The 72,089-nt window shown below is 34.0% G+C and overlaps 2 protein-coding genes across 5 annotated transcripts; both read left to right on the top strand.

Moving 5' to 3' along the window:
- The first annotated feature begins 24,583 nt into the window (after positions 1 to 24,583).
- On the top strand, positions 24,584 to 32,740 carry LOC120078712 (basic helix-loop-helix (bHLH) DNA-binding superfamily protein). Of its 4 annotated transcripts, none has more exons than XM_039033011.2 (5): positions 24,584 to 24,746; positions 25,253 to 25,705; positions 27,499 to 27,864; positions 32,038 to 32,091; positions 32,410 to 32,740. In XM_039033011.2, exons 1-5 carry the CDS (start codon positions 24,651 to 24,653, stop codon positions 32,575 to 32,577), a joined length of 1,137 nt encoding a protein of 378 aa, XP_038888939.2. In that variant the 5' UTR covers positions 24,584 to 24,650; the 3' UTR covers positions 32,578 to 32,740. The 4 variants fall into 4 exon arrangements, with proteins under 4 accessions (XP_038888939.2, XP_090170246.1, XP_090170245.1 ...); XM_090314120.1 differs by having other exon boundaries at positions 32,441 to 32,573; XM_090314119.1 differs by having other exon boundaries at positions 32,367 to 32,570.
- Positions 32,741 to 59,962: 27,222 nt separating this feature from the next.
- SAG18 (senescence associated gene 18) lies at positions 59,963 to 65,888 on the top strand. Its single transcript, XM_039032470.2, has 7 exons — positions 59,963 to 60,215; positions 62,563 to 62,662; positions 62,779 to 62,899; positions 63,016 to 63,137; positions 63,616 to 63,737; positions 63,822 to 63,981; positions 65,539 to 65,888. The coding sequence occupies exons 1-7, from the start codon at positions 60,089 to 60,091 to the stop codon at positions 65,651 to 65,653; spliced, it is 867 nt and encodes a 288-aa protein (XP_038888398.1). The 5' UTR covers positions 59,963 to 60,088; the 3' UTR covers positions 65,654 to 65,888.
- The last annotated feature ends 6,201 nt before the right edge of the window (positions 65,889 to 72,089 follow it).

Raw genomic sequence — 72,089 nt, 5'->3', positions numbered from 1 at the left:
TTGCCCTAAATGGGCTATAAGGATATATTTATAGGGAGAAAGGTTAACCCCTTGTATTTCCTTTTCTATCCTTAATGCTAATTAATTAAATAACCTTTATTTAGTTAATTGACATACTAATTAAATAACCATATATTAAATTCTATTTAATAATTAGTTAATTAGTTAACATATAAACACACACACAACCTCTCTAACATTATAATTAGTTAACTGTTCATGAATTTAATACTTTAAACTCATTCAAATATTTATCTCTTACATAATTTTGATTATAGATCACATCTATAATTAACCATTATATATTAATCTTATTAATATAAAATTCTCTCAATTGATTTGAACAATCTTAATAAAACTCTTAATATTCATTTACTATCGGTCACTCCACTAAAGATAGATAGTTGTACTCTTCGCACTGTAAATATATTTCTATGTCTATATATGTAACCAAGCAATAGGGAGTCGACCCTTCACAAATCACTCATAACTACAACTGAGTCAAATTACTGTTTTACCTCTGTAGTTACATCTAACTTTTTAAGTATTACCAATTCCTCTAATGAACAAACAGTTTATGGTCCAACTATAAACTAACACCTCTCGGGCTAGTGAAAGATTGAGGTCTCATTGTTCAAGACCCGGAATCAGCTATTAAGGGAGAAATTTATCTACTTTCCCTAAGGTCTGGAAGAAGCGAATTTCATCTTGTGTAGTTGTGTTCCCAGTTCCCTACTCGAACAATTAGTTAGATCGAGATTGACTTTCTAACAATTAATTAAATTAACATAAATTTTATATTAATCTAATTAATTAAGGAAAAAACTAAATTATTACATTAATAATAAAGAAAAACCAATAGCAGAATTGCCTAAATCGGACCAAGACATTGAACCGCTCGCGAACATAACCGTCTATATGAACCGATGCAAATCGGCCAAAATCGCACTTCACTGCATCTCAACAGTGTTGCGGCACTATGGGAACTCTTTCCATCATGTCGCATCGAAGTGCCGCAGTGCTAGGATGCAGTGTCGTGACGCTGCTGTACAGAATAACTTTTTTATAGTCGACTTTTGCATCAAAATTCTCCGTTTTGGCTTCGAATTTTTCCCTGTGACTTCTAGATCTTCGTCAAACAACCTCGAACGACCGGAAAATTAAAACTACAAATTCTATTGCAAAATTATGCCCAAAACAAAGGCCTTACAAACCAAATTTATAAAATAAAGCAGTAAAAAGAAAAACCAATCTCGAAACATCCAATATGTGAACAAAACCCACATTCATCACATAAATGCAGAATAATTACAGTATCCACCATCACTTTGAATTTCAATTCTAGAAAATTGAAATTTGGGACCCAAAAAACCACGCTCTAATACCAATTGAAGGTTTCTAAAAAACAATGTTGAAGCGAGATCAGGTCCTAAATTTGATTTTCATAGAATATGAAAAATACAGAGAAGGAAAATTATGCATTCTAGAAAATTTACAACATGCTTTAATTAGATTAAAGAGGAATTAGAGTTCAGTGATTACATACCCTTGAAGAAACAAAAGTTTCTTGATTTCCTCTCCAATCGGTCACGATCTCTCCTTGGACAACGAACACCAAAAACCCAGCACTCCAAAGGGCCAATTGGTTGGACACCACAAAATGATTACCAAGGCATTCTTCGTAGGGTTGAGAAAACATAAGAGTTATAGGCTCTGTGTTAATTTTTGGGAGAGGAAGAGAGTGATTTTTCTTTTCGAGAGGAAAAACTTTTCAGAATAATCTTTGGGAGAGCACTGGAATCATTTACACAGGCGTTTTTTGTTTTTGGAAAGAAGATGATAACACCACCTCCAACTCCCCTCATCCCACCATTTCTGAGAGATATTAGGGAGAAATATTACAGCATGCTTTTTGTAAAGAAAAAAATGGGTCAAGGGATACTACCTTTGAAGAACTTTTCTTCTTTTAAATACCTCTCGTGGTCACGAACCTCGAACACGGCAACAAACTTGAAGACCCTCTTCAAGAACTTCTTGAACCAAAAGTTAGAAGACACTACCACAGGGAGTCTTCGGTAATCTAAGGGTGAGAGTCCAGGAGTGGTGGGCTCTGATTATTTTGGTTTGGAGGGTGTGTTTGAGCTTGGAGGAGGAAGAAGATTGAACACATAACGATTATGTGCTACTCTCTATCGTATAGCTAATGCTTCAATCGTGTCGTGTTGTAAGGAAGAAAAGAAAACTATTTGCTTTTATAAACCAATTAACCACCCATTATGGTGGTTGGAGAGAAATTAGGAATTATTATCCAAAATGATAAAATTAATATAAATAATATGATAACTAACTTATCATATCTTATTTCTATTAAACTATATGTTATATCAAATATAACACATAACCTATAGTTTTAATATTGTATCATATGCAATATAAACTATAATTCATTTTCTCTATTTTATGATATTTAATATAAATCATATTTATATTAAAATTTAACAAATATGAATCACATTCATAGAAAATATATTTGAATCTCATTTAAATATTTATTTCTTCCAAATAAACTATAATGTATCAAATACATTATAACAATTATATCATATATAATTGAATCAATTTAATTCTCTCTTATTAATTTGAACAATTCAAAATAACCCAAGAACTGATTCTCAACTAAATTCTTTTGAGCCACCAAGAGGACCTTATGGACCTGTAGCTTCAAGCTTCAATGGTACGTGAATAATTAATTAAACTCTTTAATTACATTATCCACCTTCTATTAACTGTCGGGCACTCCACTAAAGACCGACAGCTGCACTCTTCGCACTACGAATATATTTCTGTGTCCATTGGATATAACCAATCAATAGTACGATGACCCTTCATAAATTGCTCGTAAGTATAGCTAAGCCAAATTATCGTTTTGCCCCTGTTGTTACCTCTAACTTCTTAAGTACCACTAATCCCTCTAATGAACAATAGATCATAGTCCTACTATGACTAAACCCCTTTCGGGCCATGATGCGTTATTTTATGAGGTGATATTATGAAATGAAATGTGGTGATGGAAATGCGTTGAGCAACAAGTTTTCTCAGCATAATCCAAGTATAAATTCCACTGAGTTTCTTGGTAAGTTCAGGGTCAAACTCAGGGACTATGGAAAAACGGTATATGGTGATAATTTTTGAGAAGACTTTGCGGTAACCAATAAATTAAATAGTTGTTTTGGGGTTGTTGTTTGCGGTATAAAATAAATGTATGCGGCGGTGTTACAAAAAGAGTTGATAATATGGAAGATGCGATGAATATGTGGGGAACGGGTTAAGAAGGGGTTCAACTAACACTTCCTAAGATGCGTTCATGTTATATGATCATGCAACACACATACAATAGCAAATCATCTCTCGACGCAAATGCTATGGCTTCTAGTACTAGAACACATGCGATATATGCGATGAGCCTATAGGACCTACACATAAGCCTCTATTCTTATTTATGCGATGACAACATGACACACACACAAATAAGGCGATCACATAATATCATAACCTATCTCTAGGGTACATGCGATGCATATTGGCAAACAGAACTTATCTCTAAGTCCCTATCTCTCGCTTATGCAGATCTTATCTCGCTCTATCAAGTCTAGATTCTAACTTAGCTCTCTCAAGTCTTAGGTTCTTTCTTTAGACTCTCTCTCAAATAGCTCTAAAGGGATGTTGGGCACAGTATAAGACAAGATAATTGCATGCGATGAAGATCCTAGGTCATGTTAGCTTAGTTCTTCTCAACCCATTCGATAAATTATCTACTCATGTGTGCTTTTAAGAGAGTGAACAAATAGAATAGCAAGTTCCATTTTATAGATAAAGAGTTGAAATACAAAATAACAATGCAAGATGAGAATAAAGAGCCTGGTAGCAATCTCTTCCTTCCCAAGGCTTTTACACTGTCTTTTCTACTCTATTCAAAAGATAGTCTCGCTCTCGCGAGAGTCGGCCCTCTCTCTGCTATCCACGCCTCTGGGTTCTCTCTCAAGCTGACCAGAGCGATCTTCTGACGTCTCTTCCATTCGCTCACTCCACCTTCTGAATAAAAAGGAAAACTATGAACAAGGTTATTTCTTTCTGAGGAAAAATTATCTAATTGTCCAAACTCCTTCACTGAAGGTTGCCTTCAGTATTTATAGAGCTTCATGGTGAAAGGTTGCTTCTCTCTTATGATTGCACTATGAGATGGCATTAATTCTCTGTCTGATGCGTCGAATATTTTTCACCAAAAAGTTGAGTGTACTTGCTACAATAGTTCGTTAGCAGCTTGTCAACTTAATTCGGAATCGATCGTCATAAGCTTTCTGTCCCATCGTGATTTATTACGCTTTTCACCCAGATGCGCCTACCAAGTTGTGGTGGCTCTATGTGGCAATCCTTCTTAAGCAGATGTTTGCGAGCACAAATCACCGCAAAAGCCTTGTAGTAATGCTGCGCTCGATCGTTGCTTTTCTTGTAATCGCATTTTATGCTTTGCGTCAACGCATATTCTACACAAAAATACAAAAGTTCACTGTTTTTATGCGATGAACGCATGCAACCACAATGTTAGAAACTAAATGCTTTTTGGACGCAATCTTATATATTTTATCAACGTAAACCTGAATTGTTTAATAACTTAGCACTGTAATAACGTGCATTTCCGCCCGTTTTGTCCTTGTAGTTACATCTCACTCCTTAAGTACCACTGATTCCTCTAATGAACAATACAACATAGTCCAATTATGTGTGAACACCCTTCAGGCCAAGAGAAGGTGTGTGGCGCCGCATCGTTCAAGCTTCGGAATCAGCCCTTAAGGGAGCCATCTATCTACTTACCCCTGCCTTGGGGAAAGAGTGAATTCCATCTTGTGTAGCTAAGTTCCTATCTCCCAAATCAGACGAATCACCAAAATGGTAGGTTTGAATCAACGACCTAGCCACTCGCACCTATACAAATCAAAGGACCGCCCTCAATGGCAGGAGTTCTTAACTCACTCAGGATTGAGGTCATGTTACCCATGGTCATCCTAGTGAAGTGAAGTCTCTGTCATGAACGGTGTTATATAACGAGACGTTAACACTTCGTGGTCAGGTCTTATACAAACTCTTTGTATAGGACACCCTCGCTCGCATGTCCCTAACACGAATGATCAGGATCAGAACATCTGTGACAAGTCACAACACTTGTGACCATTCCATAAAGCGGGTCGCGTCTGTAGCATTACCAGGATAAGGTTTCCCTTCTTTATCCATTTACTGCAGACCATTTTGGTTATCACTCAAGACATGATCCACTAGTATGTCACCACATACTTGCTTGAGTCACATACAGATAACCAGGGATTTTATGTTTATTGGTTTGTGGTAAATAAAACAATTAACCGAGCAAAATTCAAGATGTGAAGTAAATATTATATATTAACAACGCAAGTGTTCGTACATACTGTTTACAAACTACAGGATACAAGACTTTAAGGTATCAACCCCAACAATCTCCCACTTGTCGTAAAGCGAAGTGGGGTGTACAAAAACCATAGTACCAAACAATAAACTAAGGCATAAAAGACCAGTACAAAAAAATCTCCCACTTGTCTTAGTCCAGCCGCGGGCGATCCTGTAGACCCATGCTCCATAGGTGACCCTCAAACACTATAGCCGTGAGAGCCTTCGTAAACGGGTCAACAATATTGTGCTCCGAAGCGATCTGCGTGACGATCACATCCCCTCGATGCACTATCTCGTGGATCAGATGATACTTCCGCTTTATGTGTTTGCCGCGCCGGTGACTCTTTGACTCCTTGGAGTTCACCACTGCTCCACTATTATCACAATAGACGGTAATGGGCCTAGACATATCTAGAACAACTTCCAGGTCTGTCAAGAACTTCTTGAGCCATACGACCTCTTTAGCAGCTTCGCAAGCCGCTACGTACTCCACCTCCATAGTGGAGTCGGCGATGCACCCCTGCTTAGTGCTTCGCCATACTACAGCTCCTCCATTAAGAGTAAAGACTAACCCTGATGTGGACTTTGGAGAGTCCTTATCAGTCTGAAAGTCAGAATCTATGTATCCTGTAAGGATCAAATCCTTCGAACCATACACGAGCATGCAGGCCCTCATTCTCCGAAGATACTTAAAGATGTTCTTCACTGCGGTCCAATGACCCTGGCCTAGGTTAGACTGATACCTACTGACTATGCCCACAGCGTAGCAGATGTCTGGACGAGTACAGAGTATCGCGTACATCAAACTGCCAACGGCAGACGCATATGGGACCTGTCTCATCTCCTCAACCTCTTGAGGCGTCTTAGGACACATTTCCTTGGACAAAGTGACTCCATGCCTGAACGGCAGTAGGCTCATCTTGGAGTCCTGCATCGAGTACTTAAGCAACATCTTGTCAATGTACAATGCCTGAGATAGTGTTAGCACTTTGTTCTTACGATCTCGAAAGATCTGTATACCTAGAAAAAACTGAGCCTCTCCTAAATCTTTCATTTGGAATTGGGTTGCTAGCCAGTTCTTAACTGCAGTCAGTAGACCTACATCATTCCCAATGAGTAGGATATCGTCTACATACAACACTAAGAAGACTACTAAAGCGTTGATGATCTTCTTGTAGACATAAGGTTCATCAACATTTTGGTCAAAGCCATACGACTTGATCGCTGTATCAAACCGTATGTTCCAAGACCAAGACGTCTGTTCCAGTCCATAAATGGATCAATTCAGTTTGCAAACCTTTTGCTCTTGACCTTGGGCTATGAATCCCTCAGGCTGCACCATATAAATGGTCTCCTCAAGATTTCCATTCAGAAAGGTCGTCTTGACATTCATTTGCCAAATCTCATAATTATAATAAGCTACAATGGATAGGAGGATGCGGATCGACTTTAGCATCGCAACAGGCGAGAAAGTCTCCTCATATTCGACTCCCTCTACATGGGTATAACCCTTTTCCACAAGTTGAGCACTAAAGGTCTGTACCTTCCCATCAGCACCTCATTTGCTCTTGTAGATTCATTTACAAACTATAGGGAAAATCTCATGAGGCTAATCTAAAAGATCCCATACTGAGTTGAAGTACATCGACTCCATCTCGATATCCATGGCCTTGACCCATTCATCCCGGTCAACATCCTTCATTGCCTTCTTATAAGACAACGGATCCTCAACGTCGCCATCTGCTACCATAGCAAGGATTTTTGTTAAACCCAAATAGCGAACAGGTGGGTTTGCAACCCTCCCACTACGTCGAGGTTCCCTCAACTCTTGAGATGGAACCAACCTACTAGATGAACTCTCATAACAACTCTTGTTGATGTAGCAGGCTCTTAAACAACTCTTGTTGAAGTTTCAATAGTTTCATTGGAAAGCTCATGCAACACGACTTTGCTTCGTGATCTGTGCTCTCTTATATGATCCTTCTCCAGGAAAGTAGCGTTTGTTGAAACAAACACCCTATTTTCCATTAGATCATAAAAATAATGCCCTCGTGTACCTTTGGAGTAGCCTACAAAGAGGCATAACCTCGACCGTGGTTCCAACTTCTTGGGATTAGCCTCTAGCATATGCGCATGGCAACCTCAAATGCGGAAGTGACGTAAACTAGCTTTACACCCGTTCCACAACTCTAGAGGTGTTCTTGAAACACTCTTGGAGGAACCACAGTTGAGTATGTACACCGTATTCTCCACTACAAAACCTCAAAACAAGTTCGGTAAGGAAGCGTAACTCATCATTGAGCGAACCATGTCTAACCAGGTCCTATTTCTCCTCTCAGCTACACCATTCTGCTGAGGTGTACATAGTGTTGAGTTGGGAAATGATTGCATGTTCTATCAAATAGTTCTGAAATGCGGAGTCCAAAAACTCTCCACCTCGATCTGATCGAAGTGTTTTAATCCGTCTATCCAATGCATTTTCAACTTCGGCCTTGAACTCTTTGAACTTTTCAAAGGATTTAGACTTCCGTTGCATAAGATAAACATACCTGTACCTGGAGTAATCATCAGTAAAACTGATCAAATACTCATAGCCACATTGGGCTCGCACATTCATAGGACCACAAAATTCAGAATATACTAACTCAAGAGGCTCCTTAGCTCTAGAACCTTTTCCAGTAAAAGGTCGTTTAGTCATCTTACCCTCAAAACAAGATTCGCACACAGGTAAAGAATTTTCTTCTAACTCACTTAGATGTCCATTCTTCACCAATCTCTCAATCCTATTGAGATTAATATGCCCTAAACGTAAATGTCAAAGTTGGGCATTTTGTTTTGGAGAAATTCCTCGACGTTTTGATTGAGTTACGGAAGTTCTGAATATTTTAGTATTATGGAGAGAATTAATGGCTAACGACCTTAGCACATATAAATTTGATTCCAGATTTTCTGTGCAAATAATAACACCATCTTTATAAATAAACGCTTTATTCAAATCAAAAGAAACTGTGTATTTACATTGCAATAAACACTTTATAGAAATAAGGTTCCTTTTTAGTTCAAGAACAATATATACATAATTTAAAATAAGAAACCTATTCTGTAAAGCTAATTGGAGTCCTCCCACTACCAAAGCTGAGATGACATGCCCGATGCCTACTTGCATCGTCATCTCACTAGCCTTCAGCTGTCGCCAAGATCTAATCCCCTGAAAAGAAGAACAAACATGGTTAGTGGCGCCTGAATCAATTATCCAGGCAGAATCATCATTCTTCACTAAACAAGTTTCAAGCACTAGTAAATCATATTTACCTTTATCGGCCTTGGCCTTAGTCTTGGTTGTTTTCTTCTCTTTCAGATACCGAGGACAGTTCCTCTTCTAGTGTCCATCTTGGTTGCAATGGAAACATTTTTCAATAACAACTTATGGACGCCTCCTCGGGGCGACAGGCGGTGGGTTAGTAGGTGCCTTCCCTTTTCCCTTACCACCCTTCTTCTTCTTCCCCTTTGCAAATTTAGAAGTAGAAGGTGCAGACTTCGTTCCTAAGGTCGAACCTCTATGGAACGTCCTGGAGGATGAAGCAACATTTTCCTCACCTTTCTACCTCTCCTTACTTTTCAGTAAAGATTGGTACATCTGCAACTCGTTGAGGACAGTTGTAAGGTTATACTTCACTTTGATAAGAATCACATTGCTAACAAAGTGTAGGAAGCTCCCCGACAAAGAATGCAGGATTATGCTAACCTATTTACCCTCATTGATGGTAGACTCATTCAACTCTACCACATTGAAGTGGACCATCATGTTTAGTACATGTTCACGAATAGAGGTGCCTTCTTGCATTTTGGAATTAAATATGTATTTAAGAGTCTCATGCATAAGCTGTTCAAACGGTTGTCCAAACATCCCCCGCAGGGACTCCATGATCTCACGCGCTGAGACCGTAGGCTCATGTTTCTTGGCCAAGACTTCAGAAAGACTTGCCAAGTTGTAGGCTCGGGCCTTCTCATTTGCCCTTGTCCATCGCTCGTATGCCTCTCGAACATTTCGAGTGGAATTTGGAGCTAGAATAGGAGGACAAGCCTCCATGAGAGCGAACATGAGATCCTTGATGATTAGGATCGTCGTGATCATGTGTTTCCATATTGAAAAATTGTCGCCAGTTAGTTTTTCAGCGCTTAACAACGATAAGGTGGCTGTAGCCATTTGAAAAAGTTGCTGAAAATACAAACAAAACTTTATTAGGTTTTGCTAAACCACTTTTAAACCAATCAATTTTGCAAAACATTTTCAAGTACCCTAAGTTATAGACTTCTATTTTGAAATGATGCCCCAGTGAGTCAGGACAAACGCCACAGATGGGGTGATCAATTGCCCTTTCGCTGGGATGAGATATTCTCAACCATTAGGCAGAACCAACTCTTGGAACTAAACCTAATAGCCACCATCTTTTGGTCCAGAATAGTTAACCTTTAACTATTCTGCATAAGTGTAACCTCTTGCTTTCGGTGCCAGAGTCTCGCCCTAATGCGCTTATTAGGACAAGAGACTAAGTTACCTTATCCTCTTACAGGAGATCAAATAAAGAAATGCACAAAACTGCCATCCTTTAGGGGGACACTCCCAGGGTGCTTTGAGGCGATGCGCAGTAACTTTATTCAACCTAATAAGGGAGATCGAGGGATATGCTGTCACACTTCCCGCTCTCACTTACTATGAACATTCTCTACATCCACCTTGATATTGACCTACCAAACACCATCTGTTGGGGGAACACGCCAAAGGTACCACGAGGTCGAGGATAGATCTCACGCTGTGGACTATTTAGGAGAAAAGTGAAAGGTTTAAGTGAAGCATCTTATGCCCCAAGTACCTCCCACTGAATGTTCTACCTAGGGATTCATTAACCTAGACAATCTGGCTACTGATTTTAGTCTAAGTCGCCTTTTTAAACTTTGCTCATAAACAACGTTTGTATATGAAATATAAAAAAGTTCAAGTAGTCACATTTAAACACTTTAATGGACTGTCCTTAACTTGCATGCATGAATTAAATCTATCTAATTCACTTTTCCAGGTAAGTTCCCAGGTAGGGGTGTTACGTTTCCATCAACTTAAATACCCCAGCCTAGACAGAACCCGCCTTAGACAAAAGGTCCATTATAGACAGATTTGCTACACTTTAACCTTTTATTAGCCAATTTAATCCTATTAAGCTGATTAAAAGATTAAAGCCTTAGGGTTTCTAATCATATTAGAACCGTGATCTTAGGTCTATGTGATTCAAGTTTTAAACATTTTAAAACCATGAATTTAAACCTAAGTGAGCATGCATGTCTTTCTTATTTCTCTTAGTTCTAATTTCTCTTTAACTTTTAAACAAAAACAACTAAAAACATTGCACACAACGAGGCGTTTATAACATTTATAAAATAACATGTGTCCTGCTTCATGCAATGTCCGGTCATTACTATATATAACTTTTATATAACGCGTAACAACCAAGCAAACATGCTATCATTCACCCTTATACTATAACAATTATAATATAAAGATGATGCATGTCAATGCTTTTTATGCATGCATAAATATAACTCTTATATTATATGATGCATGAGCATGCTCTTACATAATTAAAATCATGCTTCTCTAAATTATAACAATTACAATAAAGTGATGATGCATGACCATTGCATAACCTAAGGTGGGATTTACTATATGTGCATACCATATGACATATAATAAACAATACATCGCATGTAAAAAACAAAAGGATTAATGGACCGGGATGAGCCTTTACACAAAAAAAAAGGGAATGAAAAACCCTATCTATTACATTTTTCATCGAGCAAACCGGTTCACGGGCAAATCGGTTCTTGAATCGCCCAGAGGTCTTCATCGTGTAGAAAACTCCAGCAGGTAGACAATTGTTCGGCGCGCACTAGATGATAAGAGCATAAGAAAACGATCACGTAGACAACGACGAGGCTGCGAAGCCTGACTATCCATGCAATCATGTAGTGCGACAACAGGTAAACGATTTACCTTGAGTTACTAAGCGATCGTTTAGTCAGTTACTAAGTGATCGTTTAGTCAGTTACTAAGCGATGAAGCTTGCTAACTTAAATGATCGTCTAGCGCGCACTTTAAATGATACGCGAGCATCTCATCGTCTAACTGATGTGTGTAACTTGGTAAACATTTTATCTTGTGATGCTAAGCGATTGTTTAGTCAGTTACTAAGCGATAAAGCTTGCTGACCGAAATGATCGTCTAGCTCGCCCGCGCATTAAACGATACTCAGCAATCGCGTACCTGATCGTCAACCCGATGTGACCAACTCTTGATCACATTCCCCATCGTTTAACCGATGCGTTCAACCACGATCGCGTACTCTTTCATCTTTACGATGCGATGAACAGGATCGTGTAGAACCTCTTCTGCATGATGCGATCAACCCTAGATCGCCTACTTCCTCGAAGAGCCGCAACCTTTGCCTAGAACTTCGAAAAATGACTCAAAACTTCAAACAAACTTTGAATACAAACCCGATAACGATTATTTATGCCCAAAAATGCAGGGACCTTTACAAACAACCGCAAATGAAAAGGATTTAAACAAACTGAGGATATTCATCCCGAAAACATCCATTAATCCGGCACATACACAGCAGATTTAACAATTAAAACAGTGTAGAAATACACCCACCATGAATGTATATGTTATTTCATTGCAACAGATGAAATCAGAGTATCAGAATTTTGCTCTGATACCAATTGAAGGATCTCATACCTAGAGTTCCATGAGCGTGTTCATATCGCTCCAATTTCACCGTACCGAAATACAAAAGATATACATTCAACACAAATAGTTATGCACATAAATCTAATTATCAGCATGCTCAAAACACAATAAATAACAGGGAAAGGGTTCCACACCAGTTGAAGACTCTTTTCGAACTTCTGAACCCCAAGCAGCGGGTCCCTCCAACAGATCTACCAACACCCGGCAAAAAGTCGACTGCAACAACACAATCAATATGAACACGAACACTGCAATGGGGACGACACCACCACTAATGAACCTCGGGTATTCTCAGAGTGAAAACCCAAAGAGTGGGCTTTAGTGAGTTTGGTAGAGGATGGAGGACTACGATTCGTGTAGACGATAAGCAAGTGGGAGATAATACAGTGCTATCATATAGCGAAAGTGCTTATCATATAGAATAGTTACACGATCGTGTAGGAAAAGTCGAACGATCGTTTAGGAAAAATGTATACGATTGTTTAGAGAAATCGTGAGGTAGACGATCGTTTAGACGAAAGAGCTATTATCATATAGGCTCTCGAGCGATTGTTTTCACGAATTCTTTTGGGCAGTCGAAAAATAATGAATGCACGATACGAAAAATGAAAACTCTTTTCATTTTATCCTGTCGGTTACCATAACCAACGCTGCCCACTACCCACGTTCGAACGTGGAAAAATTGGTTAATTATCATATAATTAATCAATCAATTAATTAATTAATATAATCATATTATATTTATATCCTGTAGTTTGATATCACATATCTACTATAGTATTTTCTCCTCTATTTGATATAAATCATATTTATATCTAATTTCCTCTAAAATAATGTATCTCATACATTTAGCCAATTATATCATATATAATTAACCAGTCCAATTATATCATATATAATTGAACTTCCTTTTGTCAATTTAAACATTTCAAATTAACCCAAATACTGGTTCTCGACTATATCCAAGCTACCCAGGGGACCTAATGGACCTGTGGCTCGAAGCTCCAACAGTACGTGAATAGCTAACTAAACTTTTTACCCACGAAATCCACCATCCGTTAACTGTCAGTGATTCCACTAAAGACGAACATCTGAACTCTTCTTACCATAGATATGTTTCTGTGTCCATCAAATATAACCAATCATGAGTACGATGACCCTTCACAGATGCTCGTAAGTACAGCTGGGCCAATTTACGTTTTGCCCTTGTAGTTACATCTTACTCCTTAAGTACTATTGATTCCTCTAATGAACAATACAACATAGTCTAACTATGTGTGAACACCTCTCGGGCTAAGAGAAGGTGTGTGGCGCCACATCGTTCAAGCCCTGGAATCAGCCCTTAAGGGAGCCATCTATCTACTTACCCCTACCTCGGGGAAAGAGTGAATTCCATCTTGTGTAGCTAAGTTCCCAGCTCCCAAATCAGACAAATCCCCAAAATGGTAGGTTTGAATCGGCGACCTGGCCACTCACTCCCATACAAATCAAAGGACCGCCCTCAATGGCAGGAGCTCCCAACTCGCTCAGGTTTGAGGTCATGTTGCCTATGGTCATCCTAGTGAAATGAAGTCTCTGTCATGAACGGTGTTATATAACGAGACGTTAACACTTCATGGTCAGGTCTTATACAAACTCTTTGTATAGGACGCCCTCGCTTGCATGTCCCTAACACGAATGATCAGGATCAGACCATCTGTGACAAGTCACAACACTTGTGACCATTCCACAGAGCGGGCTGTGTCCGTAGTGTTACCAGGATAAGGTTTCTCTCCTTTATCCATTTACTACAGACCATTTTGGTTATCACTCAAGACATGATCCACTTGTATGTCACCACATACATGCTTGAGTCACATACAGATAACCAAGGATTTTATGTTTATTGGTTTGTGGTAAAGCAAATAAAACAATTAACCGAGCAAAATTCAAGATGTGAAGTAAATATCATATATTAACAACACAAGTGTTCGTACATACTGTTTACAAACTACAGGACACGAGACTTTAGGGCATTAACCTCAACAAAATGAAAGTCTCTATTATGAACAGCGTTATATAATGAGACTAAACATTTCATGGTATGTCTTATACAAACTCCTTTATATAGAATATCCCTGCTCACATGTCTAATACATGAAGGATTAGGATCAGATCATTTATAGCACTTTACAACACTTGTAACACCTACAAAGTGGGTCATTCTCATAGTGTCACTAGGATAAGGTACCTAGCCTTATCCATATACTACAAACCATTTAGGTTATCACTTAAACATGATCCACCTATGTGTCTCCACATACATGTTTAAGTTATGACGATAACCTTGGATGTTAGTTTATTGGTTTGTGGTTAATGCAACTAAAATATCACATATTTTATAGACAAGGATAATAAAAATATCATATATTATTAATCACATAAGAGTTTGTTTATACAAAGTTTACAAACTATAGAACCTTACGAGATTTAGGGCATTAACCCCAACAGTGCCACACCCTCTTCTGGCCCGAGAGGGGTTCAATTATAGTTGAACTATAACTAATTTTTCATTATAAGGATTGGTGGTACTTAAGGAGTTAGATATAACTATGGGGGTAAAACGGTAATTTTGACCCAACTGTATTTACAAGCAATTTGTGAAGGGTCAACGCACTATTGATTGGTTATATCCGATGGCCACAAAAATATATCTATAGTACATAGAGTACAGTTGTCGGTCTTTAGTGAAGTTACTGGTAGTTAATGAAGGTTGATAAATTTAATTAAAAAGTTTAATTAATTAGTCAAGTATCATTAAAGCTTCAATCTATAGGTCATAAGGTCTCCTCGTTATCTTAATTAGGATTAATGAGAATCAAATTAATTTTGAATTAATTTGAATTAATTTGAATTGTTCAAATTAATTAAAGGGAATTAATTATATGAGATATAATTAATATAATGTATGTGATGCATTATAATATAAAGTTTTAATGAGAGAAATAAATATTTGAATATGATTCAAAAAACAGTTATATGAATATGATACATATAAATACGATAGGTTAAAATTAATGTGAATGTGATTCATATTAATATTATAGGTTAACTGATAGATTAATAAACTATAGGTTGTATTATATGTGATATAATATAAACATATAGGTTATATGTTATAAATGATATAACATATGGTTATTTATAATTATAAAATTCGTTATTATTTGAAATTCAAAATTATGAATAATGATTTTTTAAAAAAAAAAAACATAAAAGGGAGGGAGTTATTTTTTTAATAATTACCCACTCTCCTTTAATCTCTCAGTTCCACGTTTTTTTTTACAAAGAACAAGATCGTCTTCTTCCTTTCTCCATACTCTCTCCAGGTTCTGTGTTCACTGTAAAATTGATCAAAAGCGAGCCCATAACTCCGCTTCATTTCTCATCCTAGAGACTAACGAGGAAGCCCACGTGGTGGGTCCCAAAGGATATTTCATTTCGTTGGGGTCGGATTGTCGTGATAGTGAGAAGGGTTCATGATCTTGCTATGAACGGAGAGGAAACTTGTAGACTTGGTGCTTCAAGAGGTGAGTTTATGATTCCCTATTTTTCCTCTATAATTCACAGTGTAGATCACATGCTTAATGAAATTAGTTTACCATTAGTTTCTGTCCTCTGAGTTACTTCTTCTGTAAAATGAAAATAGAGACGCGGTCACATTATATGCTTCTACTTTGAGTATTCAAAACTTTCACTATCAACCTAGGGAAGAATCGTGATGAATGTTTAATTATGCTTTTCCTATTAGATATTCACCTCTGTATAGTCCCTTAATATTAAGCAGTTAGTTCAATTAATTAGGATTCATCAAATCTAATTAAATTGACTAATTTGTTAATTTGAGCTTTCACCTAGCTTCTCTAGGTAAGTTGGCTAAGTTAGACAAATAGAAATTAATTTGATGAATCTATGATCAATTAGCAAATTGGGGATTAACTCGAAAGACTAGGCTCAATAGTTTTATCATTCAAATTTAATCTTTCTTTACTTTTTTTATGCAATTTATTTTCTTTACAAACAACTCGTCTCAAAACACCCTTCCTCATTACCTCAGGTTGCAAGAAATTTATTAGAGAAACATAACGGCTTCTTGAGTTTCACCCATGCTTGATAGCTCTCAAAAAGTGTTATAGTTCTTAGCTTAATTTAGGCTACTTAATGAATTTTTAATGTTAATTATGTTATTTTGTAGGTATTGAGCACCAAAAAGGTAGAACTGAGCATTTGGAGTCAAACGGGGTTAATTTGAATTAATTTGGAGGTAGTTTGAGCATCCGGGTTTTGAAGGAAGAGAAATGACCAAAAATGCCCTGATTGGAGTGTTGCAACCCTCTCTTGATGCTACAATGCAATGACAAAAGGTAGAATGTATGGATGTAGGGCAGTGTTGCAACGCTGCCCAAAAGCATTACAACGCTGCGAAGATAAATAGAGTGCCACTACCGCTTTGTCGCAATGCAACGTCACACCAGAGTTGCAACTCTACCTCAACACTTTAGGGTTAGATCAACAAGAGCATTGGAATGATCTTACTAATGTTGTAATGTTGCTATTATTGTATAAATATGTTCTCTTCGAATTAGGTAAAGGTGGGAGGGGAATTAGGCCGTCTTAGGTTTTTAAGTTTTGTAGGGCTTTTCTTGGATTTTTGAGGTTTGTTATGAAATTTTGATTGAAACTTTATGTTCTTTGTGATTTCCATTCTTTGGATTATTCTAGCACAAGCATGTAGGATTGATGAATTGACAACTTAAATTTCTTGAATGTTTGTTTTTGTTGTGCATGATTTGATGTCCATAATTGCATTAAAAACATGTTTAATCTAGTAGCAATAGGTTGAAGTTTGAATTATGGCATGATTTCTATGCTATCTAGGATCACGTAATTGATAACAAAACCTAAATATTGGAAATGCATTAGATAGAATTGGTCATTCTTGCTTAATATCTTAATCTATACATGAACGTAATGCAATTAACTAAGTAAATTGCCTCTGTAACAAGCTTAGTTAATTTATGGATTGACGACATATTGGTTCTCATTAGGGAGTTTGTATGGGTTATCCCTACACTCGATTAGACTTAAGAAATAGTTAATTCAAAATTAGTTCCATAATTAATCGATGATTAGATTCATAGAAAACCATACGAGGCGAAGGTAATTGTGTTCTATCTCTCTCTTTCTCAATCTATCTTATTTTTTCGTATTTTAATTTTTGCATTTAATTTTCCGTAGGTCGATTGAATGTAGTTTCTTAGATCCCTAGCCTAACAAAAAAGATATTATAAATTCACCGAACTACTACTTATTCTACTAGGTAGCACAAGTGGAAAGTACGGGATCAAACTATAGAGAGGCCAAAAATTAAATCTCTCCTAAGCTAAATTTGACTATGAAATGATTGACAGGAAAACTAAATGTGGAAATTAAAATAAGAAAAAATTAAGATAGATTGAGAAAGAGAGAGATTGAACACAAGATTACCTTCGTTGGTTTAGAGATCGTATAGTTTTCTATGAATCTAATTATCGATTAATTATGAAACCAACCTTGAATAACTATTTCTTAAGCCTAATCGAATGTAAGCACAACCCATACAAACTCCTTAACGATAATCAACATGTCATTAATCCCTAAATTAACTAAGCTCGTTACAAAGGCAATTTACTTAGTTAATTACATTACGTTCATGGATTGATTAAGACATTAAGTGAGATGACCAATTCTATCTTAATGCATTTCTAATCTTTAGGATTTGTTATCAATTAGATGATCCTAGATGGCCTAGAAATCATGTCATAATTCAAACTTAAACCTATTGGTACTGATTAAACATGCTTTCAATGCAATTACAGACATTAAATTCATGCATAGCAAAGATAAATATACAAGAAATTTGAGTTGTCAATTCATCAATCCTACATGCTTGTGCTAGAAATTGATTCAAAGAATGGAAATTACAAAGAAATAGAAAGATTCAGTAAAAAAAATACGTAACAAACCTCAAAGAATTCAAGAAAATCCCTACGAACCTAAAAAACCAACGTCATCGTTCATCAAATCTAACTCACAATGCCAAGATATATAATTACAACTCAAAATGAAAGGAAATCTTATGAGTTTTGGTATGGAATAGCCCAAATCGAGCAACATCTCACTAAGAAGACCTAATTTCCCTCCCTCTTTTACCTAATTCAGAAATAACATATTTATACAATAGTTTCAGCATTGCAACGCTAGTAAGAGCGTTGCAAACGCTCTTATCGATCCAGCCCTCAAGCGTTGAGGTAGAGTTGTAACTCTGGTGCGATGCTACATTGCGGCAAAGTACTGATGGCACTCTGTTTATCTTCGCAGCGTTGCAACGCTGCCCTACATCCATGCATTCTACCTTTCAGCATTGCGTTGTAGCGTCAAGTGAGGGTTGCAATCCTCCAATTAGAGGCATTTTGGTCATTTCTCCTCTTTCGAAGCCCAGATGCTCAAATTACCTCTAAATTGCTTCAAATTAACCCCCTTCGACTCCAAATGCTCGGTTCTAACTCTTCATGCTCAATACCTACAAAATAGCATAATTAACATTAGAAATCCATTAATGTGCCTAAATTAATCTATGAATTATAGCACTTTTTGAAAGCTATTAGTGCTACCACTACTACACTTTTTGGTAGAAACGAAATTTATTTGATTTAGAGTTTGCGACAAACTCTAGTCGATCACCTAGAATGAACGATAAGGATTAATAGTCCCATGCAGTTTATTGGGTTGTAGTTTCCATAGCATTGTAGCAACAACACTAATACATCGTGCATGCACAGGGATTCGTGACGTCGCTGCGACACCACACTACATCTGGGTGTTTTGTTTACAACACCATATAGCATCGCATGGTGCTGCCACTAGGGACATTCTTGTTCTTTCTTCTCCTTTGAAGCCTTGGATACTCCATTAAGCTCCTAATAGCACCAAATTAACTATGAACCACCCATAACTCTTAGAAATGCATGTGATGCTCAAGTTCCTACAAATATAAACATTTAAAGTCATTAATCATCTTAAACGAGTAAGAATAGAGGCATTAAGTTTATTTATGGAGGTATCAGTCCCTAAATAAATTAGAACTATTTTTTTAATAGTTAAAAGAGCTAGATTCTATCTCTCTGAGGATGATACTCGATTGTTTCACTATATTATCATTGACACGTGTACTTTGCTCATATTATAACCCCAGTCTCACACTCACATAGGTAAAATTTTTCAATGGTGCTCCTATAACATATCACACCCCACTTATAAGAGTTAGAAAATTTATTAAAGAGTTTGTTGAAAAGCTCAACCCTCCACAACGTTATAGGATAATGCACTCACTTCATAGGGATTGATTAAACTATAAAGATAGTGCATTTCTTAGCTACTTTATGATTGGTTTCCCCTTTGAGCCTAGTTCTTAAGATTTCTAATCACTAGGTGGGTATTCTTATATATGGCTCATAATAAACAATCCCCCTTGATGTGTTCCAGACTCTTTCTCTAGTTAAGACCCTTTATTATAAATCTGCAAGATTATCACAAGATGTAGTGTAATTCACATTAATTATCCCTTTACTCAAATAATATCCCACAATACTATGTTTCTTCTTGTAGATCTGGATCTCATTATAAAAACGATTTTTTTACTCTACCAATTTGTAAGGCGGTATTGATTTCTCCCACATTAACATTTCATATAAAAAATCTCTTAGCTATCTTTGCTTCCTCACTAGCTAAACTAAAGTAATAAGCTCTATTTCCATAGTGGAGTTGGTAATAGCCATTTGTATTTTATATTTTCAATAAATAGCACTACCTCTGAAGGTAAAAGTATACCCATAGTAGATAGCGAATCACCTGACAACGTATTTCAGCCAACATCTGAAAATCCTTCAACAACAGTAGGATAATTTTTACACAAAGTAAACCATGATCTTTCGTTCCCAATAAATATTTCATACACAATCAATGGCATGTCAATGACCTTTACCTAGCTTACTTTTAAACTTGCTAAGAACTCATATTCCATATGTAATGTTAGATCTAATACATCAATAGCATATCATAGGCTATCAATCACACTAGTATACTCCGTTTGATTAATACATTGCTTTCATTTTTTAATGAGAAATAAATGAACGCTTTAATCAAATGGAGTAAACACAGGTGTTACAATAAAAGTAATTATATTTTTTTTAAGTATTTTCTTGATATAATGTGATTGGTCAAAGAAAAATTAATATAAGATTTTCATTATTTTCATACCCAAAATACCAAGATTGTCTATCACATCAAAATGTATTAACAATTTTTTTGCCTCATTCATAACAAATATACTTGAGTCAAATATAAGTAAATCGTTAACATATAGGTTGAGAATCTTCCAATGATTTATGATTGATGTATTTATCATATTTATTTGATTTATAACTATTATTTAACAGGTAATAATCAAATTTTTTATGCCACTACTTTGAAACTTGTTTTAAGCCATATAGGGATCTAGTAAGCTTACACACTTTGTTCTCTAGACCAGGCAAGCTCTATAAATCTTTAGGTTGGTTCATATAAATTTTCTCTTCTAAATCACCATTTAGAAAAGTTGTTTTCACATTATCTACTTTTAAAAAATATTACAATAATTACATTTAACAATCTAATTAATGATGTGACTCTTGTAGTTCGATAAAATATATCAAAGAAGTTGAATCTTTCTTTTGTTTAAAACCTTTTGCCATAAGTTTAGTTTTATACTTGTCTATAATAGCATTTGGTTTCATCTTTTTTCTCAAGACCTATTTACACCTAATAGTATTACAACTTTGTAGTGAATTGAAGTGATCGAATCCCCAACCAAGTGTGTGATCGCATTTTGCTTTTTATTTTCGTTTAGATGAAAAAATTAAGGAAAAAAAAAAAACTAAATTACAGAACAATAATATATTATAATTATCAAGGTTAGGCATAAAAGGGGAAAAGAATACAATACATTTGAAGAAATATTTTCTAGCGATTCTCTTCCTCCAATGTCGATCAAGACCTTCATAAAGCCTTCCTTGTTATGACTCTTGACAAGAAATCGATTGGTGAGCATCTCATTTGAAAGATGAGAGAAATTGAGAGGGAGATGTTGAGAGAAAATGCAGATAATTTTTTTTTTGTATTTTTCTTTTGTAATTTAGATAATTTTTTCTTTGTATTTTTCTTTTGTAATTTTAGAGAGATAGTTGTTTAAAACTTCAAAAAAAAAAAAAATTTAAAAAAATATAAATACAGAATAACCACTTTCTGTATTAATCGTAGAAATGCATCAGATCAATACACAGAATAGGGGAGTTAAATTAAATTAAATTAATAAAATAATACTAATTAAATAAATATTTGAATCATATTCAAACACAAATTTCTCTCTTAACCTATAATTTTAATATAAATCATATTCATATTAACTCATAACCATAGTTTTAATATAAATCTCATTCATATTAATTGATTATTTGAATCATATTTAAAGTGAATAAATACATCATAAATACATCCTCATTATATCTATATTAGACTCAAAATTACACATAATGATTCAAAATATGGTTATCTCAACCACATTATATATTGATATTATGCATTTTAAACAACTTTGAAAAAAAAAATTGAAGATAAAGATAAGAGTTGGACGAAGCTAAAATTTTGATGCATCGAAAATCAAAAGATTTTGAAGGTCAAGATTCCTAAGAACGTGGAAAATGGAGAAAACGAGGTTGTACTGCATTTGTGTTCATCAACTTGTGTACTACAAACTTTGCAATTGTAGTACATGTATTTTTCCATCTCAATATTGCCATTTTAATTATTATTATTATTATAATTCTTTTTTTACTTTGTTCTATTTTAATTATAAATAGTACTTTTGTGCCTTTTCTACATAAACAATATCCCTAACCCGACACTATTATTGGACAGCTTTTTTATATAAATATAATATTGCAAGGGAGCTCTTTCAAAATAAAAAGAAAAAAGAAAAAAAAGAATATTGCAAGAAATTATTTTGATTAAACAATGCTTTTAATCTTCATAATCATTTAATTTTAGGTTGGTTTGAATTCACGTGAGAAAAAAAGTGTTTTTCAAAAAAATTATTTTTATTTAAACACTTTTCATGAAAATATACTTTAAAAATTAATTTTAAATGGTTGTCAAATATTCTATTTTTTTTTCAAAATGATTTATTTTTTAAATTAAATACTTAAAATAGAATTCAAATATACTCTAATTATATGATATTCTTTAATTCTTGTGGTTTAATATTTATTTACTATGTTTTTTAAACATAATATTTTTTTTTTAATATTTAGTCCTACCATTTAAATTTAGTTGAGGTAGAATAAAGTTGCTTACCTATGTACACCTTGATCAACACATTAAGATACAACTAATTATGTTTATAGAACTATAAGTACTAAATCATTGTTAAATTGGTACTTCAATTCTTAATTAGTTTCTTTTTTATTATGAATTAATGTCTCGTTTGATAATCATTTTATCTTTTATTTTATTTTTTTAAAATTAAGTTTATAGACACTATTTCTACCTTAAAATTTATTTATTTCTTATATATCTTTTACCAATAGTTTAAAAAATCAAGCCAAATTTTGAGAACTAAAAAAAAGTAGTTTTTTTAAAAAGTAGTTTTTGTTTTTAAAATTTGGTTAAGAATTCAATCATTATACTTAAAAAAAGAATGCAAATCCTTGCAAGAAATTTAGAGGAAATAAACTTAATTTTCAAAAACAAAAAACAAAAAACGAAATAGTTACCAAACAAGATCTAAATTATTACAAAATCATACTATACAGATATAAGGGTTACAAGTTTAGAGATTAAACCATTATAAATTTACTATTATAAAGACCCTAGAAGAGAATAATAATTTCTTTCTTTTTTATTTTATTTTCTTTCTTCATTTCTTTGTTTTTTTTTTCTTTTTTTTTTGGAAGAAATACTAAAAAGTGTATTAGCTTTTAATTCAAGCAAGTGTCTATCAAACTAGTTTAATTTTCTGAATTCTTAAGAACATATTTAGCTAATTATCCAAAAATAAAAATGTATTATATCTTCATTATTATTTAACGATTTAACCTTTTAATGTTGGTGTTTTATATCTCTTTATTTCCAAATATTTTTCTTTAGTTTTTAAAAATTCAATTCGGCATTAATCGTTCATAATTTTTTGTTTTTGATTAAATTATCATTTTGATTCATACATGATTTTCGTTTCATTAATTTAGTATTTACGGTTTTAAAACCTTGAATTTTATTTTACTATGAGAATTTGATGTTCTAGTAAAACTCACAAATCTTCCATGCCGTTACAATTTAATATTGCTACATGGAATATATGTTACAATATATTTTTTTTATTAAAATGAAAAAAAAAAGAACTAATATTCTGTATCATATTGATTGTGTTAGCTAAATTGTGTATTTAAATTTGAGTAAAAATATAAAAAAAAATATATTGATTGGTTTTACACGTCATTTGTGAGATTTAACCAAACCATAGAACTGAATCCAGAGAAGGCCCAAGTCATAGGGATTTATAGGTCAAGGAAAATAGTAAACGAATCACATTATACTATATACTTTTTGCTAGATGATTAAGAAAACATGAATAACAAGAGAATTAATTAAGAAAGAATTTCAAAAATAGAAAAATAAAGAAATTTTTTTATATAAAATGGCAAAATTTTAAATTTGTTTTTATAGAAATTGATAGAGACCGATAAAAATCTATCAGTGATAAAAATTGATAGACTTCTATCTATTTCTATTTGTGATAGACTTCTATCCGTGTCTATTAGTGATAGACTTCTATTAAAAATCTATAGTGTAACATTTTTTTTTCTTTTTTTTTTTTTTGTTATTTTTGTAAATAGTTTAACAAGATAAAGAATCGAGTCATCTCTTTAAAATGATAATTGAGGACTATTTCATTGACCCGAGAAAGAAAACCAATAAATAAAAGTCCACAATAAAATATAGGATAACAAGCATTAATTAGAGTTGGAAGCACTAAAATAAAATATAAATCTCACTATCTACCCTATTATTTTATATAGTTAGATTTTTATTTTTTAAAAAAAATATTTAGTGAGTTGATACTATATATATATATATCACAATTTGTTGAGTTTATCTTCAAAGGGGAAAAAAAAACAATTTGTTGGGTTTCAGAAGTATAAGAGTCTGAAATTGACTTTTATTTTCTTATTTTTATGGGAGTTTTTGTATTTGGATGCATTTAAGGAGTTTCTTTCTTCTAACAAACAAGAGAATTCCATTTTCTTCTTCTTCTCTCCTTCCAATCAAACAAGCTAGAGAGAACACAAAGGTATCCTCAATTCATTAATTCAATCCTCTAATTTATTTATTTTCTGCTTTTGTCTGTTGAAACTCTTACTTTGAACTTCTTGAGAATTCTTCCTCTTGTATGAAATGAGAAATTAAGAGAAACATACAAGAATGGGTCTCTAATTATTTTTGTTTGTGGTTTATTTATTTGAAAGTTTCGATAATTATTTAGGCCCGTTTGATAATCATTTTATTTTTGGTTTTTGATTTTTAAAAATTAAGTTTATTTCCTCTCTATTTCTTTCAATGTTTTGCATCTTATAAAATGATTGAATTTTTGGCCAATTTCAAAATGAACATAAGTTTCAAAAAAAAAAAATCAAATTCAAACACGTTTAGGGTTTGAAAACGGTAAACAATGTTAAGTAGGTTAAAAGTAATAATTTTGAAAAAGACCAAACACTTAAAATGCATCAAAATCTTCAAAATTAGGAGAAATTGATGTACTATGAGCTGATTAAATATCATTGTGAATGGATTTTGCAGGAAACTAGAGTAAAAGGGAGTATTTTTTTCAATATGTCATTGACGCAATGGGAGGAATATATATTGATGAATGAAAACAATGGAATTTCAGAGATAGAAAATCCAGAATTATTAGGATTATCATTAAGTAGTTTGAGTAACAATAATGGGGAATTAGAAGAAACTCAATTATCAGAAAATGGAGAAGCATTATTATCAGATGAAATACTTGGGTCACTCATGGAAGCTGCAACATTATTGGGTTTGGAAGAAAATATTGATGGGGTTTTAGAGAAAGAAAGTTCAAAATTAATTCCATCATCCATAATTAATGCTAATATTGAACCCTCAATTGCAAATAAAGCAAATGCAAAGAAAGAAGAACACAATGCTAGAGAAAGACAGAGGAGGATGCAACTCTCTCACTCCTACTTTTCCCTTCGCTCTTTGCTTCCCAATGCTAGAAGATCAAAGGTTTGTACCTATTTTACTTTTTGGTTTCGGTTAAATTACGAGTTTCGTCTCGATAATTTCAAGTTTTTGTCTATTTTGTCCATAAAGTTTTAAAAAAAAATTGTCTAATAGGGTTTCTAAATCTTAAAAAGTATCATCTAATATCAAATTCTTACATTTTTAATTATTTTGGATGTGTCAACCTGAGAATAGCTCAACTGGTATAGTATTCGTACTATCAACCTCGAGATTAGAGATTCGATTCCCCACCTCCACACTTTAATTCATATATGTTAGGGGTATCTAGTGTTTTTTCTTATATAAATAATTTATTTTTATGATGATTATTTTTGTTTGAAAACTTTTAATTTATCCAATAATTCTTTATATATTTATTTTAATATATGGATGGCACTTTGTTTTATTATTATTTTTTAAAGTATACACGTATTGTTGGAAATTTTGCGAAATGAGGTTTGTGGTTTACTTTCATATCATGCATGTTAATGTTTTTTTTTTAAAAAAAATTAAGTAATCATTATTTACAAATTTATGCATGTATAGTTTCTAGTTAAGTTGGACAAAATTATATTAGAAACAAAACAGAATTGGATTTATATATTGTAAGTGAAATATCCTCAAAATGTAATTGTACTATAATGACCTTATTTACATGTAACATGGTTGGCACAAAAAAAATGTAACGAATGCCACATTCTCTGACCCAGTTATATGATACAAAACAAATTATATATGATATGAGTTAATAAATGGCAAATCCACTTACAATAAATATATATATATATATATATGATAGGAGTCCTTTGGCATGTGAACCTCTAATTTGCAACACACTAAAACTCCCAACTCAATTCAAAACCCTAAGGAATGCCTTAAGATTAAAGTTGATCTTGAGACAAAAAAAAATTATCTTTGGCTCAATATTCAAATACCCATAAAATTGGATGCCCAATAATCATACTTGAATAACTCAACACAGTAATTGCAATATTTTCAAAAAACTCTCTTGACTAAATTTGAAAAAAAAAAAAAAAAACTACGTGCATGCTCAAAATTGATTCATTGTAAAAACTGCCCAAAACAACCTAATGACAAAGCTTTAAACAATTTCCCAATGAAATTCTAATGCCATATATCATATCACCGATCATATCAAAATTACAAATATACCTTTTACTTAATTTCTTATCAAAACGATAATATTAGAAAATAATAAAAATTACTTTATTAGATAATATGAATATTAAGTTGGAAATTTTCGCAAATAAAAAAATGTCAAACTATTTACAAAAGTAACAAAAAATACTAATAGATACTGATAGACTTCTATCAGTGTTTATCAATGATAAAAATTTATAGAAATCTATCATTGATAGAGGTTGATAGAAGTATATTAGTGTCTATTAGTGATAAAAACTGATAGAAGTCTAAAATGATTAAATTTTGCTATTTTGTGTAAATAATCTTCCTTATTTTTCTATTTTTTAAAATTCCCACGTTAATTTGATGCCCGCATATCTTATTAGGGTTTGGGGTCTCTTGGTCATACCGATTTAGATATCCCAACTTCAAACCTTCGAATGAGTTTAAAACCAAAAACCCTAGGTGCCTCTCGAATATAGTTGTCAGATACGTTAAAATTTTCAATTATGTGTTTAACAATGGTTCAATTTAAAACAAATAATTGATTGAAAAGTCAAAAAGGCAAAAAGGGAAAATATATAAAGAAGCAATATGGAAACCCTAATTATAATTGAGATTTGTCTGATTTGGATAGTTTAATTTGTTTGCAGAAAAGGTGGAGCTCAGGAACCATAATTGACAAAGTTGTAGACTACATTCCAACATTACAAAAAGAGATTGAAAATATGAACCAAAAGAAACAAAAATTGATAAAAGCAAAAGAGATGAGCAATGAAAGAGTATTATTAGTTGATGAAAATGAAGGGTTGAATAATAATCCAACTGTTTCAATCCATCAACTTTGCAAAGGAGAAGTGATCATCCAAATATGCATAAACCAAAGAAACAATAATGTTATTATTAACTTCTCAAATTTGATTCAAAAAGCACAAGCAGAAGGCCTATGCATCATTGGTGCTTCAACAGTTTCTGTTTCTCATGACCATCTCACCCTCAGCTTTCATTTGCATATTCAGGTATGTTTATTACATTATTTTCATAAATAATTATGTTTTTTTCTAATATATTATACGACGGTTTGATAACCATTTGATTTTTGAGTTTATGTATTTTTTTCAAAAAAATGAAGCTTATAAACCCTATTCTCATCTCACTAGCTTCATTTGTTTTGTTATCTCCTTTTCTACCTATATTTTCGAAAACCATACTATGTTTAACGGATTTGAAATTGTACCCAAATATCGTCTATTGGTTCTATTCCTGGTTCATATAACTCGAAAGTTTCTCTAGCTATTTACTTATATGGGGATAAAACTCCAAAAATCAGAAATTTTAAAATAGGAATAACATTTGATATTATTAAAATATCCATAAAATATCATATTAGTAAAGTATCATTATAAATGTACTTTTGTCCATGTGGAAAATATATATATATATATATATATATTATATATATAAACATGTTTCTATGTTCGAAATTTGACCAATAATTTAAATGTTTCTTTTTCATAGTAAAAAATGTGAAGGAAACAAGATCATATAACTTTCAAAAGTAGAAAATTTAAGAACGTTATCAAATGAGACCTTAAATTTTAAATTTTAAGTTTTAAACTCTATGAACATCTTTATTGTTGAATAAAACTTTTCTTTTGTACCTTATTGGGATTTTCTTGGTTATGTTAATTAGAGGTATTTAGTCTTGCTAATTACATTTGTATATGTTTAATTTCAAATTTTTAAAAATTGGAAGTACAGCTAAAATTAAACCCTAGATACAAAGGTAAACATGAATTTTTATCCCTAAAACGTTGGATAATAAAACTAAATTCAGCTCAACTAAAATTATTAATAATTGAATATACTTGATACAATTATTCATTTGAATTTTTTAAATGATACCACCTCTAAAGTTGGAGATATAAATTGATTTTATTATTTTTTGTTTTTTTGTTATATATTTTAACAATAGTATTAGTTTTTATTGTGATTAATTTAAAGTTTGTTTTCAAATATAGGAAAATGAATCAAAATATTTATAAATGATAGCAAAATATCAAACTGTAATAAACCACGATGGACAGCGATAGACTACTACCTGTGTCTATCATAACACAATTAGACACAATTAGATACAAATAGTAGTATCGTTGTCTATCGCGGTCTATCATAAATAGACTATGATATTTTGCTATTATGTGTAAATATTTTTAACAATTTTCTCATTTAAAATAATTTTTCTTAATTTAATTATTTAGACTGCTAGCTTCAATGAGCATTTTAGTTTTTGAGGTTTTTTTTCTTGTTATATATTTTCTGTTTCTATTTTTTTATAACGCAAAAACTATACCCATCTTTTGTTTTTTTTAAGAAAAAACAATCAAACATATTTCTGGTTTATATAATTTATTTTAGGAAAATTTTCATAGATAAAAAAAAAATATTAAACTATTTACAGATAAAACAAAAAAACACTAATAGATACTTATAGATTTCTATCAATGTCTATTAGTGATAGAAACTGATAGAAGTCTAAAATGATTAAGTTTTGCTATCTTGTGTAAATAGTTTTCTTTATTTTTTTATTTTTGAAAATAATCCTCCTTTCTTCTAATTTGTGTGTGTTTTTTTTTTTTTTTTTTTTTTTTTTTTTTTTTTTTTTGTTAATAAGAACTATTGGAATAATTAGTGATTAAAAAACAAATATCATGCACAAAAAATCATAAGGCAAGAGTTGTTTCAAAAAAATAAATAAATAAATCGTAAGCCAAGAGATTTTCTTAAGGTTATTAATATACCTTTCCAAGCTGAATTAATTATTTTTCCATATTAAAAACCTAAAATATATCCATCTAGATTTTCTCAACAACGTTCTATTGACAAGCTGTCAATTAAACATAAAATAAGGCCAAATTTATAATGGTTAGCATAGGAATAATAAAACCATTTTAACGGCTTAATACGTAGTTTAGGTCCAATTTTACCTTTTCAAGCCAAAACTAAAATCATGCAAGATTATTTAGGGTTTGGTTGTTTTCCTGGAGTGGGATGGATTTAAAATTAAATATAATAAAAAAATTCATGTTTGGATTGAGCGTTTTGGGTCAAATTTGTAATATTAAACCCATTTCGTTTTCACAGTTTTCAATCCAACCCACTTTTCCACAGTTTCTATGCTTCACGATTCCATTTTTGTTTCACCCTCAATATATCACACATTTCAACACTCTTCTGATTCTCAGTAATTCTAATTACATTTCAATCTCCCAAACAGCTCTTTAATGGTTCGAAAAATAGGAATCAAGCATGAGATAATACCCCTCGAGTCTTGTGTTTAAACTATTCTCAAGACTTAGAATTTTCATAATCCTATAATATAACAAAATAAACACGTGAAAGCATTGAAATGAGCCTTCATTTAGAAGGCAGGAGAAAAAAAACACATATATTACAAAAGAAATAAAAGACATATAAAGAGAATGATCCAACAATATGTGCGCATTTCTTAGAGAGAAATTTTAAAATTGAAAATGGAGGGAAAATTAATATTAAAATAGGGTTGTTTTTAAATATGGAAAAATAAATCAAAATATTTATAAGATATAGCAAACTTTTAGAACTATCAATGACAGACACTGATAGACTTATTTTTAAGGATAAATTTTAGGAGATATTTAGATAATGAAATAATTTTTTTTAGAGAGAGAAGGAGATTATTTGTTTGAGATAAATATGTCAAATAGAGAAAAAAATATAGTTTTAGAAAATAAGTGAGATTTGAAAAATTAAAGTTATAATTTCAAAAACTGCTTTCTTTTAAATAAAAACTTTAATTCCTATTCTAAAACTCCCCCAAAAAGAAACGGTTATAGACAATCTGAAGTAATATTTACCTTACATGATCAATAATATTTTCATATGACTACAAAAAATACAGTAGTTTGCTAATTATATGGTCATATTATACATTCATCACAAGAAGAGTGTTATTCCTTAATTTTATGTAGGATATATTTTGAAGTACCATGTAACACCCGAGTTTAGGAGGTGTATATAAATGAAACCGAGATTACATCTAATTGAGAGGGATCTTGAGGATATAAAGTATGATTAAAAAAAACTTAAAAATTGAAAATTACTACCTATACCAAGAAGGTGCATATTCCTTTTCGGTGACTCAATTATAGGAAACTTAAAGTTAAGAGTGCTCAGTTTGAAGCAATCCTATACTGGGTAACCTTTTGAGAATTTGTTTAGACAGCATGTGAGTAAGGACAAAACACTTTGAAAGAACCTGTGTTGGTTTGACTGTTTGAAATATTTTTAAACAAGTAGATGACATATCCAAGTCATGGGAAATGTCGAAGCCTAATCCAAATATATTTATGTAGGATACATTTATAACGACTTTCTAAATATTTGGAAAAAAAAAGTATTTCTAAAGTGTAAAACAAAATGCTTTTAACCACTTAGGCGTTTAGTGCTAAACCTCTCCATTTGCTACAGTATTTACTATTTTAAAATTATCATTCTTTTTATTCTTTGCTAAAGAGTTTATTATTTTCTTCTCAAACCAAAATAATTTACACCTCAAACACATACTATTATAACCCAATCTAAAACAAACTACACTCCAAGCACAAATTATTATAATTCAACTATAATAATCTAGGACTATAATAACCAATTTCTTACCCCAAACTCTCCCTTAAATTCTTTCAAATAAACGATGGGATGGATGATTTTTATGTCTTGGTTTTGGTATAAGTACAAGTTGATCTCTTGCAACAAATTAAAGTTCTATTTTTTTTTTTTTTTTATCTCCAAACTATTATAATGCTTATTCAACCATATATTAATCAAGGTATCTTTCTTAAAATTTAAATTGTTTTATTATTTATTTATTTATTTATTATTATTATTATTTTGACAAAAACAAAGATTCAGAATGAACGCACCCAACCCCATTTTGTACAAAAGAAAATCTTTGGTTGTATTTGTAGGGAGCCCAATTTTAATTTCATTTGGTTCCATATTCTTCTTGGTACAAAAAAGGGAAATAATAAGAGAATCTCAAACAATTAACATAATGACCGAGAGATGGGAGGTTTGGATAGAAGTGTACAATATGTTCCATTTTATGATTTTCATTATACATTAAATCAATGATTAATGTGTGATTTATGCAGATGGATAGAAGTGTACAAGAAGCTGCTGATTATAAATCAATATTAAGAAAAAAGGTAATTTCTTGGTTATGTTGATTCATTTATATACACATATATACCACCATAGCAACAATAATTCAGGTTCTCTTCAATTTGAGAGAATTCTATTAATTATTTTGTGTAGCTTCAACCTTTGAAATATGTTTCCAACTATGTATTTGTACTTTGACATATATAAAATGTAGTACACTTATTCTTTCATGTTATTATGTTGGGTCCCCACTAATAATAAGAAAAAATGGGTCCAATATAGCCAACTAAGTTCTTTTATGTGTGGATGAGATCAAAAGCCTGTTCAGCAAGCTTGCTTCATCTTCTTTTCTTGTGGAGAAGTTAACAGTGAACAATCTACAAAATGAAAAAGGAGTGAGGCAAGAGAGGCCTGAGGCAAGGAAGGACGAGAAGAAAAGGTGCAGTTCGTGTGACAGTCAAATAAGTGGTTTGTTCTTTCGTTATTGTTCTCTCAGAGTTGTCGTCCTCGTGAGAAAGCTCTCTCCCTAAGTTTGTGATCCATTTTTTCTTCATAGTGTGTTTTTATGTACTCTTTTGTCGATGGTTGTTGTATCTCTAGATACGACTAGGGAAGAAATTATTGTAACCCATTATATTTTTAGTGGAAGTCATTTTAGAGCTGTCCCATGATTTTTCGGATTTTCTACATAAATCTTTGTGTCATTATTTTTCCTCTCCATTGTGCTTGTGGTTTCTTTTGACTTTATATTTATTGGTTATATATTAAAATCCCAACAAGTGACATCAGAACTTGGTGTTAGCAACAAATTAGCGAGTCAACATAAAGTTTGTACTGATTTGGTGGACTTGGTTGGTTAACTTTTTTTTTTTTTAGTGTGTAGCCATGGATGTTAACACAAGTTGAATGGTCAGTTTAAATGGAATGAATTGCCAATTTTTTAAGGAAAAATGGAGGACTTGCTCTATTGCGAAAAATATCATGCTCTAATTAAGGGAGAGGCAGCTAAGGAAAAATGTTTGATGAAGATTGGGAACTCTTGAATAGGCAAGTTGTTGGATTTATAGGTCAATGGATTGATGATAGTGTATATTATCACATTGCTAAAGAGACAAAGGCAGATTCTTTATGAAAAAAGTTGGAATAATTGTATGAAAGAAAGAGTGTAGGCAATAAAACTTTCTGGATACGAAAGCTAGTAAATTTGAAATATAAAGAAGAGACTCCAATTGCAGAAAATTTTAATAAAATGCATAGTATTGTGAATCTCAAATATGCAAATGAACTTGGAAGATGAACTTGAAGCACTATTGCTCCTTAAGTTCATTACCAAATAGCTACAAGAAATTGGTGGTCTCTTTGAGTGATTTCTCACCCAATGGAAAGCTTATTATGAGTATTGTTAAGAGTAGTCTTCTAAATGAAGAGTTGAGAAGGAAAACGATGAATCCTTCAACAATTCAGTCAAAACGGGAAGATAGTTCATAAGAAGATCCATTGTCGAAAATGAAAACAAGAACATAACAAGAAAAAGAATAAAAAAAATGAAGGAAAGGATGTTGCAATAGCCACAAATGATTCATATGTTGTTTGTGATGAAAATGCAGTTAAGATGACTTGGTCATATGACTCATAAAGGATTAGACATTCTTGCGAAGAAGAGTCTCGTATCGCAAGCAAAGAGCACAATTCCTAAAACTTGTTCATATTATCAAGCTGGTAAGCAACATAGAGTATCATTCAAAGCCCATGCACAGATAAGCTCCAATGTATTGGATAGGGTGCACTCCCATGTTTGTATTTTGTCACATTCATTGATGATCATTCTAGAAAAGTGTGGGCGTACACTGAAATCCAAAGATTAGGTCTTGAATTTTTTTATTTTTTTTATTTTTTACAGAGTTTCAAATCAAGGTAGAAAGAGAGACTAGGCGACAATTGAAATGCATTAGCACAGACAATGGTGGTGAGTATTGATTGGACTGAAGGGGCGTCGAATCCCTCCGAGCCAACCAAAAAAAAAATTATAATCTACAAACTAACTACTTATACTACTGAATAATACAAGTGGCAAGTCCGGGTTGATCCACAGGGAACCTTAGATAAAATATCTCTAAGCTAAATTGGTCTTTAAAAAACAATAAAAACGGGGGTTTTGGATTAATTTAATTTGACAGAAAAAGTAAATGTAGAAATTTAAGTTGCAAAAAGTAAGATAGATTGAGAGAGAGAGAGAGCAATACACGAGATTATTTTCGACGATTAAAAGACCATAGGACTATCTATGGATTAGTTCATTGGTTTATCATGCAAATATTCATGGGTTAACTGATGATCAAGCCTCACAAATGTACAGAAATCCGGACAAACTCCTTAGTGAAACACGGATGTTGATTCCTAAATTAGCTAAGTGTTGTCACACAAACCTATTTACTTAGCTAATCACATTAAGCTCTTGGATTAATTAGAATATTGCGCTAGATTGACCTAATCTAACTGAAAGTATTTCCATTCCTTAAGTTTCATCATCTTTCGCTATGGATGACCCTAGAATCCTAGCAATCGAACCATAGCTATAACTAAAACTATTGCTACTCAAATTAAGCATCCTATAGATACAATTATAGATACCTACAACATGCATAGTGTGGGTGAACAAACATATGAGTATTAGCGATTTAGTTGTCAATTAAATCTACTAGCATGCTCATCCTATGAGTTCATTCAAAAAATAGAAAACAAGAACAAGCAAAAAAATCCCCAAAACAATTATCAAAATCATAAAATATCCATAGAAAATGCCCAACAAACCTTAAAATCAACGTTTGGGCCTTCAATCGTTTATCAAAACTGAATCTCAATGTCAAAATATACAAATAAAACTCAAAATCTAAAGTAAACTCATGGGTTATGGCCACGAATGGCCAAAATCGAGCTTAAAGCTCTTAAAATCGGCCTATTCTCCTCCTCCAACCTAAAAATTGAAAGAAACTATATATAATATAGCAGTGGTGCCACAACGCTAGGGTGTAGTGCTGTGGCACTCTAGCCCTCACACAACACCTTGTCGAAGTGCAGATCTGCGCTTTGTGCAATGTTGGGGCATTGTGTGTGCGTTGTTCATTATACACCAGAGCATTTGTTTCACCAAAATGCTCTTCTTGGGAAAAAGCTCCATGACTCCAGAACAAAATGGTAATTTGGCTCATTCTTTCCTGATTGATGCAATCAAGCTCCATTTTGGTCCATTTTAACAAGATTTTAACTTTAACCCTCCATCACCTCTTAGATGCTTGAAACCTATAAAATCATTAAATAAACATATAAAACTTAGGAACAATTTCGAATTAAGCAGAGTGATAGAACATTTTCAATCTTATCAGATATAGAGGTCCATTTGATGAGTATTGTAAAAGGAATGGGATTAGACATCAAATGACAATTCCTAAGATTTCTCAGCATAATGGTATAGTTGAACGAATGAATTATACCATTGTAAAAAGAGAAAATTGCATGTCGTCAAATTCAAACTTGCCAAGACATTTTAGAGGTGAAGCTGTAGAAACCATAATGGACTTGATAAATCTTTCTTGCACCGTTCCATTGAAAAGTGAAAATGCCACAGAAGATATGGACAAAGTATTCTTCCTATGATTATATGAAGGTCTTTGAATACAAAGAATTTGTTCGTGTCCCCATATATAAGAGTTTAAAGCTAGACAATAAGACCAAACAATGCATATTTTTGGGTTATAGATATGATGAGTTTGGTTATCGTTTGTGAGATCCGATTGAAAATAAGCTCGTTAGAATATGAGATGATGTATTTCTTGAAGATCAAACCATTGAAGACATAGAGACCACGATGAAACCACAATCTAATAATGGTGATCTAGTAGATATGGGTTCTTCTTCTTTAGACATGGAAGATGTCGATGAAGATAATAATGGTCTTGATAATATTGTGCCCCTTGATGAGTTACCAATTCTAGAGCCACTAATTCAAGAAATTGTTCAAGTTAAAAGATCCATCAGGGATCGCCAAACTTCTAGAACATATTCTCCATATGAATATTTATTGCTTACTGATTGGAGAGAGTTAGAAAGCTATGAGAAAGTTATAAGTGATAAAAGTAAAGATAAATGGTTCAAAACGATGCAGAAGGAAATGAAGTCATTGAATGAAAACCGCACATATGAACTGGTGAGGTTGCCTAAGGGCAAGAGAGCCTTAAGAACAAATGGGTGTTCAAATTGAAGATAGATAAAAGTAGCTTACAACTAAGGTACAAAGCAAGATTGGCTTTGAAAGGGTTTAATCATTAAAGTGGCATAAACTTTGAAGAGATCTTCTCACTAGTAATGAATGCCATCCATATGGGTTGTGCTAGGATTATCAGCGAGTTTAAGATTTGAAATTGAGCAATTTAATATGAAAACTACATTTCTTCATGGTGATATTAAAGAAGAGATACATATGTAACAACTAGAGGGATTCAAAGTAAAAGGTAAAGAACACTTGGTGTGCAAACTAAAGAAAAACCTTTATAGAAAAAAACAAGTATCGAGATAGTGGTAAAAGAAGTTTGATTCGTTCATGGGGGAGCATGGTTATAAGGAAACAACTTCTGATCGTTGTGTCTTTATTAAGAAATTTGTCGATGGAAATTTCATTATTCTTCTACTATATGTAGATGATATATTAACTGCTAGTGTTGATACCAAAAAGGTTAGCAAATTGAAGATGAAATTGAAGAAATTCTTTGCTATGAAGGATTTAGGGCTAGCAAAACAAATTCTTGGCATGTGAATTACCCATGATAGAAATGCTAAAAAGTTGTAGTTATCATAGGAAAAATATATTGAGAATGTGCTTCAGAGGTTCCATATGGACAAAGTTAAGCTAGTAAGTATTCCACTTGACAATCATTTTAAGCTTAGTCCCAAATAGAGCCATTCACATGAGAAAGAGAAGGAAGAAATGAAGGGAGTTTCGTACTTCTCAGCCTTTGGAAGCTTAATATATGTGACGATCTGTACTAGGCCAGATATAGCTCATGCAATTGGATCAATAGTCAATTTCTCTCCAGAGGGAAAGAACATTGGATTTTAGTGAAATGAATTTTCGAATATCTTACAGGTACTTCAAAAGTATGTTTGTGCTTTGCGAATGAAAAGACTATGCTTAACGGGTTTATAGATGCAGACATGACTAGTGTTTTATATTCTAAAAAATTCACTTCAAGTTATTTGATTACATTTGCATGGGAAGTTGTATCATGGCAATCTATGTAACATCCTGAATTTTTATGTAATTTTAGTTAATTCAATTTTGAATTATTTTTAATTATGGATTGGAAGTCAAGATTTAATAGATTTGCTGAATTAGTTTCAATCTAGTAACTCTGAATTAATGGGAATTACATTTGGTTTGTGGTTAAAATTAGATTATTATAATAAGATAATTCAATTTTTATTAAGTGGTTGAAGATTTAAAATAATTGGAGGGAAATTTTAAAGAAGAATTGAGATATTGGGCTCAATTTAATTAGGTCTAGTTAAGTAAGGATTTTGAGATATTTTGGAAGAGGAATATTTATTATGGATATCTTTTGACTTGGAGTTGAAATTTAAGAAGGAAATACCTATATTTACATTAATATATGTGTGTGTGTAAATAAATAAAGGAAAGGGACAAGAAATTGTGATTTTGGAATGGAAAAAGGAAAAAAAATTATAAGTTAAGGAAAAGGAAAAAGAGAATTTGAAAGGAAAAAAAAAAAAGATCGCTGTCACATGATGATTCTTTGGCAAACGGTCTTGATAGGACTTGTTGAGATAGGTAAGGCAAATTCCTCTAGTGGAAGAGATATAGGCATAGTGCAGGGCAGTCTCGACGAGATAAGAATTCCATTTTGAAGTATATTTTGGTTCGTTGAATTTTTTATAGTTTGTTTTGGAGCACCCATCATGTTTTGGGCCTAAAAGATTTGTTTCATCGTTGGTGTTTGAAGGTTGGCTTGGAGTTCTTGAAAGAAGTCAAAGATCGTCCACAAAATTGACAATGTTTCTGGCAGTCGTTGGTGAGTATTTAAGAACTTTTGTTAGCCCTTTTAAGATTGACATAGTTGCTTTAATCGGGTTTGAAATTTTGAGTTGATTTGGACGAGGAGTAGATTGGAAGTTTGTTTGTGGAATTCTCTATTAAAATTTCAGTTTGTATTGAAGGCATAGGAGATTGAAACTAATTTTGCGTTATGTTTTAAACTTTAGGTTTGTTTAAGTTGGAGTCGTTGTTTGGAGTTTGGAAGAGGTTTGGGACATAGTGCACTTTTATGTAAGTTCTTTGGAGCTATTTGGGAATTTTGGTTTAATTCTTGATTCTAAATTGGGTTTATGACATATGACCTGGTTCATGATCTTTATGGATAAACGAGAGTTAAGGTTTATTGAACTTATTTGGGCTTGCAATTTGAGGTAAGTATCTTACTACTGGTTCGTCTTCGAACCATTCGTCCCAACCTCATGATAACGATTGGACTTTTTGATTTAATGATATGGACTATTGTGACTATGATGTTATGTTTTGATGACTGAGAGCATTCTAATAAAACTTCTTGAACTAGATGACTGTAACTATGATAAAATATTTGTATGTGGACTGATGCATTCTAAGTATATATGGTACCTACTAATTTTTTTATTTAGGCAGCGTACACTACATGACTTTTTATGTGCTTATTTATAATTATTTGTGTACCTTCGGGATACATGCCTTTGACTGGTGAGTGCTCTCTTGAGACTGCACCTACAACTGATATATGTACCTTCATTACACGCCTTTGACTGATATGTCTAGCTTCAGGTTACATACCTTTTACTGATATTTGTTCCTTTGGAATCACATTTATGATTGATATGTGACCTTCAGGATCACTACAACTGATATGTTATGATTATATGCAGCTACCTAGATAGAATGGTTAACATGCATCTAGTAGGCTTAGTAGTGGGTCACTTACTAATGTATGATTGGTATGGTTGAAGGAAATCAGACATGAGGATTTCCATGAGCAACGGAAGGATCTTTCCAAATTTCAATCATATATGAACATTTCAATTACAATCACAAACAGAAACAATAGGCTATGTGCAAAATAGAAATTACAGCATGCTTTACTACACGATCAAACGAAGAAATCACATATCTTTGAAGACTCATCCTCAAGATCCCTCGATTATGAATGCTCGTTCACAGCAAGTCGGCAACCACGAACGCTCGAACAATGCGATCACCAAGGTCACAAACACTTCGAACACCACGAACGGCCTCCACAGAACCTCGACTGTGTTGAGTTGAGTATGACAGCACCGAAAAGGTTACCTTGGTATTCTCGGTGTGAGAATCCAGAGTGTGGGCTCTGTGTGGACTTGGTTAGAGGTAGAAACCAGAGGATGACAATTGTGTAAATGATTGATCAACTGGGAGAAGATAAAGCTTATCATATAGGTCGATGCCTGGTGCGTTATTTTATGATGTGGAATAGTGGATGAAATGCGATGGTGAAAAATGCATTGAGCACTCAAGTTTTCTCAGAGGAATCCAAGTGTAAACCCCACTGAGTTCCTGGTAAGTCTAGGATCGAACTCAGAGACTTGTGAAAACAGGTTGCGATGGTAATTTTTAAAAAATCTTGCGGTAACCGGTAACTCAATTAATTATTGGTTTGTTGTTGATTGCGGTAATGAAAAATAAATAAATGTGGTGGATTTGAGAAAAGTTTGATTGTGTGATAGATGCACTGAGTATGCAGATGAATGGGTTGAGAAGGTCTTTAGCTAGCGTTACTTGGGAATGCGTTAAGACTATGCGATCATGCTACAACCATGCATAGCAAGTCATTTTCCAATGCAAATGCGATGCTCCTAAGTCTAGGACGCATGTGTTGAATGGAAAAGTATTCATAGAGCTTATTCCTAAGTCTCTACTCTTGTCCTATGTGATGATGTAAGATGCATAAAGGCAAGGTGACCGCACACAATCATATCTTATCTCTAGGATACATGCGATGCGTTAATAGCAAACAGTGTTTATTCCTAAACTCCTATCTCTTGATTATGCGTTTAATCTGACTCTCCCGAGCCTAGATTCTAACCTGACTTTCCCAAGCTTAGATCCTGTCCTTAGACTACCCTCCCGAGTATCTCTAATGGATGAATGAAGCATACATAATACAAGGTAATCGCATAGAATGAAGATTCCCAGTTGTGCTAGCTAAATGCTTCTAAACCCATTCAACAGATTTAGCTACTCATGCATAAATAACAGAGAGTGAATAGATATAGAGAAGTAAGTTCCATTTTTATGAATGAGTTTGAGTACAAAATAACAATAGAAGATAAAGGTACAGAGTCTGGTAGCAATTCTTTGCTGACCGAGGCTTTTACACTGTCAAATTGCTGACCGAGGCTTTTACACTGTCAATCTCAATTCAGTTCAAAAGATATTCCTGCTTCTGCAGGAGTCGGCCCTCTCTCTGTTCTTGAAGCTTCTGGCGCTTTCCCAAGCTTACTGGAACGATCTGTAGGCATAAATTTCTTCTCTCACATCCGCCTTAAAGTAAAAGAAAATCTAAGAACAAGGCTAAACTATGAATAGAACTTGTGAACTCGTGAGATGGTGAACCTCTTTTCTAAAGGATGCCTTTGGTATTTATAGAGCTTCGGGGTGAAGGCGGCTTCTCTCTTGTGATTGCTCAGATGGGATGGCTTTAATTCCCTGACTGATGCACCGAATATTTGTCACCGAAAAGCTGAATATACTTGTTATCATTAGTGGCTGTCAGCTTAATTCGAATTAGACCATCATCAGCTTTCTGTCCCATCACGATTAATTATGCCTTTCACCCAGATGCGCCCACCAAGTTGGGCCGACCAAGTTGCAGCAATCCTTCTTGAGCAATTGTTTGCAAACACAATCACCGCAAAGTCTTGCGGTAATACTGTGCTCGACCAATGATTTTTTATGATTGCAATTTCGGCCTTGCATCAACGCATATTCTGCATAAAAATACAAAAATCAACTGTTCCTATGCAATCTAACACATTTTATCAACGCAAGCCAACATTGTTTAAGAACTTAGCATTATGATAACGTGCATTTATGCCCGTTATCAATGCCCAATCATTTATCAAAAACTATGTGATCATCTAGCTAAAGCTATGTGATCATTTAGCTAATCGTTCAGCTGAGTGTCTATCATGTAGGAACACTCCACAATTGTCTAGTCTCTCCAAGCTGTCGTTCAGTAAATCTAATTTACTTGACAATCTTTCGTGAGAACTTTCTGAGATTGGAAATCTCAAAATTAACAACTTGCAAATCTTACTAAAATTAGGAAAAAATATTTTTCTTTTATCTCATGATTACCATGAAACCACCAATAACCTCCCACTCAATTGGTTATTAGAGAAAAAGAGATAATTATCCAATAATTAATATTATTATAAATATAAATGATAACCAACTAATCATACTATATTTATAACCTATAGTTTTAATATTTCATCTCATGAAACACACGAGCCATAACTCTTTTTCTATTCCATAGCACTTAATGTAAATCTCATTTATATTAATCTTCCACTAGATGTATCTTATACATCATACCGATCATATCATATATAATCGAATTACCACTTGTCAATCGAAAATTTCAAATCAACACCAAGAACTGATTCTTAACTTGAATCCATTGAGCTACCAAGGGGACCTTATGGACCTGTAGTTCGAAGCTCCAATGGTATGTGAATAACTGACTAAACTCTTTAGTCATGGGATCCACCATCCGTTAACTGCTAGACACTCCACTAAAGACCGACAGCTGAACTCTTCTTACTATAGATATATTATGTGTCCATCTTAACCAATCAACAATGCGACAACCCTTCACAAATTGCTTGTAAGTATAGCTCGACCAATAACCATTATGCCCCTGTAGTTACTCTAACTCTTTAAGTATAACTGATCCTTCTAATGAACATAAGTCATAGTCCTACTATGACTGAGTCCTCTCTTCCAAAGAGAAGCTATGACCATTATGTTCAAGCCCCGGAATCAGCCGTTAAGAGAGCTCTACTTACCCCTGCTTCAGGGAAGGAGTGAATTCCATCTTGTGTAATTGAGGTCCCAGCTCCCTGATTAGACAAGTTCCCAAAAAGGTAGGCATGTTGAGTTGGTAGTTTGGCCACTCTCACCCATACTAATCAAAGGACCGTCCTCAAAGGCAAGAGTTCCCAAAACACTTAGGATTGAGGTCATGTCACCTATTGTAGTTTAGGTGATATGTAAGTCTCTAGTATCAAGGCGTTATATACAGACACGAATCATCTCATGGTCCAGTCTTATACAAACTCTTTGTATACGATAGCCCTTCTTGCATGTCTCCACATGAATGGTCAGGATCTACCATCTATAGTAGTTTACAACACTTGCAAACCCCTAGAAAGCGGGTCGTATCCGTAGTGTCACAAGGATCAGGTATCCCACCTTAATCCTTATACTACAGACCTATTTAGGTTATCACTTAAGGCATGATCCACTTGTATATCTCATATACACGTTTAAGTTTACATACGATAACCATGGAACTTTGTTTATTGGATATGAGTAAATGTCAGAATGAAATAATACTTGTTTTATTCATAAATAATGTGTATAATTACAAACAACGAGACTCTAGGAGAATTAGGACACCAATCCCAAAAATCTCCCACTTGTCATAATGCCTTGGGAGACTAATGTACAATACAAGAAAAAACATGTACAATATTCAATAAACTAGGGCATACCCCACATGCCCTAGAAAAGATGTCACATGTCCTAGATAAGATGCAGCATGTCTCACAGAGCCAGGCTCTACAGGTGACCCTCGAACACTTTAGTCGTGAGAGTTTTTGTAAAGGGATCAACAATGTTGTACTTTGATGCGATCTTCGTGATTATCACATTACCACAATGCACAATCTCCCTGATCAAGTGGTATGTCTACTCTATATGTTTGCCCCGACGATGACTTCGAGGCTCCTTCAAATTTTCCACAGCCCAGCTGTTATCACAGTAAAGAGTGATAGGAAAATCCATATTTGGAACAACTTCCAAATCGCAAAGGAATGTGCTCAGCCAAACAGCCTCTTTAGCTGCTTCACAAGCGGCTACGTATTTGGCTTCCATAGTGGAGTCCGCGATGTTAGAGTTAAACAACATGCAGCGGTAGTATCAAGGATCCATAAGAATTCTAATTCACTAATTTTGGTAAAAACTAAAGCATGTTGTTCATAAAAATGGGTTTTCAGAACATACCTTTGAAGAACTCTTCAAGAAAATCATCTGTACAACTGCTGTCTTCAATTGATATCAACGTGAACCACCTAAAAGCCTTCCCTACTATTCTCTTGGAGCTTTAGGCAGAGTTGTGGGACTCAAGAATAGCTTGTAAATGTGGAGAAACAAGGGAAGCTCATAGCAGCAAGTTGAAGAAGACAACTTCTTCTTCACCACGATTTTTCTCTCAAAATTCTATATCCCTCCTTTTTTTCATCTCCTTCTCCAACAACTCCAATCTTCATTATATATCAAGATAAACATGCAAAGAGATGAAGTGCATGCTTGGAGAATCAAGGTAGAAAAATTCATGGTTTGTGTGTGAGCATAAAAGATGATGATAATGAAAAATACTCTTTTTCCATTATGTACCATGCAAAAACGATTTTTCCATTTCATTTTTAAAATAAAAAATGACTTTTAAATCATTTTAATTTAAAATCTGATTTTCTTAAATTAATTTCATAAATAAATTTAAAAAAATAATTAATTTAATATCAAATATTAAATTAATTTTTGCACAATAATCATCTTTATATATTTAAATCATATTTAAATATTTTTTCTCTTGTTCCGTTTAATTTGAACGTTTCAAATTAATTTCACAAGCTACCTTAAAGCGTACCCATTTATGAGCTAGTAAGGGGACCTCGCGGACCCATAGATCATGGGCTCTAACGATCCGAGATTAATCAGCTAAACTCATTAGACCGATCTAACCCCCATTCATTAACTAATGGGTGATTCCACTAAAGCCCATAGCTGAATTCCCCTCACTGTAGATATATTATGTCCACTCGATATAACCATGATTAGTAAGTTAACCCTTCACAGGTTGCTCTAATAACGGCTGGGTCGAATCTCTATTTTACCCCCGAAATTACCTCTTGTTCCTTAAGTTCCACTGATCCCCTAATGAACAAGTTATTTGTGATCCAATCAATAAATCGAATCCCTCTTAGGCCAATGAAAGGGTGAGGCCTCTTATTCAAGACCCAGAATCAGCACTTGAAGGGAACAACCTCTCTACTAACCCTAATCGGTTAGGAGTGAATTCCCTTTTGCACCCTATATTCCCAGCTAATCATCCGGTCTTATCCCTAAAATGGTAAGCTTATTGAGCAGAGGCAATTGGTCTACTCTCACCATTTGCAGATCAATGGATAATCCCGAACAAATAGAAGTTCATAGTTAGCTCAGGATTAAGGTTAAGTTACCTAGGTCATCGCTTCGAAATTGTCAGTCTTAAACAGTAAACATCGTTATAAAGTAAGAGTGATAGGCTTCATGGTCCGATCTTGCACAAAACTCATTTGCATAGGACACCCCCACTCCTCATGTCTTAACATGCACGAATTAGGATCACTTCGTATGTAGCACATTACAACTCCTTGTAACAACTACAGAGTAGGCCGCATCCAATAGTGTTACCAGAATAAGGTACCCAACCTTATTCATATACTATAGATAATTTTGACTATTTACTCGAACCTGATCTACTTGTATGTCTCCACTTAAAGTTCAAGTACTCATATAATAGTCAAGGGACTTAGATTTATTAGATTTCTAAAAACAATATATTCAACAACAACTTTATTGAATTCTCAGAATAAGTTCTAATGTTTACAAACCACGAGTTTTAGGACATAAAACCCAACACGCGATACATCCTTGCTTGATGCTTCGCCACACTATAGTTCCTTCATTCAGAGTGAACACTGACCTCGATGTCGATTTGCAAGAATCTCTATCGGTCTGAAAGTCAGAGTCTGCATATCTTGTAAGGATCAGATTCTTATCTCCATACACGAACATGTAGTCCCTCGTTCTTCGAAGATCCTTGAGGATTGTCTTGACCGCCGTCTAGTAATCAAATCCTGGATTGGACTAATACCGACTGACAATCCCTACTGCATAGTAAATGTTGGGTCAGGTACACAATGTTGCATACATTAATCTTCCTACAACTGAAGCATAGAGAATCCGTCTCATCTCCTTAACCTCTTGAGTTGTCTTATGACATTGATCCTTAGACAAAATAATTCCAAGCCTGAAGGGTAACAAACCCCTCTTGGAATCCTATATCCTGTACCTGATCAACATTTGATCGATGTACGATGCCTGAGACAAGACTAACTCTTGTTCTTATGATCCCGAATGATCTAGATCCCTAGAACATGCTGTTGGGATTGGTGTCCTAATTCTTCCAGAGTCTCGTTGTTTTGTAAAGATACACATTGTTTAATGAATAAAATAAGTGTTATTTAATTCTAGCATTTACTCATATCTAATAAACAAAGCTCCTTGGATATCTTATGTGAACTTAAGCATGTATATGTGATATACAAGTGGATCATGCCTTAAGTGATAACCTAAATAGGTCTGTAGTATAAGGATTAAGGTGGGATACCTGATCCTGGAGACACTACGGATACAGCTCGCTTTGTAGAGGTTTGCAAGTGTTATAAACTACTACAGATGGTTGATCTTGACCATTCATGTGGATACGTGCGAACGGGTGTGTCCTATAAAAAGAGTTTGTATAAGACCTGGACCACGAGATGATTAGACTTTGTATACAACGTCGTGTCAATCCTGAGTGTTTTAGGAACTCCTGCCTTTGAGGGCGGTCCTTTGAGAGTGGTCATATTGCCAACTCAACATTCCTACCTTTTTGGGGACTTGTCTGATCTGGGAGCTGGGAACTCAATCCACAAGATGGAATTCACTTCTTGAATGGCTGATTCCAGGGCTTGAACATAGTGGCCACAGCTTCTCTTTGGAAGAGAAGACTCGATCATAGTAGAATGACTTATGTTCATTAGAGGGATCAGTGGTACTTAAGGAGACAGATGTAACTACAGAGGCATAACGGTTATTGGCCCATTGTACTTACAAGCAATCTGTGAAGGGTTGTTGTACTACTGATTGGTTAAGATAGACACAAAATATATATATGGTAAGGAGAGTTCAACTATCGGTCTTTAGTGGAGTACCTAGTAGTTAACGGATGGTGGATCCCGTGACTAAAGAGTTTAGTCAGTTCTTCACGTACTGTTGGAGCTTTAAGTTACAGGTCTATGAAGTCCCCTTGGTAGCTCAATGGATTCAATTAAGGATCAGTTCTTGGGGTTGATTTGAAATGTTCAAATTGATAAGAGGTTTTCGTATTATATATGATATAATTGGTATGATGTATGAGATACATCTAGTGGAGGATTGATGTAAATGAGATTTACATTAAGTACCATGGAATAGAAAAACAACTATGGTTTATATGTTTCATGAGATGAAATATTAAAACTCTAGGTTATAAATATAGTATGATAAGTTGGTTATCATTTATATTTATAATAATATTAATTATTGGATAATTAATTTTTTCTTTAATAACCAAATGAGTGGGTGATTATTGAATTCATGGTAACCGTGAGTTTAAAAGGAAAGTGGTTTTCCTATTTTTTTTTTAAAAAAAAAAGAAGAAGAAGAAGAATATTTACAAACGCTGAAAAGTTTTCGTAAAAGGTTTTTTGAGTTTTCTCTCTCGTGCAAAAGAAATTCACGGAGTGGTCAAGTAAATACGGATTTACTAAACGATGGCTGGATGAGCTAAACGATCGTGCAATGGCGAGCTAAACAATTGTGCAGTGTTTACCAAACGATTGCATAGTTTTGCTAGATGATCGCTTGCCCTAAGTAAACGATCGTGTAGTGTCTGTAGGCAACAGATCGAGCTATACGATCGCTTAGCTGTATCTAAACGATTAGGCATCGACCTATACGATAGGTTTCCGCCATCTCCCACTTGCCTAGTCGTGTATACGATTGGTGTTTCCTCCTTCATTTGCCTTATACCAAGTCCGAACAGAGCCCACCATCTGGATTCTCACACCGAGAATACCAAGATAGCCTTGTTGGTGGTGTCAAACTCAACTCGACACCGTCGAGGTTTTCTAGAGGTCGTTCGTGCTGTTTCTAAGGAGTTTATTGCCGAGGCGATCGTTGAGGACGAGTGCGAAGTGTTCGTGCTGTGTTGCAGTCGCGTAGATCGAGTGTTCAAGGTTGCTGTTGTTCGAGTGGTCATGCACAACGGAGCGTAGAGACGCATCTTCAAATATTCGTAGAGTTTCTCTCTTTGTTCATTTGAGTTTTTCATGCTATAATTTCTGTATGAATTGTATAATTGTTTGTTTGAAGTCGACTGTAAATGTATTGTTCATTCATGATTATGATTTGGAATAATCTTGTTTTCGCTGCTCATGGAAATCTCGATCCGATTTCCTTCACATATCGTGCCTCACCTGAATCTTTCATTTGGAACTCAGCAGCTAGCCATTTTTTAATGTCAGTCAGATACCCTACATCATTCCCAATGAGTAGGATATCATCCACATACAGTATCAGAAATGTTACTGAGCTGTTTATGATCTTCTTGTGAACACAAGACTCATCAACTTATGATCAAAACCAAATGACTTGACCGTAGTGTCAAATCTAATGTTCCACGATCGAGACACTTGTTTCAGCCCATAAATGGACTTATTAAGCTTGCAAACTTTTTTCTTTTGATCTGGAACTATGAACCCCTCTGGTTGAGTCATATTGATGGTCTTCTCAAGATTACCATTAAGAAAAGCAGTCTTGACATCCATTTGCTATATTTCATAATCATAAAATGTGGCTATGGATAGGAGTATCCTAATAGACTTGAGCATGGCAACAGGTGGGAAAGTTTCTTCATAGTCAACTCCCTCGACTTGGGTATAATACTTTGCCACAAGTCGAGCCTTAAAGATTTGCACCTTTCCATCTACACCTCTCTTTCGCTTATAGATCCACTTACACCCAATAGGTCTTACCCCATCAGACGGATCCACAAGGTCCCAGAAGTTATTGACGTACATAGACTCCATTTCCTGGTTCATGGCCTTAACTCATTCATCATTGTCAACATCCTCCATTGCTTTCTTAAAAGACAACGGATCCTTGACCCCATCATTAGAAATGACGTTATGGGCTTCAATCAAACCCATGTAGTGATCTAGTGGGTTTCTAACCCTCCACTACGTCGAGGCGGTCTCAAATCTTGAGCTGGTTGACTAGATGTACCGACCTCAATAACTCTTGTTGATCTGTCGGCCTGTTCAACAACTCTTATCAAACCCTCAGTAGTCTCAGTCTCATTAGAAATCTCATGTAAAACAAGCTTACTTCGTGGCTTATGATCCCGGATGTGGTCTTCTTCCAAGAAGATAGCATTTGTAGAAACAAACACTTTATTCTCACTCGGATCATAGAAGTATCCACCTCTTGTTTCCTTGGGGTAGCCTACAAAAAGGCAAACCTTTGAATGTGGTTCCAACTTCTTCAGGTTAGTCATGAGCACATGTTTCGGACAGCCCCAAATCCTGAAGTGGCATAAACTACATTTATGGCCTCTCCACAACTCAAAAGGTGTTTCAGAAACACTTTTCAAGGGAACGTTATTTAGGATATAACATGCAGTTTCCACTACAAAACCCCAAAATGAGTTTGGAAGATATGCATAACTCATCATAGATCGAACCATGTCCAATAAAGTTCTGTTTCTCCTTTCTGATACACCATTCTACTAAGGTGTACTTGAGGCCGAGAGTTGGGATGCAATCCCATGTTCTATCATATAGTTCTGGAATTAGAGATCCATATACTCTCCACCACGATTAGATCGTAGTGTTTTTATCTTCTTACCTAACAAGTTTTCAACTTCAACCTTATACTCCTTGAACTGTCAAAGGCTTCAGACTTACATTGCATTAGGTAGAGATACTCATACCTTGAATAATCATGTATAAAAAAGATGAAATATTCATACCCACCTCGAGCCCTAACACTCATCGGACAACAGAAGTATGAATGTACAAGCTTCAATTCCTTGGCTCTGTAACCTTTTCCAGTAAAAGGTCGTTTGGACATCTTGCCTTCAAGGCATGATTCACACACCGGCAAGGAGTTTTCTTCTAAACTCTTTAGAAGTCCAGTTTTCACCAACTGTTCAATCCTATTGAGGTTGATGTGACCTAATCTTAGATGCCAAAGATGGGTGTTTTCCTTAGGAGAAACCTTTGGTCTTTTAGCTGTTGCTACCGTATTTAACATTTTAGTATTAAACAAGGCTTTTATGACTAATGACATTAGTACATTTAAGTTACTTTCCATTGAACCATAACCAATCTCCATTCCATTGTTGAAAATAAACACTTTATTCTAATAAGAGAAGACGGTATACCCTTGTTCAATGAGACAAGAAATCGAGATTAAGTTCCTCTTAATATGAGGAACTATGAAAACATTATCCAGTAACAGACAACGTTTCTTGTCAACAAATAACTTCAGCCTACCTACAGCAACAGCTGAAACAACCTCACCAGTACCGATTCTAAGAGTCATCTCTCCCTATGGTAATGTTTACCAGGAACTAAATCCTTGGTAAGAGGAACTGACATGGTTGGTAGCACCTGAATTAAGGATCCAGGCAGAATCATCATTCTCTACCAAACGCTTCTCTAAGACCAATAAATCACACTTACTGTCTTTCCTCCTTTTTTAGAGAGTAGTGGGATTAGTGTCAAAACAACTGACACTACTGGTTTTGTCATCCATCCCTTTGTGCTCGAAAAGTAAGAACTGGCATTCAATCAAATCTTGCAACGAGTCCATGATCTCACGTGCAATGACCATGTTCTTAGCCCTTTTGGCCAAAACATCAGGTATGTTAGCCAAAATGTGAAGTCGGGCCAATGAATTAGCCTTCATCCATACCTCATATGCATTACGAAACTTCGCAGTGCATAAAGGATCGGGACTTGAGGAAATTCCTTAACCATGAAAAATTCGAGGTTGTTTACCACGAAATACGTTTTATACGACTCTTTCCACTATATGTAATTGGTCATATTAAAGGCATTAAACGAAAATACTAACGAGTTGCTGAAAAGAAAAAAACACATTGACCTACATTAGGTTTTAAGCAAATACCCATTGAAAAGCAAATAACATCTAATAAGGTTTACCAAAACTAATATAAACCCTGTGTGACATCTAGTTTCACAATGACGCTTCAAAGGTTTAGGACAAAAGCCGCAGAAAGGAGGTTAATTATCCCTCCTCTAAATTGAGAAGTTCTCAACTAGTCATTAATACCGAAACAACTCTTGCTTTTATAGCGACTAGCCATCATTGATTTGGTCAAGAGATCATTAACTTACTTAACAATCTCCTGTAAGTGTGACATGCCATTTTAAGTCCTAGAGATTCGCCCCAAGAAGCCAATCCGAAAGGAAAAAATCTGTTGGGGCAAAACCTAAAGCGACCCTATCCAATTTTGGAGTTCACCTTGATCTTGACCAACTGCACAAAACCCATCCAAAGAAGAACACTCCCAGGGCGCCATGAGGGAGTATAAAATGATCACATGGTGTGAACCAATGACAGAGACCATAGGATGTGTTAACACACACCCTTCACCCACTTACTATAAACACTCTCTCTGTCAACCTTGATATTAACTCATGAAAATACCAAAGGGGGATGCTCTCAGGGCACCACGAGGCCAAGCATGAATCTCACGGTGTGAACATTCAGGGAGAAATGTGAGTAGAATCATCGACATATCAAATACATCTCTTCCTCCCACTGAGTATTTTATAACCTAGGGTTTAGTTTACATAGAAAAAACATGGCTAAGAATTTTAACTAACTTTTAGGTTTGCCCAAGAGTAATGTTTACCTTGGATAGTTAAACAACTTTTGATTATCATCTATTAAACTCTTTAACCGAGTCTTTGACCAATTGTCGCATGCTTATAGAAAATCTAGCTAATTCACCTCTCCAGGTAGGTTCCCAGGTAGGGGTGTTCCGTTTCTGTTAGCTTAAGAACCCCAACCTAGACAAAACCCGCCTTAGACAAAAAGTCCCTTATAGATAGATTTGAAACAAATTTGATCTTTTATGCCAATCAATTTAATCCTATTAAACCGATTTTAAAAGATTAATCTAGGTTACTAATCTCATTAGAACCTTTGAACTTAGATCTATCTGAATCCAATTTTAAAACCCTTTTAAAAAAAATGAGTTCACCCTAAGTCCACATGCAACTCTTTCTTATCGATTTTAGTTCTAATTTCCTTTATAACACTTATAAACAGAAACAACCAAAACCACAATGCAAAGCTAAACACATACAAGGCATTCATAACTTTTATAAACAGCCTAAGTTTCATGCTCAATGCATTGTTCATTCATTGCTACTTCTTTTATATAAGGCTTATACAAAACAGCAACGAAACAAGCACAACATGCTTCCATTCACCCTTATACTATAACGCTTATAATAAAAGGATGATGCATGAATATGCTCACTGCATGCAAAATATGACTCTTATATTTCATGATGTATGTGCATGCCTTCATGTAATTTCTTCATGCAATTATATAACACTTATAATACATAAAACATGAATGATTGCACAACCTAAGGTGGGTTTCAAAACTATATGTCAAACACTTTGTCATATAAACACCATACATCACATGTATAATAAACAAATGTTGATGAGGGTAAAATTGCCTCAAATTCTCAAAACTAAAGCTAACTATTACAAAACAAAGAGTCTCTGATTCAAACAGACGAACCAGGTCTTGAATCATCCAGGTGAAGCAACGTGTCTCCAATTGATTGTGCACTAAACACCCTGCGATCGTCTACACGAAAGAACAAATGCTTTGCTCTATCATTTACCAACACTCCCAGAGCTAAACGATCGTGTACCTTTTTCTATACGATGAAGCATGAGGTACGCGATTGTCTAGCGCGCTCCGCACAACACAAGCCTTATATGATCATTTAAACGACTACGATGCGATGAAGCACAATCGTCTAAACGATCACTGAGCAAACGCCTTCGTATCGTATACCGCGTGATCGTGTAGGTAGTAACTATGTGATGAGGCATGCTAACTACACGATTGTCTAGCACGCGCCTTTTTCTAAACGATGAGCATCAAATACTCCCACTACAATCGTTTACCTCCAGCGTCTATGTCACGCTAAAAATTAATTCCTTGTTATGTATGCACTGTGATGATAGATAATGTGCTACAAGCTCATGTCCCCGGCAACGGCGCCGTAAACTTGTAACGCTAAAAATTTAATGTCATGCTGTGTTATCGCTATGCACACTACTTCTAAATATATGCGTTGTTAATTATATGCTCGTAGAATGCGATAGAGTAATGCGTGTCACAAGTTTCCTTGCGTTGAAACCAAGTATAATTCAAATGCAAGTTTCTCAGAATAATCCGAGGTCGAACATAGGGATTGTTTACGTTAATGCGTTACTTTTGTGATACATGCGACTGGTTTTTACAATTAATAAAGAAATGTTGTTTATACAGGAATTTAAATTTTGATGAAATAAAATTGCGTTAATAAAATAAAGTTGCATTGAAAATAAAATCCTAAACTAAGATGATACAAGATACATGATACATGATACATGATACTGAGTTCGAGACTGACTGTGAAGTTATACAAAGGATCGTGGTATGCGATGGCAAGTATTTATGGATGAATCAGAAAGAGTAAATAGTAAAAACAACGCAAGTTTGTTAATTGCGTTAAAGATGGAACTAAGGTTCCGCTTTCCCTTGGCGTACACCTCTTGGTGATCGGCCGCGTTCTCATATCTCTATGGTGAAACAAGGATGAACGGAATGAACGCAAGGTTGCTTCCTCGCTGGAAGTACTTCTTGCTTTAGATAACGCATTCTTCCAACCTTCTCTTGATAGGCAGAATAACATCTTCACTTCTGCTCTCACAGGTGAAGATGTCGTCGAGCATGCTTTAGCTAAACTTAATTATTTCCTTAACAGAAATTAATTTACTTGCTTAATTCTTGCTAATTACCTAGGGAATTAGGAAAACGCCGTGGAGAAAATGGATTATGGATGAACGAAAATAGACAGAGAGATGACAATGGAAATGATCATAACATTTAATACTAAGATTAAGCGTTCGATACATGGTGTGAATGAAAGATTAAGAAGATGAATACAGATGATGAAAAAGAGATTAGAAACAAATACAGAAAAGTGTCAACGTCTTGACACAGATCCTAAACAGAGATTTTGCTTGTCGGCGTGTGAAAATAATGGAGAGGAAGGCTTCCCTCTCAGGCTTGCCTTCCCAGTAGAAGTGACCTTTGTACAAAGCTTCAACGGCGGAGATTGGAAGGATTCCTTACTCGGAGACTCACCTCTCGACCTTGTCTCGTGGTTCTTCCTGGATCTACTCTGGAAGTCGATCAGATCAGTCTCTCTCTCAGATCAGTATATACACGTTTCTACGTATTCCAATATTTCTTTAAATGAAATTGCAAAACCTATTTATAGGCGAAGCTTGACTCTTTGTATTGTGGTCCCCACTTTATGGTTAAGGTAGTTCCTAAAATGATGGAGTGAATATTCCTTCTGTTACATTATCAACCCGTCAGAAATGCACAACTGAAAGCTGTACACGTGTTAGAATCCTTCGCAATTGTGTTGCTCTTTACATCTTCGATTGATCGCCGCATGCGGTGTTATTTTTTATTACCGCATGCGGTTGAAATTGCATTGATCACTAAGCTCTTGATCGATTGTCACATGCACTGTCATTGCGTTGATCATCTCTTCATTCCTGAATGATGGGTGCAATGCGACGTAGATGCGTTGTTTCTTTTATGAACGCATGCAGTGACTGATTTCCTGCAAAACATAAATTGAAATACTCTATTCTACCATCATAATAATGTTAGTGGGTGTATTGACAACAATTCATAATTCTCACATTTCTTAGCCAATTTCTATACTATGGATGCAAATTTTCTTTCTTTTAGCCGTAATATCTAAATAAAACAGTATAAATAACTTGTATTTCTACAAATTATTAGTCTACGCGATCGGGAAACCAATGGTACATGATAGAATAAACGATTTACCCCATCGTTTAGCATTCTAAATGATTGTTTAGTAAATACTACACAATCGTATAGAAAAAACTACACGATCATTTAGTTAAATTCCAACGATCGTTTACTTAAGGCTACACGACACGACCAACTCTTCGTCTTCTTCTTCACTGAGAACCGCATCTTCATGCTTTGAAACTTCATCACGAACGACTCGACTAACTCAAACTTTTTGAATTACCGACTCGATAGCATGTTAGTTTACACTAAAAAACACAGAGGCCCTTACAAATTAACACTTTGTAATTTAAAGAAAGCTTTAAATAGAGGCAATGAAACCTATAAACATCCATCAACGCCATCTACAAAAGAATTTAATAATTAAACATAAATGTAGAAAACCCACCACAATTGTAAAAGAAGTTCAAAACAGAAGTGAAATTTGGAATATCAGAACAACCTGGCTTTGGTACTAATTGAAAGAAATCGGACATGAGGATTTCCATGAGCAGCAGAAGGATCTTTCCAAATTTTAATCATATATGAACATTACAATTACAATCACAAATGGAAACAATAGGCTATGTACAAAACAGAAATTACAACATGCTTTACTACACGATCAAGGGAAGAAATCACATACCTTTGAAGACTCATCTTCAAGATCACTCGATCACGAATGCTCATTCACAACAAGTCGACAACCACGAACACTCGAACAATGTGATCACCAAGGTCACAAACACTCCGAACACCACGAACGGCCTCCACAGAAACTCAACTGTGTCGAGTTAAGTATGACACCACCAAAAAGGTTACCTTAGTATTCTCAGTGTGAGAATCCAGAGTGTGGGCTCTGAGTGGACTTGGTTAGAGGTTGAAACTTGAGGAGGAAAATCGTGTAAATGATTAAGCAAGTGGGAGAAGATAAAGCCTATCGTATAGGTCGATGCCCAATCGTTTATCAAAAGCTATTCAACCTAAAGCTATGCAATCATTTAGCTAATCATCTAGCTGAGTATCGTGTAGGAATACTCCACAATCGTCTAGTCTCTCCAAGTTGTCGTTTAGTAAATCTAATTTACTTGACAACCTTTCGTGAGAACTTTTCGAGATTGGAAATCTCAAAATTAACAAATTGCAAATCTTACTAAAATTAGGAAAACATTTTTCCTTTTATCTCACGACTACTATGAAACCACCAATAACCTCCCACTCAATTGATTATTAGAGAAAAACAGATAATTATCCAATAATTAATATTATTATAAATATTAATGATAACCAACTTATCATACTATATTTATAACCTATAGTTTTAATATTTCATCTCATGAAACATACAAACCATAGCTCTTTTTCTATTCCATGACACTTAATATAAATCCTCCACTAGATGTATCTCATACATCATACCGATCATATCATATATAATCGAATTACCTCTTGTCAATTTGAACATTTCAAAATCAACACCAAGAACTGATTCTCAACTTGAATCAATTGAGCTACCAAAGGGACCTTATGAACCTGTAGCTCGAAGCTCCAATGGTACGTGAATAACTGACTAAACACTCACTGGCTTAAGTTTGGAGCTTCAAGCTACAGGTCCATAAGATCCCTTTGGTAGCTCAATGGATTCAATTGAGAATCAGTTCTTGGTGTTGATTTGAAATGTTCAAATTGACAAGAGGAAATTCGATTATATATGATATGATTGGTGTGATGTATGAGATACATCAAGTGAGGATTAATGTAAATGAGATTTACATTAAGTACCATAAAATAGAAAAAGAGCTATGGTTTATATGTTTCATGAGATGAAATATTAAAACTATAGGTTATAAATATAATATGGTAAGTTGGTTATCATATATATTTATAATAATATTAATTATTGGATAATTATATCTTTTTCTCTAATAACCAATTGAGTGAGAGGTTATTACTGGTTTAATGGTAACCGTGAGATAAAAGGAAAAATATTTTCCTAAATTTAGAGAGTTGCCATTCTCGGAAAGAAACTCACAGAATTTTGTCAAGTGAATTGAATTCACTAAACGATAGCTGTTAGAGAGACTAAACGATTGTGAAGTGTTACTATATGATAGTTCACTCATTTGGTTGTAGCTAAACGATCATAGGGCTTTTTCTATACGATAGATTGTTTTCTTCTACATAATTGAGCATTCGTCTATACGATAAACTCTTGTCATCTCTCACTTGCTTAATTGTCTACACGATTGTTATTCCTCCGGTCTCTTCCTCTAATCAAGTCCACACAGAGCCCACACTTCTGGATTCTCACACCGAGAATACCAAGATAGCCAATGTGTGGTGTTCTCACTTAACTCGACTGAGTTTGAGGTTTTGGAGGCCGTTGGTTGTCTGTTCGGGTGTTCGTGTGGTGGTTGTTGTTGATCGTGCTGTGTTGTGGTCGTTGTGTTCGAGCATTCGTGTGTTGCTGTCTTAGAGATTGAATGAGCATTTGTGATCGAGGGAGTTTGAAGCATGAGTGTTTAAAGGTATGTATTTGTTATCCCCTAATCTTATTGTAAAGCATGCTGTGATTTCGTATTGTGCATGACTTGTAAGTTTCCATTTCTTGACTGTAATTGTTAGTGTTCAATTTCGAATGGAATTTGGAACGATCATTCTGCTGCTCATAGAAATCCTCATGCCTGATTTCCTTCACCAACCTCTGATATGGTCTAGAAATGACGTGATTGGTAACTGTCATGCATCTTTTAACACTCTGTTTATGCACTCGGCGAGATTTATTGTCATTTTATTGTACCTTCTATTATATTAGTAATCTACCGCTCAAGACCAATATCTTCTAGGTATTTGCGTGCACTTGGATACCCTGCAAATTGACTCCAATGGTAGTTGAACACTGACTTATGACTTGCCTTGGCTGCTTTGTTGAAAATATCTAAAATATCTTTATTATTAAAATTAATTAATAAATTAGCTTTCAAGTGATGGATGCATATACCATGAAACGCTTATGGGAAGACTGTGATAATTGTCTTTTTTATGCTAGGGTGTCTATCTGATATGATAACCAAATCATGAATTTGCCCAATTGCCCATCCTAATTGCTGAAGGAACTATACCCAAGATTCATCAGTTTCTCCATCAGATATACCGAACGCGACTGGGTATATTTGATTATTTCCATCGACCCCAGTCGCAAGCAGGAGTTTACCACTGTACTTACCCCTTAAATGTATTCCATCTACAATTAAAACAAGCCGAATGCAGTTTAGAAACCCCCTAATGTAAGCACCAAAAACCATAAAGACGTGCTTGAAATATTTATCTTCTTGCAGATCATATTTAAATGTTGAACCAGGATTTCCAATTTGTAAGGCTTAACCAAATATAGGTAACCTCTTGTACGATTCTTCTGGTGACCCCCAAACAAGCACTAATGCTTCTTCTCTTGCCCTCCATTCCTTGTCATAACTTAAACTCACACCATATTTTTGTTTTATATCCTTCACAATGTCCTTCGGTCTATATGAACGACTAACATCTTCAAACTTTGATGAAATTAAATGTCCGAGAACCCATCTAGAATTTTATTTATGTCATTAGTCAATATTTCATTTCTACATGTGTGGACATTGTCATACTTAGAGATCTTAAATATTTCACAATTTTTCAATTGAAGGACTCGAAGTCTCCATTTGCATTCTTCAACTAAGCATATAACTTTGTATAATGTTGTGGTCGATTTCTTCACCCTAAACTGAAAGTTACCTCTAATTGCTAACATAGATAACCACATCTTTAAATCCTTCTTAGATATAAATATATCACCAACTTACACATTTTCAGAAGAATAAGATTGACCTGGCATGGTGATTGTGCTACTAGATGGATGTAACAAGTCACGACCTATTGCATGTGACGAGCCTCCGTAGTCTTCGATTGTTCGTTCTTTTGCATGAGGTGTATGGTGGGTATTAATCTTGGGTTCCTCTCCTTCATCCTTCTCCCTCCAAGACTAATCATTGAAATATTGATCTTGGTCTACATCATCCCCTATGTTATGAGTCGCAAATTACTAGGCGACGAATAAGTGATGGGTTAAAATATGTGGGGGAAAATGGATTATCTAACTCCATCTTACAATGTACTGGCCTAAATGTTGAAGGGATTTCTTCAATTCGTCATATATATGCATTTTTTGGATGAAATCCTTGATTTGTTGAACACTTTGGAAGTGTGGATACGTAAAGAGGTATTACTGAGATCTCTTCCCATGTAAGGAATGTGTGTAGATCTTCATCATTCTAAATTACAAATGCAAGGGCTTTAGATCTCAATTGAAGTATACATCTTATAACAAAATTATACTCATCTGACATTATACCACTTATCATATAAACTTCGGTCAGGAATTCATGATAGGTCGTGTCGAACTCAATGTCAAACCCCCGCAACTCTCCTCCATCGTAATCCTTTTCCATTTCATTCGAAACGCCACCGAAACAAATCCAAACACGAGGCATTTTCCTACAATTTATATAAAAAATGTATTAATATAATGTAGTTAAAGAAAAAGAAAAATAAAAAAAAACTAAAAAAAAAAGAATGATTATGTTTTTTAGTTCGGTCATCCACCCGGCCGGATAGAACACCAGGCCAAAAAACAGAATCATTCCTTTTTGTGCGCCTGGCCGGGCTAGGGTTAACTCTACCAGGCCTGGACCCGAGAAAGATCCGGTGAAGCCCGATCGGGTCACCCGGTGAAGGGTCAATCATTTTATTCCATACCCGATGAATACGCAGTGAAGCTTGGTCGGGAATCAAACTTATTCCAACATTTATTTTTTTCCCGATGATACCCGATCGGATAATTTGAACTCATTTTCTTTCTACCCGATGAATATCGGTGAAGCCCGGTCGGGTATCAAACTTATTCCAAAATTTATTTTGTTCCCGGTGAAGCCCAACCAGGTATCTTAAAAAAATTTTGCCATTTTTTTAAATTTTTTTTATAAATTTATAAATAAATATCAAATGTAGGGCATTATTAAAAAAAAAAAAAAAAGAAAGAAACAATCAACAAAGAAAGCATAAATCAAACTTCAAAAATGTCATTTAGTTTTGTCAGTTTTCCCAGAAATTAGTGAACTATTGAGAATACATACAAAAATGAAATACATACCTTCTAATGACGGAGTGTACAAAATTAGAACTTCATGGAGTACAAGTTTTGGACTTGATAAATTTCGTTCTCGAAATAATTTGGTGAAGAGAACTTTTTGTGGGATTGTAAACAAATCAAATTTGGTTGAGAATTTTTTGTGTGAATAATTTTTTGTTAATAGTTTTTGGATAAAAAAGAATTTTAGGTGGAGATTGTGAATTAATTTGGTAGTTGAAATTGAAAATAAAATTTTAATGAGGGACATAAGAGTAATTATACCATCAATATTTATCATGCTTATAACATTTTTATCATCAAAGGGTTAAAATTTTCTTTTTTAAAAAAATAGGTAAAAAAACAAAATCAAACTTCTAATAAATCATTTTTGTCAATTTTTCTTAGTATGTGTAAATACAATTGCAGAGCTGAAACAAAGAAAGAGAGAGTGGTAGAAGACGAAGACGAAGACGAGAAGAAACTAACAACTTCAGAATTCCGACCACAATGAATAAAACTAGCATTTACGCTTGGCTTGTTTCAATTGTTTGCTTCCTCGTTTTGATGATCGTAACCCCATCTATCCCTCAGTCGCAGGACTACCACAACTTCGCCGATCACCGCCAATTTTTCGGTCAATTTTCCTCTCCTTTTTCTCATCTGCGTTTATATTCTTAATCTGTTTATCTCTTCGTTCCTCTCTCCTGATGAAATGCCTCTGCTATTCCAAATTCTCGTCTGTTTACTTGTAAATTCATCATATTTTCATTCCAATACCAGTTGTGTAGAGAAATTGGAGTTTTTGAAGCGACCCCATCTACAATTCTGGGGTTTCTTTGCCGTCTTTGTACTTGCTGTTAGGGTTCTTTCAGTATTTTTGGTGCTAATACTTTGAACCGATCAAATTTCTCGAAACTCTGCTGCTTGCTGCTGTTGGGTGTAGTTCTTTTGTGTTTTTCCTCATTGAAATCGTGTCCGTGCCTTTGTTTTGTAATTCGATGACTCTATAGTTAAAATCTTGTTTGTTAATCCTTTGGTTTTTTAAATTTGTGCTTGTTTTACGGATGGTTTTCAATATTTCTTAGATAAACATTTAAATTCTCACCCATTTTGAAAAACAAAAATAAATTTTTGAAAACTACTTTTTTTTTAGCTTACAACATTTGGCTTACATTTTGAAAACACTCTTAAATGTAAACAACAAAATATAAAAACCAATAGATGAAAGTGATATTTATAGGCTTAATTTTCAAAAAAAAAAAAAAAAACAAACAAAAAACCCAATGGTTATCAAATGGGGGGTAAGTGGTTCTTTTTATTTTTAAAGAATAGGTATAATTGGTATTGTTCTTCTAACGGTTATACAAAGCATAAAAGTTCAAGTCCTCAGTCTATTCTCATGGAGGTGAGTCTCTTCTATTGAAGGCACAAAAAAGCCTCTTACGATCTAATGAGAGCTCAAACCTCTTACGATCCAGAGAAGGTATGGAGGTTATGAGATTGAGTCTCACCTTGATGCTTGCTTAGGAGTTAGGAGTTAGGATTGGCATTATTTTTTTATTAAATTACAAGTTTAGTACTTGAAGTTTCATATTTGTGCCTAATAGGTCTTTGAACTTCTTAAAGTATCTAATAGCTTTTTTTTTTTTTTTTTTTTTTTTTTGTGATAAGAAACATTTATCTAATAGGTCTTTGAACTTTGAAACTATCAAATAGGACCTGAGCATTCAACTTTGTGTAAAATAATTGTCTGCCATAGTTGATATTTTTTGTAATTAACAAATCTATTAGATATTAAATTGAAATTTTTGTCTAAGAGGTCCGTGAATTTTAAAAAATGTCGTAGGATACCTATTAGACACAAAATTGTAATTCTAGGAACACCTATTTGACACAAAGATGAAATTTCATGGATTAGACTTGTATTTTAACCCCTTTTTTGTTTGATAGGAACAGAAACTATTCATTAGTGTGATGAACTGGATTATAAAAGTAGTTCCTATCAGATCTATTGCAAAAAAAAAAAAGAAAAAAAGAAAAAAAGAAAAAAAAAAGGTGAACTATAATTACAAAATGGAGGAGACAATTTACTCCTGATTACAGCTAACAAAGATATAGATTCTATAAGACAATCGATTTCATGATTCTTATCCATGTAGATGCTGTTGTTGCGCTTAAACCAAAGTTGTAAAAGAAAGCTCAAACATGATTTAACCAAAGGATCTTTTATTATCCTTTTTGTGAGGATAGCTAGATGGCCGATAGTAAAAGAAATATAAGAGAAAATATATCACCAGGTCATGAAAATTCCCAGCCTAAGGATCCTATTCCTTGTAGATAATTCCAGACATTTAAGACAAAGACATAGCTATACTATAAAGGTGGATTTGTGTTTCTTTATTGGATAAACACATTGGGCAGCAACTGAGAGATCAACATACCCATGGGGATCTTCCTTTGTAGCTTGTCAAAAGTATTAATGCATGAGTGATTGAGCTCCCAAATAAAAAACTTCATATATTTTGGATGTTAACTTGACCGTTCATGATGGCAAAAGACTATATTTGTGCTTAATTCTGTGGAGGAAAGAACCTTAGACAGATTTAGATGAAAAAAAGCCATCTTTTCCTAGATTCTGACATTATCAATCCTCTTGGACGCATTAAAAAGGCAGTAACAGAAATGATGGTGAGGCTCAATCTGCAATTTCCTCCTCCAGAAGGTTTCTTCTCATGTGGAGAGTCAATGATACAGAGTGTTAGTTTCAAAAGTCTGCCATGGTGCTATCCTTTTTGAGAGAGAGACGGTATAATTGCGGGTATTGGTGTTGGAGGCTTATCTTCTCCAACCAAACACTTTTTTTTGTTTTCGTTTTTTTTTCCCAACATTATCTTTTCTTGTGTGTGTGTGTGTTTTTTCTTATGTCGGGATGTTACATGGTCGCTGATGATGGAAATTCTTGTCCTTTTTCCTTTTCTCAGGTATACCTAATACTCTGAACGTGATTTCAAATTTTCCATTCTTGATTATTGGTATCATAGGCCTTGTGCTTTGCTACCATGAGAATTATTTTAGGCTGAGGTGCATTTTCTTTTGATATCATTCACTTATTTTCTTTCCCAATTTTTGGATCTTATATGATGAAGTAATCTATTGTGTGATTATTATTAATTCTCAATTGATTATCTTTTCCAAAGTTTGCGAGGCGAGCTTTATGGTTGGACTTGTTTTTATATTGGCGTGGCTCTTGTAGCCTTTGGCTCCTCTTATTATCATCTTGAGCCAAATGATGCTCGCCTTGTCTGGGATCGGTTACCTGTGAGTCACTTCCCCCATTATGGAGTATCACTTTTTATACAGATTATTTTCAATCATATAGCAGTATTGCATGCAGTATGTTGATTTTAACTAATTTACTCTTCTGGAAATTGTAGATGACCATTGCATTCACTTCAATCATTTCAATATTTATTATTGAAAGGATTGATGAGCACAAAGGAACACTGTCCATCATACCTTTATTGTTGGTCGGTATAGTTAGCATTTTATATTGGTGGTAAGTGTTTTCAAGTTGTTTATCTTAACAGTTAGCATTTTACTAGTTAAACTCGATGTGACTGCTTTAACGGAACTCAACATCTTGGACACTTTTATCTTATAGATCGTATCAGTGGAAACTTGGGTTTTCTGAAAGTCATGGAGTAATATAACATTTATAGTTGAATAGGTGTAATAGGTTTGACTTTGTATAAACACAGTGATAAGAATGCCTTATTAGTTATTAATATTACAAATGCAACTCTTGTTGAAACTGCTATCTGAGCTTGCATCATATGCCTTTCAATACAAATAAATGGTGCAACTTTTGGAAATTTTGAATTGGCTTAGAAAAAGGATTTAAAATGATCAAACTTTAAAAGTGCAATTGGTTACCTCATCTTTTACATGCTAGAAATAGTTTGATTATGGAATGAACTTAGAGAAATTCTCATCTGGGTTTTATGTTGTACATGATTGGCCTATTTCTTTTGCAGCTTGTTTGATGATCTACGCCCCTATGCACTTGTTCAGTTTGTTCCTTGTATTGCCATTCCATTAATGACTATTTTGTTACCTCCAATGTATACACATTCTACGTACTGGCTTTGGGCAGCAGGTCAGTTGTTTAAGGTATTCAAATGCTGTTTTCTGTCTTGTCATTGGTAATATATGATCTTGGATACATCTTTTTTTCTTGCAGGATTTTATCTATTAGCAAAGGTAGAAGAAGCTTGCGATAAACCCATATATAATTGGACATATCATATTGTTAGTGGTCACACACTCAAGCACTTGTGTGCTGCTATGGTTCCTGTCTTCTTAACTTTGATGCTTGCCAAGCGAACAATTGAACCAGACAGGCAATTATTTCTTGTCCTATCTTTCTAACTTGTCCTTATGTATGCAGCTATGATTTATTTTAAAAAGGCATGCTTGCGGAAAGTGCTTCAAATGGCTCTGCAACCCTGAAATGAGATAGTAGTATGTTAGGTATCTCTACTTCCTGCAATCAGAAAAACCCAACAAGAAATGGAAGATCAGGGGATAAAAATCCCTATTTAGATATATTGATAATTTCAACTAAGAGCAGATATGAACCAAGTTAAAATGTCTCAAGAACACTAGAATCAAGAAAAGATAAAAAAGAAGGAAATAATGGAAATATTACCCTGCTGCATACGGGAGTTTCCAGGATACTCCCCTAATACATAGTAGCCTTCAGCTAAAAAGTCCACACCACAAAAGAGCCTCTAATCCCCTTCATAAACCCCTCCACTGGTCCCCACTTCTCCTGTGACAGATTATATGATTCTCCGCCCACAATCAATTGAGAATTCCCTTTCCTGCCCCTTCGTTCGTATGTGTGAATGATAGGGGGTCTCATAATATAAGTCATTGGTTATCATTACTAATTGAACATAAATGCTCCATTCTTATGTTAATCTCTCTTGCACGGTACACCGTGATTCAAGTGATTCACATAAGTGTGCTCTTTCTCACCTTATCCAGAAAGGAAAATCTTTTGATGGGTTTACATACATATCCTTTTTGGCTCATTTGGTACAGTTTCATTTTATTTCCAATATGGCTACAGTTTATCTTCTCTTTTGGCCAAATGGAGGTGCTTTCTCTTGCCTACCTCAACATGGGATCAATTTCCCACAGGTTTAGAAATAGTGGAGAGTAAGACAAGTTGTAGTCTTTTGGTGTTTGATCAGGATAAGTTATTACTATAACCCGTCTGTGGGAAAAGGGTCAAATCTTGGGAGAATAATAGGGTTTGGAGGAGTAGCATAAGATATATATATATATATATATTCCATTTCCTTTTTTTATTTTTATTTTTGATATCCTTAGTGTCTGGGCTAGCATACGCATGTTCCAACTAATCTCATGGGACAATCCGCATGACTCTACAACATTTGGGTGACAAGGAAACTTGTAGGATATTAAAATCTTAGATAGGTGGCCACTATTAAAGTCATGTTCCTAATTTACCACCAGGCCAAACCCATGATAATTCATATCCAAAAAAGTACTTGAAGAAAATTGTTAGTATTGTATTTAGGCCATTTCAATACTTGTTTTGAGCTTCAAAAGACACGTGAACATGTGGAATATGGTTTTCAAAGTTGTCCAAGAGTTTGTGAAAAATCTGGATCTTTTTTCAAGTTCAACTTCAATTTTTAGGGAGAAATCTGAATGGGAGAAGATTTATGAGGAACTGACATATTCTTTCTCCCATTTAGTCTAGTTTCTGGAAGGCCATACTGTACAATCATCCATAGTTTGACATATTCTATATTTCTCATTTCAACAGTTACATATATCATCACATATATTTTTTTTAATCAATTTCACCAAAATCTTTGCATTATAATCCCTTTATGAGCCCTTTCTTTTGTGATCTCTTGCAGGCAGAGTTTATACAAGATTTGGAAGGTGACATTGATGAACTTTCGGGATGATAAAAACAAGGTAGAGGCCTCAGTTTGTTCCTTCTCATCTGTCCCTGTCCTAGAACCACAATAGTTTGAATTTGGAATATATTTCAACTTAGTAAATATTGCTCTTTTATTGTATATAGCTGTATTTAGACATTGAGAAAGATCACACAAAACTCAAGTCTCCCAAATGTAACCACTTATTAGTTGTCTCCAAATTCTAATCTGCTTCCTCCAATTACCTGTGGTGTGTAGGGTAAAGTGAAGTTTTGTTCTTTGAATACATTAACACATCAATAGATAACTGGTTAAATTATATGAAATACTTTTGAACTTTAGAGTACTTATGAGTAGGTTTTAATTATGGTATTGACTTTTGTTAAGTTTCATTTAAATTTTAAAATAAGTTCCAAAATATACCTTTGTACTTTCAGAAAATATCTTTAAGTATGACAGTGACTGGCTTATGTGATATTATTAATTATATACAAGATTTAAGGTCTATTTGTTTTATCTTGAAATTATCATTAAAATCATCCGATTGAATGTGTCCAAAATTTTACCAAAAGGAAAAGGAAAAAAAAAAAAAAGGGAAAAAGTTAAGTTGACGGTGATAAACATATTTTAATGATATGCATATTTGTAAATATTACAAGGTGCAGCAAGATTTTGGGGGAGCCTATTAGGATCTTTAAAAATAGGTTTTTACGTCGAAAAACCTTTGTACTTCCTGCATTTTGTAATTGTTCTAAATTTTGAATTATTTCGTTAAGGGTTTTTAGTTTTAATTTTAGACGAATTCAACATTTTCACCATTGTTTTGAATTTTAACTTTGTTTTTGTTGTTTATTAATTTCAGTTGTTAATCAAGATATTTTAAATTAATATTTCGTTTACAAGATTTCATTTATTTTATTCTACAATTCATTGGCTAAAATTGATCACAACTCCATTGAGGTTTCACAGATACATCATGGTTTAATTTTTAGTGCCTTTTTAAATATATTGGAAAATGTAAATATACATTACACATATTATTCAGTATATAAAACGAAAAATTATTCAAATATATGTTGAATATATTTTACTATATAATCAAATATACATTGTTTTCCTTCGATTTTTTTTTGGTTAATTCTTGATTTCATTTATGGGTGGAACAATTTTCACATTTTTGGCAAAATTTTCCTTGTATAAGTTTTGAAAAAAAATCTCGTTTTGGAAAGTTCAACTTGTCTTACATGTATCTTTTGGTGTGTATATATATATATATATAAATATATATATATATTTCGGGTAGTAGAGAGGGTTGAAAAAGTAAATTGAACTAGATTTTATTTATTTATTTTTTGTGTAAAATATAAAAGTTTAGATAATTGTATAAATAGGCCTATTAATTTAGGTTATATAGTATTAGAGCTTTATAAAGTTCAAATAGGGATGTGGTCCAATAATAAAGTTGAGATTCGATTTAAAAATGATGAAATCAAAAAAGGAAACATCTTGAGAAGGTATGTTGAAGTTCCCACATTGAAAAGATAGATGAACTACTCTCTCATGTCAATTGATTTTGAGATTGAACTCATATTATCTAATAATAACAGTTATCACTCAACATATGGTAATCTTTTTGTTCTTGTTATATTAAAAAAATTAGGGTTGTATTAGTAACTTTGCTCAATATATTGATTTTTTTTTTTTCACTTTTGTTGTTGGAGACAAGAATAATGAAATTGGATTGTAACATTAATTAAAGTATCATTCGAAAATTTAACAAAAATCATAAATCATAAGAATTATAGCAAAATCACTTAGACATTTTTCGTTAGTCCTAAAATTTCCTCAATGATATCTTGCATTACACCATAATTAAAATTTGGCCGTCTTATATTATAGCCAATAAAATTTGCCTTATTTGTTTGAATCTCAAGATAGGATCAGTTTTTTTTAAAAAAATCAAATCTTAAGTTATCTCACCGTTGAATGAGAAATTTCGGTGAATCATGAGTTTTCATATCATCAATGAAAGTCCGAGCCTATTGGAAAAAGTATAAGTTGGATTGGACCGAGTAATTAAAGTCGTTTGGACCCAACTCAATTCAAACCTATGGTGAAATTTTAGATTAAGTTAAAAAGATCAATCTCAAGCCCAATATTTCGGCCTAACAACAAATGGGCCCAAGCCCAACTTTAGCTCAAACCTAATTTGAGCCCAATAAAGTAATTAGGCCTAAGCCCATGTAAAGCCCATGAGAAACCTCTATAAATAGAGGTTTTACATCTTCATTTGTCGGAAGAGGTCAGAGGAATTGAAGGAAAAAGCCCTCTGAAGATCTGAAGTCTGAAGCTCTAAGGATCTGAAGAACATAATTCCTTCAAAGCTTTTAAGATCAGAATACACTAAAATTCTGAAGATCAGAAGACATATCAAAGCTTTGAAGACTAGAAGACACTAAAGTTCTGAAGATCAAAAGACATATCAAAGCTCTGAAGATCAGAAGACATATTAAAGCTCTGAAGATTTAAGCTCCAAAGATCCAAGACTCAAGCTCTCAAGTGCTGAAGATCGAAGCTTCTCAAGCTTCGAAGATTGAAGTTCTCAAATTTTGAAGAATTTGAAGATCTGAACTATTTGAAACTTTGAAGATTAGAAAATTTCAACAAGCTGACCTTATCTTCACAACCTACAAGCTGAAGATTCAATCTCCTCAAATCCAAGGATTAAGCCCAAGCCCACCTGTGAACTCTATAAATAGAGAAGCTCTCCTCATCTGGAGGGGTCGGAAATTCTACACCTAGAGAGAATTCTCCCAATAACCAGAAGGTTCCTTAACTTCTGAAGCTGACCACACCTGAAAACTGAAGTCCTTCGAAGATACAAGCATTCTTCCAAGACTTTAACTCTAAGAACATCACGCGTTTTGCTTCCTCAAATCAAGAGTACGAATTCGATTAAGAGAGAATTAGAGGATCAAGTACTAGAGATCGAACCACATCGCATCAAATCAACATCAACATTAACACCAACTCAAGTTCAACTCCACGAAACAAGTTTCTCCGAAAACCGCGTGCGAGTACTAATCATCCAAGAAGATCAACAAGCCCAGAGGCCAATCATCCAAGAAGATCAACAAACCCAGAGGCCAATCATTCAAGAAGATCAACAAGCTTAAAGTTCGATCATCCAAGAAGATCAACAAGCCTAAAGTCCGATCATCTAAGAAGATCAACAAGCCTAAAGTCCGATCATCCAAGAAGATCAACAAGCCCAAAGGCCGACCATCCAAGAAGATCAAGAAGCCCAAAGGTCAATCATGTAAGAAGATCAACCAACTTAAAGATTAAAGTTTATTTTGAAAGCTTTAAAGAATTATTATATTAGAGATTGTATTTGCTACACTAAAATTAATACAAATACAAACGTTCAAATTCTACGAATTAAGTTTCTCCAGAAATCTCGTGCGAATACTTACGTTTCCATTTTTCCTTTCTTATATATATATATCATATTATTCTTATTGTTCCGATTTTTCTTTTTTTCTTTTTCGAATCTTATATCATCCCTTTTATTTCGTTTTATTTTTTCTTTCACACATTTATTTTGTTTTTTCTTCTTGTTTATCTCAAATGATCAAAAATCAATGTCACTCCCAATCAACTTTCTTTCTCAAAATTATTGCCTAAATACTTCCACAAAACTTCCTTCGTGACGAAGCTGAATTATTGCAATGTAATTAACTAATGAACATCACAATTTTTTTGAAAAGTCATTAAATTTGTAAATGGTATATATTATCTACTTCATCTAAGGTGTAAAAAACAACTATTTAAAAAAAAAGGAGATTGGACTGCATAGCATCATTTTAGGTTCAATTTCTGAATTTGGCAAAATCGCTTTTTTTCCCAAAATTTTTGCAAGAGTTTCTTCGCGCAAGATGATGATTTCCTTTTGTCTTAAAATGCTCTCAACATTATTTAATTTCAATATAATTATATATTGATATAAAAAGATATGGAGCCCCCCTACCGTTTTGAATCTAAAAGTCTTTTTAAATCTCATATGATCTAAAATTTGAATTCAACCTCGTTTTTCTTCAAATCTCATATCTTCATTTTGTTTTCTATAATTTGTTGGATCTCTTTTCATATTTTTTTGATTTTTTAAAATCTCATTGTTCAAACGAGTTTTTGAGAGAAACGTATTTTATGGAGTTGAACTTGAGGTTTATGTTGATTTGTGCTGTTCTGGTTCGATCTCTGAATTTCTCTGTTGGTTTCGTATACTTGATTTTTGGAAGTAGAGCGTGTGATGTTCTTGAAGTTGAAATCTTGAAAAACATTTGTATCTTCAACAAACTTATATCTTTAAGGAGTGTTTAGTTTTTGGAGATAAGGAGTCTTCTAATTGTTGAGAGAATTCTCTCTAGGCTCTTTATAGTCTAAAAATTCCAAATTAAGCCTATTGTTAAGTTCAATTGAACTTTAACCCAAATATCAATATCAAATTGAACCAAAACAATTTTATTTGATCCATCAATCATGATGAAAACACGTGGCATCATCGAGAGTGTCATGAATTTTGAGAAATAATATGACAATTTATGATTCGTCCCAAATGTCTCATTGAACACATACCTTATTCCAAGTTGTTGTCACTTTTCTCACCAATCGTCGACGGTGTTGATTGTGAAGGAATCAAGCTCCTGAACGGAAGCGCGTGAACACGTGTGCCTTCAAGATTCATTTTAGAAACTTACAAAAGAAAGCAAAAAACAAAGAAACATGCGTTCAATAGAATAATCATAATAATAAGCATGTGTTCAAAGAGAAAATGAAATACCTCTTCAAGACCTTCTTCAGTTCAGTCCTTCTCCTTCTGCTGTTAACTCGTGAACATTAGAACTTCTTCCCGAGTTCACGAATGTCGGAACATCTTCAAGAACCCACGAATGAACACTAATGTATAGCAAGACACCACCACTCGATTTTCTTGCTATTCTCCAGACAAAGAATTAAAGATGTGTGGGCTCCTTGTAATTGGTAGGAAGAAATTTGTGTGAGAGAGTGCTTTTTAGTGAGGGAGAAGAAGAATTCTCAGAGAGAAACCTTTTCTCTTGCTTGTGATGTTGTTCGAATGGATCAACCACAAAATTCTTCTCCTTCTTTTCTTTTTACATGAGAGAGTGAGAGTTAGTTGGAGAAAGAGTTACAACTCCTCTCCACTAACTCACAATAGTTTCAAATGAAGTTATTTTTAATATATATATATATGAAGGAGTTACGAACATGAAAGCGGAAGCAATTTGGATCACAAACACTCTAATTACATCAAATTTAGATTTTAGCATGCATGTTCATGAAATTCTAGAATTAAGGTTTAAATAAACAACCTTTGTAGAATCCTCAATTGCTCCAAATTATCCACTAATTCTGATCACGAACTCAATGTGGACTATAGTAAGAATTTTCCCTACTCTCCTCCGGACTTGAAACGAGTTGTGGGACCCAAATTTGATGAGATTTGAAGAATTTTTAAAGTCAAGAATAAGAGATAACTATTATCTATTAATTTTCAAGTTGCATGAAGTTATAAAAGAAATAAAATTAATATATTTATAGATGAATTTCATGTAAATACATTTAACCAAAAGTTAACACCAAAACATGATTAAATTAGTGGGATTGAAGGTGTAAGGGTCAGTGGAGAAGGTTGGATAAACCACTAACCCTTAAATTCATTTGAAATTTGAAATTTAAGTTTCAAATAATATGAAATTGAATTTCAAATTTGGATTTCTCAAAACTCAAAATTTTAATTTTAATTTTAAATAAAACTAATTCAATTAATTAATTTTAAATAAAATTTAATACATTTATTTTTTTTAAATAAAATCAATTCTAATAATTAATTATAAAAAAATAATTTTAAATAATTAATTAAACAATTTAATCTAAATTAATTCAATATTAAATATTTATAATAAATCACCTATCCAAAACACGAATCCCTATTCAAATCCCTATTCATGTATGCAATATTTAAATTACTTTTAAATATTTACAACTCTCCAATTAGTTTAATTCAATAATTAAACGTTTAATTATATCGTATATAATATTTTAATCCCTAATTCGAATTTAAATGTTACAAATTTTCTCAACAAACTATTCCAAGGTTTAGTTCGATATGAGTTAGCAAGGGGATCTAGTGGACCTACAAATTATGAGCTCCAATGATCCGAGATTAACTAGTTAAACACTTTTAACCAAATTAACCAACATTCGTTAACTACTGGGACACTTCACTAAAGTCCAGTAGCTACACTCTCCTCATTATAGATATATTTTTGTCTACTTGATTTAACCATGATCAGTAAGTTGATCCTTCACAGGTTGATAGTTGGGTCTAAATTACCGTTTACCCCTAGAATACATCTTGATCCTTAGGTCTCCATTAATCCACTAATGAACAATTGGTTTGTGGTCCTACCACTAACTGAGGCCTAAATCGAGTCCCTCTCAGC

This window comes from Benincasa hispida, chromosome 5 (assembly GCF_027475165.1).
Source record: "Benincasa hispida cultivar pf3 chromosome 5, pf3_genome.v1.1, whole genome shotgun sequence".
Lineage (NCBI taxonomy): Eukaryota > Viridiplantae > Streptophyta > Magnoliopsida > Cucurbitales > Cucurbitaceae > Benincasa > Benincasa hispida.
Note: the sequence above shows the minus strand (reverse complement) of the source record. Positions and strands in the feature narration are given on the sequence as shown.

Bases quoted from the DNA above. Each gene is read 5' to 3' on its own strand.
- LOC120078712 (XM_039033011.2), top strand. From the start codon at position 24,651: ATGCATTTAAGGAGTTTCTTTCTTCTAACAAACAAGAGAATTCCATTT. The intron at 27,865-32,037 runs GTATGTTTATTA...TGATTTATGCAG, and splicing joins GCTTTCATTTGCATATTCAG to ATGGATAGAAGTGTACAAGA. The intron at 32,092-32,409 runs GTAATTTCTTGG...CTTGTGGAGAAG, and splicing joins AATCAATATTAAGAAAAAAG to TTAACAGTGAACAATCTACA.
- SAG18 (XM_039032470.2), top strand. From the start codon at position 60,089: ATGAATAAAACTAGCATTTACGCTTGGCTTGTTTCAATTGTTTGCTTC. The intron at 62,900-63,015 runs GTGAGTCACTTC...TGGAAATTGTAG, and splicing joins TTGTCTGGGATCGGTTACCT to ATGACCATTGCATTCACTTC. The intron at 63,738-63,821 runs GTCAGTTGTTTA...TTTTTCTTGCAG, and splicing joins GTACTGGCTTTGGGCAGCAG to GATTTTATCTATTAGCAAAG.